Source organism: Ornithodoros turicata, chromosome 6, assembly GCF_037126465.1.
Source record: "Ornithodoros turicata isolate Travis chromosome 6, ASM3712646v1, whole genome shotgun sequence".
Taxonomy (NCBI): Eukaryota; Metazoa; Arthropoda; class Arachnida; order Ixodida; family Argasidae; genus Ornithodoros; species Ornithodoros turicata.
This window is the reverse complement of record NC_088206.1, coordinates 29,678,302-29,729,159: the sequence shown is the minus strand read 5'-3', so window position 1 is coordinate 29,729,159 and position 50,858 is coordinate 29,678,302. Positions and strand designations below refer to the sequence as shown.

The 50,858-nt window shown below is 43.5% G+C and overlaps 1 protein-coding gene across 2 annotated transcripts; it reads left to right on the top strand.

Moving 5' to 3' along the window:
• Positions 1-6,580: 6,580 nt before the first annotated feature.
• LOC135396497 (transmembrane protein adipocyte-associated 1 homolog) lies at positions 6,581-48,407 on the top strand. Of its 2 annotated transcripts, XM_064627505.1 has the most exons (13): positions 6,581-6,792; positions 10,916-11,111; positions 16,264-16,396; positions 16,455-16,544; positions 26,889-26,961; positions 28,270-28,349; positions 28,402-28,518; positions 28,572-28,632; positions 28,686-28,788; positions 33,644-33,724; positions 33,792-33,921; positions 39,369-39,439; positions 42,449-42,538. In XM_064627505.1, the coding sequence occupies exons 2-12, from the start codon at positions 10,963-10,965 to the stop codon at positions 39,408-39,410; spliced, it is 1,059 nt and encodes a 352-aa protein (XP_064483575.1). In that variant the 5' UTR covers positions 6,581-6,792; positions 10,916-10,962; the 3' UTR covers positions 39,411-39,439; positions 42,449-42,538. The 2 variants fall into 2 exon arrangements, with proteins under 2 accessions (XP_064483575.1, XP_064483574.1); XM_064627504.1 differs by lacking the exon at positions 39,369-39,439 and having other exon boundaries at positions 42,449-48,407.
• Positions 48,408-50,858: the final 2,451 nt, after the last annotated feature.

Here is a 50,858-nt window from a genome sequence, read left to right as displayed (position 1 = left end):
TCATTTGTTTACAAACAGGGAAAGGTTTATTCGATGGCAATGTCAACATCCGATGCTTCAAGAACTGCAGACCAGTCCGAACACTCAAAGTATCGATACATGCCAAGGTAATCGCCCTTGACGAACTTGTGAGTGTTTTTTTTTTTTTTTTTTTTTTTCAAATTTAATGGACGGCGTAAAAGTAAGGCGCAAGGATAAGAAAAAGGGTACATGCCACACGTCCTGTCTCACCAAAGGGTCTCTGACAGTTCCGATACCTTCCACGTCACAACTTTTGAGAGCCAAATCTAATACCATCCAATTTTCTAAAAAAAAACATAAAATCCGAAAACATAAGCCCTATGTATGTTGCATTTTGCGCACATGCATGTAACAACTGATTGAAAATGGCTGCCTGACTAGCGCTCTTACTAGGAGACATAGGATAGCACTCTCTGTGACGTTTAAAGTGAAATAAACGGGACTATGAGGACGTCTCCAAAGTTTTGCGGGTTCTTCCGAAAATTCATGGAAACACATAATGTTCACTGACAGATAAAATAACATACGCTCGTATATAGGCGGAAAGTTTTTAATCTGCTGGAGGGGGCACAGCGTCCCCCCACCCTTTCATACACAGAGGTGAGCCAAATTGTTGCAGGATTTTCATGATCACTCGCGTGAAACACGCGATTCTTAGAATATCCCTCGTAACGTTCATCTTGAGTGTCAGCTTGTGTAGACTTCCCGAAGTGACGCGTGAAAATGCAGCAGCGTGAACCAGGTCTCAACGCACAGTAAATGGGACTCCTGTCAGGCATCTATTTAATATGTACACAGGAGAGCATTTTATACTTTGCAAACGCTAAAACCATGACCTGCATTAAGTTACTTGGATTGTTCTGAGGGCTAAATGTTGTTCTGCTAATAAAACAGGCCAGCAGTGTTATTATTGTGATGTGCCTCTGGTTAAAACCCTGACACATTTATATGATACAAATTCCTGGCAATAAGTGGTCGCATAATTTAAAATGTTCCATCTTATGGATGAATGCAGAATCATTATAATTATTTATGTGTATACTATACAGGGTTGACATTAAATAACGAGATGGTGCGGGCTGGTTGGTCCAACATATTTGGTAAAAACTTAAAAAAAAAACAGTGCCGGGGAACGCAGAAAAGACGACACTACACAGGGTGTTTTCTTTTTGTTTTGTGTATTTCATTTTCGAAGGTGGTTTATACGGCTAGGCGGACACCCTGTAGGACGGCGTATGCAACTACTGGACTACTAATTAGCTAAAATTTATTAATTAACTTATTAATTAGATGTTTTCTTGGAAATGTGAGATAGCAGAATTGAAGCCAGTCATTATTAAACACCCTGTGAAGCGAACGCACTTCGAGATATAAACTGTCAAATTTCGCTATGCAAATGAGCCGAAACAAGAACGGCGCACTTTTCGAGCGCAGAAACGACGCGACCTTCACCTTATCTGGGTCGGAGAGCGGTCTATCTGGCCACCAGATTAGCGCCTACTCCAATCAGCTCCATCGCTCCAAAGCACGTGACCCTCTCCCGTGGATTGCCTGTCGCTCTTTCTGCGCTCGAGTAGTGTATAGTCCTATAGTTTCGACTCATTTGCATAGCAAAATTTGGCAATTTATATCACAAAGTACATTCGCTTCTCAGGGTGTTTAATAACGACGATGGACTTGAATAATGACTGGCTCCAATTCCGCTATTTGACATTTCCCAGAAAACATCTAATTAATAAGTTAATTAATGAATTTTAGCTCATTAGTAGTCTAGTAGTTACGAGTAGTTACATACGCATACAGGATGTCCGCCTGGCCGAATTACCCACTTGCGAAAAAGAAATTCACGTTGCACAAAAAGCCTTTTTACAGAAAAACTGTCCTGATAAAAACACACACACACACACACACACACACACACAGGCATAAATGCTCCTTCGACATAAAAAGTATTTTTGTTTCGAAATGTTCAAAAAAGTTTGTATTGTGGATATGGCCAGTGTGAGTAATTACCTGTGGCGGTCTTGGATAGATCCCCACTGGTTGTAGTGTTCTAGTGATCGGGTACAATGGACCTTGCTGCGGGTAATTATTGACCCAATACCCGTTTCTTCACATTGCACTACTTTACTGAATTAATTTACTATAAAGACTGCTGTTATATAGTATTTATGGAAAACTACACAATCATCATCATCATCAAATAAAGTTGTTGAGTATTTATGGAATGCATTTGGAGATTTACTAAACAGCATGGATCAATTTTACAAGCATAACATTTGCGAAACCTATCATTTTATTTATGGCTTCACTAAGGTTAAATTGTTATTTATAACGGGTCATAGCAAAAAGAGTTATTTCACAATGATACACATCAGATAGTGGTGATATGCACTGTAGACGACTTACGCCTCTGGTCATCTGCCTCACGACAGTGAGACGTCGCAGTCTAATAAATATAATAAATAAATGATCATTTGTGGCTTTACGTCGTACTATGATCACAAGCGACGCCACAGTGGTCGAATTGTTAGTTTTATCGCGGGTTTTATCCATCTGCTAAGGTTTATTTCACACTAGCAGTCTCAGCACACAGACCTCCCTCGCGTAAGACTACCCAGTGCCGTGTATGCCAAAGGGAGTCTGGCCATTAATGGGACCTGCCTATACCTGGAGCTCCACCCACTTTTTGAGCTCTCTGGCCAATCACCAGGCAAAATACAGTTCGCTATTAATCCCAGGCTATCCGAGCTATAAATTAACTGTATGCACTGGGTGCCGACCACGACCTACTAGACTATAACGACCATGTCACAATCAGAAAACCCTATGAGGAGCCTGTCCGCACGATCCGCCAGGGGCGCTACTGATCGGTACAACACAGAGCCGTATATTAAAAGGGAGTCTGGCCATTGGGAGGAGTCACAAAAAGAGGCTCGACCTGTCAATCACAGTTTCGCTCCTCTGATTGGTTTGCTTTTTACCAAGGGGGTCGCCATGACACCATACTGCCACCCAAAATGGCGACGAAAACAAACACAGTGAAGCGGGGATTTCGTGACAAAAAAATTTCACAGACTAACCTGATTTTACGCTGCAAATGTACAGCCTAATATAAATTTCTCGGAAATCAGTTTTAACTTATGCTCATCCATCGATATCTAACTGAAAATAATACGTTTTGTCGCCGGTGTTAGGCCTAGTGAACACGGCGATCACAACGAAATCGTAACAAAAACGGCGCTGTGCTGTACAATCTTATTTTTAACAGCTGGATTTCATTGATATAAACATTCTTGTCTCTTATATTCCAACTATTCATGTAGATTTGTTTAAAAATCATACCGACAACAGAATGTGTCCCAGCAGGTGGTTCTGACGGCAGCGGTACAACGACGGAAGCAGACGACAATTCCCGACGTGCCTTACGCTCCCTAGGTGGCGTTTATCAAATTTGCACCAACAATCCACTACTTTTGCAGATTGCGAGAGGTATCCATTTCAATCCCATCCAATCCACTTGCCACCCAAAATGGGGGGCAAATAGTGAGGATAGGCTGATTGATAGCGCCCCATATTTCAAGACTTCATTGGTCGGAAAGCTGAAAAAGTGGGTGGAGCTTCAGGTATAGGCATGACCCATTAATGGCCAGACTCCCTTTTAATATACGGCTCTGGTACAACACGATTGGACGATGGAAATTTGAATTCTGAACACGCAGAAGCGTGTGTACGACCACCGTAGCAGAGCCGTGCGCGTCGAGGGAGTCTGGCCATTAATGGGTCATACCTATACCTGAAGCTCCACCCACTTTTTCAGCTTTCCGACCAATGAAGTCTTGAAATATGGGGCGCTATCAATCAGCCTATCCTCACTATTTGCCCCCCTATCCAACATGGGCAGCGCCATTTTGGGTGGCAAGTGGATTGGGTGGGATTGAAATGGATACATCTCGCAATCTGCAAAAGTAGTGGATTGTTGGTGCAAATTTGATAAGCGCCACCTAGGGAGCGTAAGGCACGTCGGGAATTGTCGTCTGCTTCCGTCGTTGTACCGCTGCCGTCAGAACCACCTGCTGGGACACATTCTGTTGTCGGTATGATTTTTAAACAAATCTACATGAATAGTTGGAATATAAGAGGCAAGAATGTTTATATCCATGAAATCCAGCTGTTAAAAATAAGATTGTACATCACAGCGCCGTTTTTGTTATGATTTTGTTGTGATCGTCGTGTTCACTAGGCCTGACACTGGCGACAAAACGTATTATTTTCAGTTAGATATCGATGGATGAGCATAAGTTGAAACTGATTTCCGAGAAATTTATATTAGGATGTACATTTGCAGCGTAAAATCAGGTTAGTCTGTGAAAATTTTTTGTCACGAAATCCCCGCTTCACTGTGTTTATTTTCGTCGCCATTTTGGGTGGCAGTATGGTGTCATGGCGACCCCCTTGGTAAAAAGCAAACCAATCAGAGGAGCGAAACTGTGATTGACAGATCGAGCCTCTTTTTGTGACTCCTCCCAATGGCCAGACTCCCGTTTAATATACGGCTCTGCACCGTAGCAGACGACAGCGACAGCCCCTATGAAAACGCGTAGAATGATGATAACCTCAGAATGAAACACCTGTGGAACGTCCACCGCTTGTACAGAAATACTAAGTTAAGCTGAAGTACAAAGTATTGTAGAAGTTGAGGAAGCAATAACTGGGACGATTAGACGCGCCACCGCTACCTTCCAAAAATGCGGCGCATAGAAGGGGTGCGCCTGACATGGTCGTTATAATCTAGTAGGCCGTGGTGCCGACATGGTGCCGACATTTTCGGGAAACTGGATTGGATTGAATAGGATATTCCCTGACGACCAAGCAACTAATGGATTTTGCGTCCACTTTTGACGGCGCCATCTGGATGGAGGGGGGCATGTCGGGAAGACGCAGGATAGCAGAAGGCAGAAGTAGGAGAAGCAGAAGTGCATGCTAGCAGAACCACGACGAGCAGAACTGATAGGCCGGTAGAACCGCTAGTTGGAGCAGACTGCCTGTATTATACGTACTTTAACTATAAAACATAATATGATTAACTCGAGAATGAGCAAAGGTGCGTACATCAATAAAATTATGTCATAAAATGCAAATTTTTGGCAATCCGTAGCGTTTTTCTCGCTATTTGCCTGTGATCCCTGTGATTGCTGTCGCACTAGGCCTAACAAGGTCGACGAAACACGTTATTTTCAGGCAAACATTGACACTGTTTGCGTAATTTAAAGGTGATTTGCAAGATAATTGCAACATAATCTACACTTAGGAAATAAAATTTATGTAATTTGTGAAAAAAATTTGTCATGAAATCCTCTCTTCGCCGTTCCAAGATACGCCGCGATTTTCGGGAAAATTTTGGTGTCATGGCGGCCCGCATAGAAAATAGCGGCCAATGAAAAACGCTCAATTTGATTGACAGGTCGAGCCTCTTTTTTAGGCTCCTCCTAATGGCCAGACTCCCTTTGGCATACACGGCACTGAGACTGCCTGTGTACCAATGCCACCTAGATACATGAGGCCTGCTTATAGCGAATTCGGGTGGTCATTTCGTAGCAACACGTCCGAGTGCTTGGAAATTGCTAGTCGGCGACCGAGCTGGATCACGTGACCGTTGCCACCCGAACATGATTGCTAGGAATCTAGCGGTTTTAGGTACTTGGATCACGCTAGGGGTGTCGCGGTAGCAAGTCTTCGAGTTCTGTCGTCTGCTAAACCACGTGATTTCAACATGCGGGCCAATGAGGGCACTCGCCAACGTTGCAGTGCGGATGTGACGGCACCGGATACAGTTGAGCAATCTGCTGCTCGATCGTTTTGAGACCGGGCAAAAAAAGTGCTAGCTGGCAAATTGCGAGCGCTCGGAAAGCGCCACGCGAACATGCGAGATTGCTTCATTTTGACCAAGCGAACATGACTGCTCGAGATCTGGCAAAAAAAGTTGCTAGTACGAAATGACCACCCGAATTCGCCACTATTGCGTCCTCTCCCTCCTTCGCTACTTGGACATATAAAGTCAGAATTCGTCTGCTACTGCGAATTGCCGTTCTGCGAATTCAAGAACTCGCAAATGATTGCAGCTAGCTTGGATTGGAACCTGTAAACCTGCTATATTCTCCTCGGTTTTGCACTACTTGCGTGGGTCGGCACGTGGCAGGTAGAAGGGGGGGGGGGGGGGGTCGCGCCACTGGACACACGTACATATCACAGTTTCTTGTCTTCGTGTGTTTGACAAAGGCCTAATATTTTGCAGCAGGGTGTATTATTTGTTACTATCACACCGGCCGCTACGCGCATTTCGCTCAACCGGATTCCACGCCTCAAACGAAAGCGAAACGATTCACTGATAACTCATTTCCATATTGTTCCAATCACTGAAAATATCCAAACTTCTCTTGGTGTCGTACACATGCTCTCTCAAAGCACCGTAGGCGATGCCTATAATCAATCATTTTGCAATTTTACGTTGTGAGCTTTGTAATATGCGCAACTACGTGCAAAATGTGTAGTACATCCGCGGCTTACTCCACATTAATCCCATCCATGTCGTAATGTTTGTCAATTCTGCATGTTCGTGGTGTTGTGTTGCTGTGTTTTTCTGACAAGAGGCGGTTCGCACAAGTGGAAGTGCGTACTTTGACGTCTTTGATGCTAAATAGACAGAGTGTGCTACAGGATCGTGACTGAAGTCTCAAAGTTATATAGATCCAAGAGCCTGCTAAGCCTTTGGTATGTTGTTTATTTGAGTGTCGGTGCCAACCTTTCAGCTCATCTACTGATCAGCGTGCTTTGTGTGGTAGATCAGTAATTTTTCTGGCGTCCCAGCAGACGTTAAGAAATTATAAAGTTTTAAGTGGCCACTAAGGGATACATTTGGCTATATGTGCAGGGTAGTGGAATCCAGAGTTCCGTGGTCTGCGTCCAGATTGTTGCGAGCTTGTGATTTTCGGGAATGATTTTGGTTATTGCTGTTGGATAACATAGACCCCTAGTATTGTGAGCATGGCTGATAACCGATTGAAGGTTCCTGCAGAGTAATATTTTCGTTCGTTACAGGTGTGTTCAATTCAGTTCAATTGAAAAACACTTTCAGGGTGAATCTGCCGACTATTTTAGCCACAGAGAGGCACACACAACATTTGTTACACTCCCCTATCCTGAGGAGGTCAGACAAAAAAGGTTCTTAAAGTGAAGTGGAAACTATTGAAGCCTGAAAAACTGTGCACAAAGATAAACTTCTTCGTGTGCTTGCATATGCATTTAACATGACGTGACGAGTACTACTTTGAAAACATCAGCCAGGGCAGTACCTGGATGTGGTCCCATGAGCAACCCCTCCTGCATTCACCTGTGCACAGCAGTGCAGAAAAACACGGTGTTGGAAACAGAATTGTCAGAAAAACAGAATTCTATTATTGTTGCAATAACCAGTACGAAAACTGTTTCCCCGCCATAAAACTCCTTACAGTGATGCGTTTGTGTATGTTGTCATTCTCTTGGTGCTGAAAATAAGATGTACTGCAACATCCAAACGTACTGCCCAATGCACACTCCAAGGGCCCATACAACTTCACCAATGTAACAGCTGGCTGTCACGTTGCTTTTGACATTTGCCGACCAGATATTTTGTGAGGTCATATAGTTGTGTGCATTGCTGTGTGCTATGCCTTCTTCAGCTGTCATGGCGCCCTGTACAGCCTCCATGGTGGCACTTTGTGTTTAATGTTGCCACAGCCCCCATAAACTGATGAAGCACAGTACTGAGGACAGGCTGTATACCTGTGCACTGATGCTACACGTTGCTGTCATATTGTGGTATCACATCAATGTGAAGTACTGTCTTGTACAACTTAGTGTAACTTGCAGTCAAGTGTCATAAATCCTTTATTTCTCCCTGGTGCTATCAATACCATGGTGCTACAATCACATGCTTTCAAGGGACGGTCTCGTACAGCCGTGGCGATTCCGAAACTCAGCCAAAACTAGCTTCACGAGTCTGTACACATACAACCGTCAAAGTTTCATTCGGAATAACCAAGTCGTTTTCGAGAAATTTGTCGAACCGTGCCGTTATAGCAGACGACGAGAGCTGCGCTTCTCTCATGCATACGTCCCGTATGACGTCGGCCTGCGGGTACGTCGTCGTTGTCATGGTAATTGTAACTTGCAGAAGCACCTTGCGCACCTTGAATATCCACTGTGTTGAGTCATCCCCTTTGCTCTGGAAAGGGGGCACTCAGGCATATACCTCCGCGAGCTGAGAATGTAGTCCGAGCATTCACTGTGGGGTGTCCGATAATGTGGTGCATAATCGGATACGCGGAAGCTAGGTCATGTGGTTTCTTTCCGCGAGTGTTGAATGCGGTTTTTAAATAAACACGCACCCCTTCTCCATGTACATCATCAGCGACACTTCGTTTCGAAGCATGATCAGTGTACAACGGAGAGTGTAATGGAAGCGCGCGTAATATATTTTTGGTCAGAGCTGTAATGCGACCGCGCGCGCCGATGGCCAGCGACTTCAGATTTGTGATTGTGGATGGGGTTGTCCTGCGACTTTTAACTTGTCTCTGAGGATTAACATAGTTGTTCTAAACCACAATGCTTGCCACGTCTTAGAATGTTCGTTTTTCACCTGAGAACTAAAAGATAATGTACGAGAGTTGTCGCGGTGCCCAGTAACTTCTGAAAGTCGTCTGCTCACGCCGATGCACTAACGCGCGCAAGAGCAGACGATTTCTGTGTCCTATCACGGACTTACCTGCAGGGCAACGTGGCCGTTATTATTGTTGCCAACACAGATCGCGGCATGCTCTGCAATCTTTATCAATTTAATTTGGTTATTAAATAACTGTGGCGTGTTTTATCGGGTAAATTAGCAGTATTCCATTTTCAACAAAGGGCAATTGAATGGTACACTTTATGAAAAGGGCGGGGGGTACGAGACCGTCCCTCTAAGACAAAGATTACGGTTATTGGTAAAAAAACCCACACTGGCACTACAACATTAAAAACAAGTAAAAGCTGGATGTTTCGGGGACAGTACTGCTCCCATCATCAGAAACAAGTGTCTGGGCTGAGTTGCTTATTTATCTATCAACGGTAGGTAGCAGTCCGGAAGAGGGCCTGGGTGTTTGTTGACAGAATTGCTTATCTTTTTGATGAACCAAGATTCGAGTAGTTTACGTACTCCCCATCGTTCTTCACGTGCTAAAATGTCAATGTTATCTAGGTTAACTTTGTGTCCGGTGTGTGTGTTAATAGATAAATAAGCAACTCAGCCAAGACACTTGTTTCTGATGATAGGAGCAGTACTCTTATCCGAAATGTCAAGCCTTTACTTGTTTTTAATGTTGTAGTGCCAGTGTGGATTTTTTACCAATAACCATGACTCCCCCTGTCCTTTGGACTATATTCAAGACAAAGATTATGTGGTTCAATCATGTATTAATTCAGCAAACGTGCCCACACATCGAGGTCCATGTGTACTTTATAATGCAGCGACTGTACACGACAGTAGCAGCGACAGTACACCAAATGCCTTCCAAAAAGGTCCGCAGATTATCTCTGGGAGTGAAAAAGGCGAAGGTCATAAGAGTACTGACCCGTCTTGGAACATTTCAGCATGTGCAAAGGGAAGCATTGGGAGAGTCAAGGCCACGTTTTTGCGCTACTTAGCATGGGAAACCGACTATCCTTGTGTTTGTTGACCAAGAGCGAGGGAGGCTCCACCTCCTGGATGCCGGCCAATAGAAGGACGCAAAGGGAAGGCACTTCCCAAGCCTATGCTCTTGCCTAAGAGATGGCGCAGCGTTACCGTTGTTTCGCGTGTTGCAAGGCTTCTGCCATGGCGCACCAATCTAACCAACTGCTTTGCCGTCTGTTAACCAGCAGCTGCCGCTGTTTTGCCTGCCGCAAGGCTTCTGCCATGGCGCACCAATCTAACCAACGGCTTCGTCGTCCGTTAACCGGCGTACGCATGACTCCCGCTTGGCCTCGTGCCCATGTTGACAGACGGAGAAGCCGTTGGTTAGATTGGTGCGCCATGGCAGAAGCCTTGCGATACGCGAAACAACGTTACACCCTTTATTCATAGGTCAGGTCGTCACGAGATCGTCACGTCAGTTGGGGCTGACGTGTGATGTCCTATTGGTCATTGATATCTTCACTTAGAGGGGTTGGGACACTTTCGTAGATGTAGTTCATTACATGATGGATGCATTGTACTGCACACCAGAATACTGAGGAAGAAATAATTATTCTACGTATTGTACTTGGCAAGATACAAGGCCTCGAACGCACTCCCGAGCAAAGTGCAAACGTCACAGAGTTCAGGGTTGCGTCAATTCCAATTGGCAGCCGTAAGCACGTGACTTCTCGTGTGCTGGCTCACTGGCGACAGCGAGGGATGCGTTGTCAGAGCCGCATGAGTTTCGGTATTGGCGGTGCCCATTTTCTCTGCTTCTAATACCCTCTTTGCTGTGAAACTTTCAGTGAGGTTCACATCGATGCAAAAAACCGTCTTTTATGTTTATCTGGGATAACGTGGGATGACCTCTTGCAACCCCTTTAATGTATTCTCTAATATGGAACGTCTACTTTTCTTGTGGCAATGCGAAAACAAAATGTATTTGGATTCTTCTTGCCCTACAGTTAATCCCAATATTCTGTTTGTTGTTGCCAGTGAAAAAGCTGTTCAGCAAGCAACTGTTCAGCTGTTGTTGAACAGTAAGTGTTTTGTTGTTCAGCAACTATTGTTGATGCCAATTCCCAAACTTTTCTACACGCAAGTATATTTGTTCAAATATTTTATTCTCAGTAAAATGGTATAATCGTTTATTAATTTTTTCAGAACAACTTCAGGTTATGGACTAACCTTCACAAGCAAGGCAGCAAATTATGGCTCTGGAGATGTTCTATGGCAACACAACCCCCATGCTTGAGTTGTCGTTAACAACCCCTGAAAATGGCACAGTTTCCCCTCCTGCAGTAATCATTCCTGTACCGTTCTGCAAGGCTGTCCTATATCATGAAATTCCAGGATCACGGTGAGTTTTGTGCTTTTCTGCAGTTGACTGCTCGTTCACCATTCCGCAAGACATCTTTGGGTGAGAGGAGCAACTGGACGACAGGTCCCGGAAGCTGATAAGGTTAGGCAATAAGTGAGAGCCAAGAGAATTTTCACTGTAAGCATTCGAATCAAAATTTTCTCTTCCCTTTTCACTATTTCACTGTTATCACTCAGAATTTTTCTGTACACGACAAAAGAAATTCCCTGTTACAGTATATCTGTGTAGCTAAACATGGAGGAAATATATAAATTCTAGGCCTAAAACCTTGTCCTGGATATTGTTCTGCAATCTTTTTAGACAATGCTTATGGTTGGTGGTGGTATGTTTGTGTGTGTTTGTTTGTCTGGTTTGTTTGTGTGTTTCATGATAGAGCACTGCAAGTGCCTGAATTTACTGGCCCAACCCGTACCCAAAGCCACAGAGGCTTACCTGACCCTAGCCCGACCCAGCTGCTGCAAACTCAGCCCGGCCGACGCTTGGCCCGGTCCCATAGCTTCATGCGAGCGGCAGCAGCAAAGCAGCAGAGCAGCTTTCTGCTGCCGCTGCTCTGCTGCTGGAGGCGTCCCATAGCTTCGTTTTGAATTAGCGGCAGCAGCGGCTTAGGAAACACAAACCGTGTTGGCGACTGTGGCATTGTTTACATTTCGCACATGGAGGAAGGCGTACGCAGCGGCTAAGCCTTTTAGTACACACACCTAGGAACGCAATCCTAGGTGAAAGGCGTTTCTGTGAGAGATATATTGTGGATTTGGAGCTCATAAGTGGACTTTGAGATGAGTCTGGTGGTGGTCTGAGCCCTCGTATTACCTGATCGACTCTTCGTTGATGTGTAGTCAGTTTCGTGACATTCAACGTAGGTTCGTCCTACTGCTGTGCAGAACAGTCCTTGCTGTGTTGTGTGGAGATTCTTCTACGGGATTTTGTCGTATAAATATTGCCTCGTTGCTATAGTATTCGATATTTTGATTTACAGTGACTGTCAAATTCGTACGTTGCTCTTAGTGAAATAAAATTGTCTAACGAAAACAAAGGCCCCTTCTGCTAGTATTCACTTTCTGCCTGTTTTCACAAGGAATGGGTTCATTATCTATCTCTATCGAACCTTTTTTGTTGTCTGAACGTTGTCTATCTCCATCTAGACCTTTTCAGGGGTGAGTTTCATTCACAACCACCTAGCAAGGTCTTGGAATACCGACCACAAGAAATGTGGTCCGTATGGTTTTCACACGGCATGGACGTGAAAGTAATTTGCTTGTACATTATCAGGTCACGGGTTTTGAAGTACTTTCCAGAAAACAAGCGAACATGTAGCTACAACTGGTACACAACATATGTATCACGTAGGTTCGGTCGAGCACTTTATTGAACTTTATGAACTGAATTATGTCCTGAAAGCGCACTTCACGCAGTCCCGATGATTGAACACTCGCTCCAAACTACTGGCAATCACAGGTCTTCATCCAGGTCTTCAGAAACAAATCACAGAACAACTAGACACAAACCTTCTGCCGTCACTCACCGCCCTGCAACCCTAAACACCGTCGAACGAGAACAATACCAACCAGCCTCCTGATTGGCTTTCGAGACCGGCTGCTCAGGCTGCAGAGCAACAAGGCAGCACAGCAACCAAAAATTCGGATACGAGAGCAGCAGGGAATTTCTGCAGCTTGGCAGCTCTGGTGCTCTCGCCCAGTGCTATGGTACCGCTCGTGTCGCTGCAGCTCTGCTGCTCCGCTGCTGTTGCTCTGCTGCTCTGCTGCTAAAAGCTGCAAAATCTGCTTACATCATCTGCTTCTTATTACAAGCTGCTCAAATCGAGGCTATGGGACCCCGCCTTTAGTCAGGTTCCTAATGTGATACATCCAACAGGTTAAGTCCATACAGTAGAGACTCATAATACAGCATGAATCGCACATACCTGGAACACACAAGCGCGCAGCCTTTGACATAATTTGTGCTTGTAGCAACACATTGAAGTTGAGTCTTGCGTGCCTGTCTACGTTGCACCCAGCGATGAGGGTATGATCTTCAGCCAGGCGAAGTCGAGAATAACGCGACGCCTGTGCTGTAATTTTTTGCAGAAAGGCGGAGGAAAGGCCCAGTCACTTAAGTTGCTTTGCTTCGAAAACGAATGTTGAGGCTTAAATAATGTGAAAGAATGGCTCACAAAAGCTCTGGTCTGACCCAGGACAGAGAACTCTCGGACTGAACCTGAGCCTGGCCCGAGTCCATAATCAAAACCATTTTGAGACGAGTTTTCGGGTCAGTCCGGCCCTTTGCAGTGCTCTACTTCATGATCCTGCACCCGGCGGAAGTGGTCTTGGGATGGCTCTGGTTGTATTACATTAAAATACTATTTCTACACAGTTTTCACCATTACTGAATCATTTGTTACAGCAGGGTACTTTTTAGCAAGTTCGTTTCTGTGCCCCCATATCGTCGAATGATGCTGCCTGTTATGAGACGAATGCATGGTGGGCTCATCCATCGTATCGCAGCTTCCTTCACATAATCTTCATGGTTTTACACCTTTTTTAACGTTTGAGAAAACATTTTTTTTATCTGTTCTCACAAACTGTCTGAGGACTGCTCCTTCGACCACACGCAACAAATGCGAGACGCAGCGGGCTGCTCTGTTGCCTCAGATATATCAGATACGAAGAAAGACATATCAGCGTAATCTTATCGTGATCCGTGAGTACGTGGATGCAAGCTAGTTGATTGGCATCATCATAACCCATGGCGTAACGAGGAACGAGACAGGGACGGACAAACGGTGAGTGCAAATGCCTTCTAACAACTAGGCATTTGTACACACCGTTTGTCTATCCGTCCCTCAGTATGCCATGACAGAGTGCAATCTTATTGTGGTTGGGGGTACTGGAACCTGAGAGCATAGTCGCTCAAATGCCATAGAACTTCAACTCATCATCATAATCATCATCTTCTGGAGGAAGAACGCATAAAAGAAACTGTCCTTGTAAAGCAGGTCCTTAAGGTGGATACATTGGGAGGAGCAAAGCAGATCAGCATTCATTGATGTAGATAAAATAGATATTTTTCAATGAAATCATTGAGCCTTCAGCAGTCCTGAACCGAATGGTGGGTCAGATTCATGGGGGTTAGTGTTGGGGAAGCACTGATAATTTTCCCAGGCCCAAGACTCTGGGATTTTCTCAGATGAGTCCTGGGATTCCGGGATTGTGATAAAACTGAGACAGCGTTCACGCACAGCCTTTGAATAGTAATTCTGATGTTTCGTGTGTGCATGTCTCCTGGGTGCTCTGTCTGTATTTGTCAACAAAACGTTCGTCATAACTTAATGCTTTCCGTTCTTTTTTTAATTTCTTGAAATTTTTGAACGTTTTTTTCAATGAAGAGCAGTCGTCACATATTGCACTCATCAATTAATTTCATATGCTGACACCTGTATCCGGAACTGGTCTGACTTGTGAAGTCTTAAAAGAGTCTTGACTTGAGAAGTCTGAGAGCGCAGCTTTATTAGGCTCCACGTTTTAAAGGGCACACACACACATTGTGGCCGGACCAGTTTCCACTACAACACCTAGGACAAAATCAAACTTAAACTTTCAAAACTGAATGCAAGCAACAGGAAGTGAATGTCCTGGTTGCTGAATGTTGAAGAAAAGGCTGGTTTTCAAAACGTCAGATGGTTTATTTGTGAAGCAAGTGGTTCACATTGTGTTGAAAGAGATGTGTGTGGAGACCTTTTAGAGGCCCCACAGGTTTTCTGTATTTTGCCACATCTCTTGCACTTAGCATCCAGTCCATCTTCGGCACACAAGAAGTAAAACCACACACTGGCTGAATCAGCTGACTCCACCAATATCCAGCCACGCTAGGAGTGTTTTTTTCTTCTTCTTGTCACTCAGGACTACAGTGCCACACAATCGGTTTGGCACCAGTTGTTCTACTTGAAAGAGCAAAGCAATGAATGGCGCTCTGACGCATGTGTCATACGCATCACCGCTATCCGACACTGTGCAAGGAAGAAAATATGTGTACGCTGTTAAGTGTGCTTGAAAGACAGCTAAGGACAAAGAATTGTAGATCATTCAGACCATGGCAACTTGGTGGAAGGGTACAAGTCTATTACACACGCCGTCTTCCGCGAGGGACGTTAAATGTGGTGTGCTGTGTGTCGAGATTTCGGCACACATTAAAGAACCCTCAGGTGGGCAAAATTAATCCACCTGACCACTGTGGCATTACTCATGATCACAGTTGTCTCGCGACGTCAAGCCTTGAATGATTAACTAGTGCTAGAAATTAAACAGCTCAAAATTATTCCACAGTGCTGTGTCAAATCTACACCAGCAGTAGATTTGCACTATTCCTCTCGGGCCCTAATATCCTGGATTTGTTACATAATATCCTGGGATTTTGTGGCGCGAGAAACAGTCACGATCCCAGGATTTCCCAAATCATAACACTAGCCAGGATGTGGATCTAGGTACTGCAATTTTTTGTGGACAATACAGCAGTGAAAATGTGCTCAAAATGCCCATGAAATGAATGATGCCCCTGGTAGGTTAGCATTGAACCACATCCAGACTGCAGTGTACTACTTCATTGCAGATTGGAGCAGTGGGCAAGGGTGATAAACATTAAAAAAGAAAAGAAAAAGAACAGGTAGTTTTGTGTTTTGCGTAGAGCTATTAATGTCGATGTTGGTGTTGAGCGCATGATGGTATTAATGTCATTAGAATGTATTTCTAAACCTTTAGGTTTAGCAATACATTCTATTAATGTGATGTTTACTAAGCACCATTAATCTGTGCTATCCCATCAGTATAGAGCTTTCCACCCCTCCCAATGATTTGAAACCTCAATTTATGAGTACCTCGGTTTATAGGAGACTTCTGTGAAACTTTAGCTGTTCACAGAAGGATGGCTGCGCATCTTTGAACTGCTTAACGTGCTGTAGAAAAATAGAAATCCTGCACGACAGCAGAAGTTTCAATGGAGCTTTGGGGTTTTTTGCTTGTTCTGACACTGTAGTTGCAGTCTCTTTCATTCGATTGGCTCGGTTTCCCTATCCTTCCTGTAGAAACGGTCAAACAAAGGTGCCTTTGATGATTGAGAGCATGTGACTGTAATGTTTCAGTGTACGTGCATGGGACCTGAGCATTTTAGTTCCACATGTGCTGTTTGTGCTCTTCATGGCTGTGCGATTTAATCGGGCCCGTCTCAAGCTGCGTGCCACCAGCAGTCCCATCTTCTCCACTTTCTATGTTCTGGTAAGAAAGAGACGTGGCAACGGCACCAATATTACAGGGCTCTTATGTGTCTCTGCAGGTGTCTTTGAATGCAGTAACCAGTGTGATACGCTGTGTTGTGTCGATGAGCGTGAGTGCAGCACTGCCTGTTGGTGGTACGGCAGATAAGGTAAGAGCTTTGTACACAAGTAGAAAAGTGCACGATGAACAGTATGTTGCTTATCCTTGCTTATCTTCTAATGCAATACATAACTGCAATGCTGTGTCTGTTACTGCCATTGGAGCCATTTATGGCATGCTAGCATGCATTGGTTCTGCGGGCCAGCGTGTAAGTAGAAACTGAACTGAACCAATAAAATTTTCGGTTCGACACTCCTAATAGAAGTACTGGTGTGCCTGCTCTGTACATTTTGTACACACCTGCTGCAGAGTGAGCTGTACTAAGTGAATGCTTCAGCGCCATACGGACTTGTGCCAAAGCCATGCATTAGTTCCTCCAAATTACTGAGCACAAGGTCATTCCTCTGTGTTGTTAGCAGCAGCATTGTCAATATGCAGGCTAGAGCACTGCATGGGCCTGAATTTACCGGCCTGACGCAGCCCATACCCGACGCCTCGGCGGCTTACCCGACCGAGCTTGACCCGGCTGCCGTAAACTCAGTCAGGCCCCTCTCGGACCCAACGCCATGTAGGCTTACTCGGCCTGAGCCTGACCTGGCAGCCAAAAGCCCATCTGAGTTCCGGAATGCAGCTGCATTGGCTGATGTCCCAAGCAACAATCAGAAGTTGGGGCTCTGATGTTGAGCCAGGCGCTTGGCAGCAGTCTGGCTGACCTAGCTGGCCGTGCTTGACACATCGCTGGCCAACAAGCCTGTTTTTTAGTATGGATCTGTACCCTGGCCAATGACTTGCCAAGCATTGGCCAGCCTGCACTGTGCAAAGCTTGTGCCAAGTTACAGACCAAAGCAGTCCTGTGGTGTCGTTCATATTCATACTCAATTGTCTCACGGAGTAAGGTAACGATTTATCATTCTTTGTTTGTTGCTCGTATCTCCCGCAACAGACAGTGAGCGCGGCGTTCTAAAGCATAAAGATTTCCAAAAACAGACAATGTGTATGGCGTTTCAAAGTGCAAAAAAATAGAGAGGGAGAATGATAAAATCTTGCAAAGTGCTCAAGACCACTAGGATCAAACAGCTCACAAAGAAAAGCAATTGCATTTCTTTCTTGAGGAAGAACAGATGCTATATGTAGGTTGTGTCACGAGCTTCCACAAATTCGAGAGTCCTATTTACCTGTGAGTCAGAATGAAGGGTGAGCTGTCTAAGTAGCACCACTAAGTAGTCTAAGTAGCACTTAGTAGTAGTTTAATTTGATGCATACGCAAGCAACGCTGAAATGAGGAATTGCTAGTCGTATTAACTCACCATGAAGATAACGTCTCTGTTTCTTACTGATTTTGGTTTGAACCATTTATTTGGTCCATTGAGAGTCTGACTACACCATTCTACATTTCTGTCGCCACAAGATGTCATACTGAGATTGGCCCAAGCATGGCAAAAGGTTGGCTGGCCAACTTAGCCGTGCATGGCAAGTGCTTTGCAAGTGAGCTCGTTTCTTGGTACAGATCAGCCCCTTAGCAACGGGTTGCCAAACCTCGTTCTGCCTATCACTGTGCAACATTGTGCCAACGTTGGCTGGCCAAAGAGTTGTTGTGTAGACATATCGCAGCAATTTAACGAGGGACACTAGACAGAAGAAGACAGGACATGATGACTGCAAACTCACAACTGGAGAAATTTATAACAGGAAACAGCGAAAGTGAGGGTGGGGAGAGGGAGGGGGAGAGTGGCGACAGTTTCTTCCCTTTGTGGGAAGGCCGGCGCTGGACGGGTTTGGAGGTCAGCTTTCGGCGCTTCCCAAATATCCCAATTCAGAGGAGGTTAGGGAGATGGAAGGGTGGCCGATGCAGTCCTGCTGTCCAAGTTTTGTTATGTGGAACGCTTCAATTATTTTCCGAGTAGTTTTTGCTTTTTCTCTACCCAATATTGTGGTGCGTTCGAAGATGGTGTGGCTGCCATAGTTGTGGCAATGTACCGCGAGATGTCCCGAAGGTGTGGTATTGGAAATCAATTATCTGTGTTCATTGAGCCATGTATTTAGGCACCTTCCTGTTTGTCCTATGTATTTCATGCCACAAGAGATCTTAATAGAGTAAATGACTTGCTCCTGGCATTCCACCAACGGAGACTTGTGGCTGAGCTTGTACCCTTTTTTGTCTCGGGGCTTGTTCACAGGGCGACCTAGACTTCTTAGCTTGATAGGGGCAGATATCACTACCGGAACCTTGTGTCTCTCACCTACATTTTTTAGGTTGTGTGATAGGCCGTTTATACAGGGAACCGACACTGGTCTGCCTGGTAGCTTTTCTCATTTTGCTTTGCTGTTCCCTTTAATTTTTTGTAGCAGTTTTTCCGATAGGTCCGGAATAAGAGGTCTGGGATGTCCTGCTTTGAGTAGTTTATCCACCTGACATTGGAAGCTGGTTTCCATCAGGTGTGGGCAGAATCTCATGAGAGACATCTCTATGCTCGCTGAGGCTAGGCTTCTTTTGACTATCTTGGTGTGGGAAGACAGGTACGGCAATACCACTTTTTTGTTCATGGTTGGTAAAGCCAGCAGCCGTGGGTAGGCGTATTTCTTAGGTTCAGATCCGGGAACTGTAGGGTTTCGTTGTGAGGTAGATCATAGGTGATTTCCAGGCCATGGGAAGAGTTTTGAAAAATCTTAATTAGGTCGTCCACTTTTGTTGTTACTCTGTGCTCCTTTTCTTGAGCAAAAATAAAAAATCATCCACATAGCGAAAAATTTTAAATTGGCGGGTGTCTCCTAGGGTTCTTTGGATCATAGCATCAACTGCTGCTAAGAATATGTCACAAAGGACCGGAGATATCCTTGATCCAATTGGCGTACCCATTTTTTGTATAATAATAACAGATTTTTTTTAATAATTAAAAAGTGAATTATTGAAAGTTACTTTGGACATTGCCTTAGGAGTTTGCTGGTGCCCTCTTAATGAGTGCCCTTCAGCATATGCTATATGCCAATTGACTTCATCTCGAAAAAAGTGATATACATATTTTTAAAAATTATGTTCGCATTTTGCTGGGACACCCTGTATAACAATACAGAAGATGTGAAAATATTACAAGTGGTAGATAGAAAGGCGAAAGTTATTTAAGATGTTTTGCATAAGTGTGAATACTCACCAAGCAGTTGAGTATCGCTAGCAAGACATAGTAAACAACAAGAGTAGAAACTTGATTCGGCACTCACATGTTTGGAAAGCGTACTGTCCATCATCAAAACACACAACATAAATCCACAATGAGTAAATTCATAGGGATGTATCCCTAATGTCCGAACAGCGCCAATGAAAAAAAAAAAAAGAATTCTTGAAGCACTGAGCTCTATGGCGATCATGCTCTTCTGTGTTTTGTAGGTGATTCACGATGCGTCGTCCAGCTTGCCTTTCTTGCATGAAAATTAACGCCACCCAACTTCGGTGAGATTCCGTTTTGACCTGCTAACAAATGCCGACGCCCCTATGCCAGCCGCGTCGTACGAGCATAGCCTTCAAGAAATACCATTTCAAAAGATACTGGAACTGCAGCATGTCAGTGTGAGTGGGCGCCAAAATATATTACATATCGTTGCACACAGCGCGGGTGGTAACACTCTGGCCGCACGTCTCACTCTCAACTCTCACTCCCATCAACGGTCACAAAGCCTACAAGCAAGTGTGAAAACATCGGAAACACCGTCAAAAGAACGGGAATGCTTGACACATCGTCTACATACCTTGGAAACGGATAAAATCCTCAAAATGAAGCTCGAATGACGCCAACTGCTTGTGAGGCACGGCGCACAGCCCAAGACTTCGACATTTCGTAACAGACCGACTTATCCGTTGGCGACAGATGAAAACGCTTCCACTTACGTGCACTGGAATGTTGTGCATAATGCAGAAACAATAGCTTAAAGTACTAAGACGTGTAATACGAAGTTACCACGGCACATGTACCTTTGAGGATATGTTCACAAATATTTGAATTAACGTGAACTATTTTCAACGCAGACGAGCCACTATGTGGTGCGGCACGGAGACATGTTACAACGCGTCCTCTTCAGACTTGGCCACCGGCGACATCGGCAAACGGCCTGCTCAGTTGATTTGTTCTGAGTAAATTTTAATTTCATATTTTATTCATTTCCACTTTCAATATTTTTCGATACAGTGCGTATTCTGGAATTTAATTTGTTCAAATTGGACGAGTTCCTCGAGTTAGTTGATTTTCTACACGGACATACGGCGTTCTTACTGATCATATCATTACTTCTTTTGAGAATGATGCTGTACTGTTGGTCGCCATCACGCTCGTTCCTTCAGCAACTGGCTTCTTACTTATTGTATTGGCGGCCGTGGAAAATCTTGGAACCCATTAAATCAGTTGGAAAGCAGTTCCTCATTTATACACATTAGGCCAATTCCTCCAACTGGCTTCTCATTCCTTCTATTCGCCTGGAGAAGTTTTGGTGTCGCCACCTTGCGGGGAGTAGCCCGTGCCGTCACGCATTGGATGCGAGGCAGGAGAGCAGACGACGCATAGCTCTTGAGAGCTTGTTTTGCATGTGCGGCGTTTGCGTACAACTGTGCTGGTACGACTCTGATACTAAGGGTGGGTTCACACGAGGGACGCATCCCCGGGATAAGTCCGCAGCGGGCGGTGACGTCACGTGGACGGAGGAGTCCCCGCCGAGCATTCACACGGGACGAGGGATGGGAGCCGATAAGTCCGTCTCGAACAACACTTATCAGGCTGCGTGAACGAGTTTTTTCACTTTTCTGCACTGTGGTTTAACAGAAAAATATATATTTTTTACGTTGGGGCACATTGCATCTCCAGCATTCCACAATGCAGGGAACCACTCCACTCGCGAAATAAGAAAGATACTCCTATCGTTGATGACAACGCATATTTCGCGGTCGATGCCTTTGCGTAGGAACAGTGTTGCCGTGGCACAAAATAATAAAATGTTTACTTCCTTGAAAACAGAGAACTCAAACTGCACTGAGTTTACTGCGAAGGAAACAGACAACTGTCAGTTCTCGAGTCTGGACACGTAGCAAAAGCTATTGACAGGACAAAGCGACATATGCATATGCAAAACGTGTCATAATCATAATTTATCTGTTGTTGTATCGTGCAGTAAGGTCACATTTCCACGCCGTGCTATAGTAGGTACCGTATTTGAAGATCCGCTTGCTCGTAGCGAAACCCTCGTTTTCCCCATTTTTTCCTGCTTCGTGAAGGCCCATACACGATTCCTCTTTTTTATTACGTGGTTCTTCGAATATCCTCTGCTTCAGCGGTCCTAGCTGTAAACCAGCCTGTCAAAAGAAGAAAAAAGAGTCAAAAGACGTTGCTCCATCCTCAAGTCCCCCGCCAACACGGGGACTGTTCGTGGATCAGAGACGAATGGTCCGTGGTGGGATGAGAGGACGCACATTTTAATGACGTAGGCTGTGACGTTTACACCATCCGCGGACTTATCCCGGGGATGCGTCCCTCATGTGAACCCACCCTAAGTATAGCTTGACGCGTGAAATACAGAACCAAAAAGACGTGGACGAGTATGAGGAGACAAAATTGCATTTGTATCAAGAGAGAACCGGCAGGACAGGGCGTGTCTGTAAGGTGTACGAGCTGCTATTTTCCGCTAATTCAGACAGGAATAACAGAAGTCCAGTCAGCATACTTTTTGTGTATGAGAAAGAAATTTCTTCACCTTTAGTGGGAACTTTGATGAGGCCACTTTGCTAAATTAGTAGCAAGGTGTCTATGTTCCTTTAGCCTGTAAAATGGCTCATGTACAGATGTAGGTTCAATATGCATAGCAAAAGCGAAGTGCCAAAAATATGGCAAATACCGGGTTCAAGGGCATTTAGGAGCTTCTTTTAACTGTGCACTAAAGCATAATGTGAATTTCACTAATATTTGCATACAAAAGCTGTTACTTGAGTGAAGACACACACTCACATAAAAACATCTTTACACTGTGCGACACCACTGTGTGACACACCACTTTCTTATAAATAGCCAGGCCAATAACTTGCATCTGTAAACATCCAAAGGAAATACGAGCAGCGTCTTTCAGGTGAAGAGAAACTTGCTCTTAGGGATTGTTTTATTGGTTTTTGACAGTTCAGCAGTAATTGTGACACTGTTAGTAATATACGGCAAGAGGCCAAAGCGGAATCTCTGCTGCAAGATCTTTAAAAAGCTTCATTCGCAGCAGCACCCACAATGTGAACTCGAGCACTGGGTTGCGACTGGTTGCCGCAAAGTACTTACTGCAGGCGCGACTGTGACGATAATTTGCTTTTCCCGTGTCGAGTCTGATGAGCCTTTTCAGTCGCGTAAGTTTTGCACTGCAGCACTAAACAGTCAGCAGATTTCTTAGACGAAACAGCTATGAAAGCAACGTGCAGACACCACGGAGGATCCACACACGCCAGAATCTATCCAGCCTGTGACATAAAAATATCACATGATACGGCTGACTGAAGCGCCGCTAGGGTTTGTTCTCTAGGCGAATTGGTGCAGTCTGTAATACACAACATGTTGCATCTCATTAAATCAATTGGAAATCAGCATTTCTCATTGTCGCCCATTAAGCCAATTCGTTCAATTGGTTCCTTACTCCGTGGATGTGGTCTTCGCCACACAACACAGCGGAGCACAGTTTCGCAAAGGCAGCTTCTCTGTTTAACTTCCAATTCAGTCAGTGAGAAACAGTCGGCTTGTGCACGTTGAACGAAGTGGAGTCTGATTTCTCGTTGCATCTCATTAAGATTGTGGGGAGAAGTCAATGAGATTATGTCTACTATTTCCAGCAGGGACTCTTAGCGCAGGGAAGGGGGGGAACGATGTGAGGGCTATTTGCCTATTTTCGATCGAGTAAGCGATTTGGCCAACCTAAACTGAAACAAGTTTACCGAGCACATGGGACAGGTTGTGGAAGAAACAGAAGACAGTTAACCTGTTGTTCTACTATAGTGGGCTGGGGAGGGTGGTTTGGGATGAGGAGATGAAACAATTGTTTCAACGCTGTTTCGCGGTGGTAGCCAGCTGCTTCGAAAAGGTTTGGTTGCCTCTGTAGAGAGTCTACAACGTAATGCTGACAGGACTTCTTGATGAAATGATCCGATAAAGCCATTCTTCACTTCCTTTCGGCGGCAGCTATTCTGGGAGAGGATGGGCTTGGCATCAAGCCTTTCATATTCCCAGCACTGACCACCACCTGTTCTGAAGGTTGGGGGACCTGTATGTGAAGGCTTGTTCCAAACAGTCTTGCTTTATGTGAGGGAGGAGAGAATCGAAGGAGTAGGGAGTGGGGGCTACAGTGAGGATATCATCATGTAAAGCCTTACAAGGCAGAAACGAGGATGGAGTTCGGACCATAGCGACAGAAATTTGTCTGAAAGTGACAAATAAATTTCGCAAAGCTTTGGAGTGAGCGATGATCCGATCACGTCCTACTTGATTATAACGACCGTGCAATAATCGGCAACCCCTATGAGGAGCCCGTCCGCACGATCTGCTAGGGGTGCTGCTCATCGGCCCGCGAGATCTACATCATGATTGGACGACTGAAATTTGAATTTTGAATGCGCAGAAGCGGACGTATGACTACCGTAACAAACGACAGCAACAGCTCCTATGAAAACACGTAGAATGATGATGATAATCAACTTTAGAAAGAAGCATCTCTCATGGGACATCCACCGCGTGTACAATAATACTAAGGTAAGGTGAAGTGCAAAGTATTGCAGAAATTGAGGAAGCAGTAACCGGACCGATGAGTAGCGCCACCTCTAGCTTCCAAATGTGGCACCGGGAAGGGGTGCCTATATGACATGGTCATTATAATCTAGTAGGTCGTGGATCAGATACAAACTTCGAACTGAATGTAATTGGTGCCTTCGAAGGCCGCTACGGTAGATGACAAATAAAGTGTTACTAGCTAGAGGAAGCTTGTGGCAGGAATACAAGCGTTTGCCTAGAACGTGACTAGGCCCTTTTCTACTTGAGTCTGCAGTCAGGATAGGTTGAGGCTACTATCTAGCGAGAAATATGAGTCTTTGATGTCTTAGGACGTCAGCGAGACCTGTTTACCATAGAGTTCAGGCACTTCTTGAAGGACACGATGCAAAGTAACTGTTCTGAGGCTGAAACACACAACACAAGCCTCATGGTGCCCAAGAACATGAAAGATTGAAATATGGCAGTCGTCGAAAAAGCCAGACAGCGGCGGGAATCAAACCATGCATCCCTCAATTGCCGGTTGTTTGCGTTAACCAATTACGCTGCGCTAGCATCTGCCCTCCAACGACTTACCAAGGGGCCTCATTCAACTAACGGGGCTCTCTTCACATTCTCTTCTACATTACACAGATGGCAATCGAGGGATGCGTGGCTCGATTCCCTCTGCTGTCTGGCTTTTTCGATGACTGCCATATTTCGATCTTTCATGTTCCTAGGCACCTTGAGGCTTGTGTTGTGTTTGTCTGTTGTGTGTTTCAGCCTCAGAACAGTTACTTTCCATCATGTTCACCAGATTCCGCTGTGTCGTCCTCATTTTATATGTATGTGTGTATGAGAAGAAATATAGGAGAGAATGTGAAAAGAGTGAGTGCGTGTCCCATGCAGTGGAACTAGTGGAATGAGTTGTTGTTCCGAATTGATCATGGAAAGGGGGTGTGGTAGAAAAATACACTTTAAGGACTCTTGAACGTAAGAGGAGGCTACTTTTTGTCAGGTGCCATTCTCGTTGGCAATTATCTTGATGGGGTGATGAGGCTTGTAGACCTTTGCGATGAAATATTGAATACTTTGAATATTTGCGCAGCCCTACACTGCACAGTTGCTAAACTGGCGGTGTTAAAAAAGCACAATGTAAAACATGTCAGGTATACCCAAGGACCTGTATGTGCCAGAAATGGTATTAATTGAACCATCAGGAGACTCATTTCATCCACTAGGGTATCGTGTATTCAGGCATTGACAAATCCCTTGTCTATACTAGGTCAGCTCGATGAAGAGCAGGGATCACCACTTGTGGATCAAAACTCGGCTGAACATGTTTTAATTGGATGAACTCGACAAAATCACCATATTGAATTTTTACCCAAGTTTTTTGACAGGATTTCTTGTGAGTTTTTTTCTTTAGGAATTTCTTATTCCAGCAATTTATTACATAAGGGCTCAGCTGTATGACCTGCAGTGTGCTTGTAAGCAACGTGCTCTCAATGCTGAAGTTTTACCAATCTGAAGGCATGTACTTCCTTGCATCACAATAACGTATTCCACTATATTTAGACAGGATTGTTTGTGTATGTTTGTTGAAAAAAGACAAGGATGGGGAAACACAAGGAACAATTTGCTAACTCTCAACTGAAGGATTTGCTGACAGAAATGCTCTTCTGGAAAACAAGAATTTCAAGGTGTGATGTTATTGTAAGGGGTGGTCATTCATAGCAACCATCACTGAAGGTTGAGATGAAGTACTAGCATGACACGATCAGGAACAGCGACACAAAAGCAATCATAAATCAGTGTAATACTGGTGATGGAAAGATGATGGTGAATTCTGGTCATGCAGAATCCGGGCATTGTGAAGATGACATGTGAAATGCAAACTTGAAACACCAAGGCAGTGGGGGGCAAATCATGCCTGAAAAATATGCTGAAGCGGTCAAAACGGTGTGAAGCGGGCAATTGGTAAAGATATCCTGTGGTAGCTGCCTATTTCGGTCCAAGATTTTCCCACATATGCAGCCGAATCTTCTCTTCTTCCTTGATGCACGTATCGGTGCCGCTGACCATGTACTTGCACTGTCTCTTGGCACTCAAATACAGATACAACTCTGATGACTACCAAATAAGTTCCTGCATTACCCTGCTGCATCTCTACTAAAATGATATCAACCGATGCTCTGCAAGTGATTCATTCCTAAATTGCCCCTTGTTGCCCCTTGCCTATCAGTTTGTTTTGCTCCCTTGCCTATGGGTAGCTTGTTCACTGAGCTTACCTTACTGAAGAACATAGGGCTACAAATTGTGATTGTACTTGCACACAAACCTTTTGCCATCTGGGATTTGATACCTAAAATTTAGGACATTTCAAGCGGTAGTGAGTAGAGCCTCGAATACACTAATAGTAGTTGAACACATGTCAAGCTTTTTTAAAAATGTTGGAAGCTCATCTGAGAGACAGCAGTGTTTGTCACCTGTTTTTTCTTGTCTACCTTGCTCCTTTACTTCTATGGGTAGCTCTGTCCATGCTATGAATGCCTGTGGCTTTTAGTTGAAATACAATGTACGAGGAGAAGCTTCACATCCTCGTATCAGGTGTCACGTTACACTGACATTGCATTATTTGAATGCAGGTGCTATGGGTAGCAGTACGTTTTTTCCTGCTTTCTACAGAAATGAGTGTGCTCATCTTTGGACTTGCATTCGGTAAGCTCAATTGACCTTTTTCCTAAATGGCTATCAGTGTTCACCAACATGAATTCTGCACATGCTGTATGTATAGAACTGTGTGATTCATGTGAAACTTGATAATGTGCCCACCAAGAAGAATAGGGACACTGTGAATGCTATTCTGAGCAGGCTGGACTTACAATTGAATCGTACACGTGGGATTGTTTTGAACAAAATAAAAGCATAACGCTATAGAAGGGTGCATCAATTACGTGATGGATATTGGCTCTCGTTCTGCAGTATAACCCCTTTCTTATGACTCCTATTTTATTAAAAATCTGGCTATTGTAAAAGCAAGTGCCAGTCCCAATTGAATTGCTATACCCTCTACGGCTTTAATGTTCTGGGGCTCGGTGCTCAATGTTTCATTATTCTATACCGCCATTCTATATGTTATTCTATACGTTATTCTGTATAAATGTATTGCTTCTCTGTGATTCGTCACAAGCTTCCGCATGATGGCCAATCGTGACGTTCATTTGAAATCATCGCCTACTGGAACGCTTCGCATGTGCCACCGCCTGTCGTTTGGAGCCCGCCAAGTTAAAAGATTAACGATAACGAACAGTATGTTCAGTTCAGCATTGGGCCTCTGATGTAGTAAACTGAACAACTCAGGGTACAGGTTGTAGTAAGAATTATTCAGCATGGTCGCAGCTGTAACAGGCATGTGCATGATGCTGAGCTTCAGGAATTTGACGTTGGCACTCTAATTGGATGTTAGTAAACCATCCTGTCAGGAGTAGGAGGAAGCTTTAATGATGCTGCGGTTGCTGTTTGTCACTGTCCTGCACACTTGGGACTGAATTTTGTTGCTGGTGGCTAAGTGGAGAACATCCCTTTTTTATGTCTTAATTGCGACTGATTATCATGGAGTATGGCTGATCCTCATCAAAAGCGAAGAGTACACATGTTACAAAACTTCCATAGCAAGGTTTTCCACGGAATATGAGTAACTTTACCAAATTACAGTTTTTGTTATCAGCCCAGTAAACCTTTCATTTGTTTTTACTGCCTTCTTGTGCCTTATATAAGATGCGCTTATAAGATATTTTAAGGTGCTCCCAGCAGTAATATAACCAAAAAATTTGGGAACGGTTCAACGGGAACCTCACACAGAGGATGCGAAAATATGTCTCACATAGGAGGAGGATTTCACCCTCGTTTTCCCTCACCCAAATGCACTACGAAAGGTATAATTATTTTTTTGGGGGGGAGGGGGGACCGTCATGCTGCATCACCTTGCGCTTTGTTTGAGTGTTCTGACAGTAAGATTTGTGGCAGGTCACTTGGACAGTCGGACGAGTATCCGCAGGGTGTTAGCTGTCACCTCTCTCGTTGCCTTTGTCTACTCTGGGACACAGGCAAGCTTAGCTGTTTAACCACAGGCAGTGCACTCATGGTGTGCTTGTGCAGGGAGTCCTAGAGCTTGACCTACCAGATGAAAAGTTTTACGTCCCTGACAGAAACTTTGAGCTGTTTGGTCATGGTGGCATGCTCTTCTGGTTCGTCAGTTCATCTCTCTTTGCAGCGGTAAGTGATTTACTCTCTTCTTACCTTGAGACGCTGACATCTTTTTGCGTTAGGTGTACTTTGTGGTGTTCTCCCTTCCATGGACTGGACTACGAGAACGAGTAGCGCTGCCCTGTAAGTACCTGTACTGCGGGGTTTGCTTTCTTCATAATTTCTCTTTTTTATAGCCAAGAGGAGTTTCTATTGGTACACCCTCTTCCTTGCATTGCTAAACTTGGTGCAAGCGGTTGGCTCAGGCCTCTATTACTATGATGTCGCTGAAGGGCTTTGGTGAGTTATATTTATTATGTTTCTAAATTCATATTGATAAGCTATGCTTTTCAATGGCGCATTTCCAGTCTTATGAAGTAGACGTACAGGTTTGAACATCTAAAAGATATGCGGCACATTTATCTGTATATTTTGGCTTAAACATTAAGGTCTTAAGCTCAGGCAGGTCTGTGCAGCGCACATTAGTCACATGAATCGTCTGTGATGAAGTCCCATCCTCATAAATTGTAGAGGCTAAACGAACAGTTAAGGCAAACACCACATCTGAATCTTACCAACACCCAAAAAATGATCTGAAAAAAAAAAACAAGTTGACGAAAAGCCAGTGAATGCAAATGGCGGGATTCTAACCAACACCCCTCTGACTGCCGGTCAGGTGTGCTACCAATTTGGAAGAAAATGTAAGCGAGAATGGACCAGAGCGAATGTGTGCCTACATCTCCATAAAGAGTGCCCTGGTATGTCGAGGAGAAAGTGATGTCGGTGTAGTGTACAGTCAACCCTCGTTAATATGACCACGGCCGTTCCCGCAGATTTTGGTCATAAAGCGAATTGTCATATTAACGACGAACATGGATGATGATCCACGTAAGCCCTTCATAAAAGAAGTCTGTTTGGCACTGTCTAGTTTATTGAAGGCGCAGACATTGCAGGCACGGTATTTCATTGCGATTTATTTTATTTTACCGACACAATTTATTAAGTATTTACAACCTTACACTCTATTTACAAGTTATTGACGAAAGAAAGCCGTCAAAAGTGTCTGCTTAGAAATGCTGTCAATGTGCAGCTTTTCCGCCGACTCAATTGCACGGGCAATGGCAAATACATTCTGGGCGTCCTTGTGTTGCTCGAAGAACCGAAGAGCCACTCTGAGTGCTTCACCTGCGTCCTTCGCATTAATGGGCAGCGGCTCAGATATCTCCTCAGAGCCCGGCTGTGAGCTCCGTACGCTTACGTTTCACTCCCGACATGCCGAACGTCCTTTCCATACCGATACGAGTCACAGTACTGGCCAAGTGACCAAGACTGACCGTCTTAACTCACTTAAGAGTTAACTCGTCACTCACTCGTCTCACTCGACTTAACACACACTCCATGCACTACAATAAGCAGCGTGGTGGCATAGGTTTATTTTTCTTTTCTTTTCTATTTACCATTGTTCAATGCAGACAACAAGGCCACAGAAAAAAGGAAGTTGTGCATTATGCTTCTGATTCTTCTCTACATTTTTGTTTTGAAATGCATATCATATGTCAGGAGGCATCAGGAAATGCTCAAAAATCCATAGTCCCTGGTGGCCTGTGTCTCTTTTTTTCCTTAAAGTGTGCCTTTTAGGTTCATATTGGTACCAGAGACTAGTATGAGAACACTGCACACTGGGCTAATGTAGAAGTCTAGAAACAGTAGTAGTTTCCATTTGTAGAACTGATTGCCTGTGTGCATGTAAACGCAACTTCTACCGTGTTCTTTTTTTTACTCTTTCACTTAGTACATTTCCATTTTGGTACCCTTTAATGTATTTAAAGTGCTAATGATGGCAGGTGCTTGGTAGATTACTGTAAATGCAATTTTAAGGTACTGTGCCCATCACTGCTCTAATGTCTCGATTTATAACTCTATGCACGTTCTCGTGGTACTTTCAAGGTGTCTCTTTGAAAGCTAGTTCCACCAAATTTCGAACAAGCAAGGAACCTTAAGATCACCGATTCCATTGAAGAAGAAAAAAAAAATATATATATATATATATATATACATGGTGTCCCAGAAAACGTGTCATTGAATTATAATAAAAATACTACGCCACCTAGAATCATGCGGTCAACGGCATTTGTTCTTATTAGGTTTTTGCCACCTTGTAAAGTTAATGTCATCTACCCCAAGTTTAATTATGCAAATATTTGCGAACTGAACTCAGAAATTTGCCAAGGGAAGGTCACTTTTTTACCCCACCAATATGAAGAGCGTGCCGAATTCACTCCAATTCATGATAATTGACAGTGATATTCACAAGCTATCCCATCGGAAAAAATAGCCGAATATCATGCTTTTCGGAGCACCGGACCATAACGCGCGATGTCTTTTTGAGCGCAATCGCTCGCAGTGCGACGAAAGGAGGTTCCGAACCAAGCCCAAAGAGTGATAGTAGAAAAAGTAACAGTTCCTAAAATTGGGAGATGGAAAGCATTATCCCAGCGAAAGTCAGACGTGATAAGCCATGCCTGCGTTATCTCTTTTTGCGATGCCGGGGTGGGCTGGGTTTCCAACCCCTTTTGTTGGACTGACAAAGATTGTGCTGAAAAATTCATCGTGCGCTATTCTGTGCGACCTCCGTAGAGCATGATGTTCGGCTATTTTTTCCGATGGGATAGCTCCTGAATATCCCTGTCAATTATCATTAATTTGAGTAAATTAGACACGCTCTTCACATTGGTGGGGTAAAAAAGTGACATTTACTAGGCAAATTTTCGAGTTCAGTTCGCAAAAATTTACATAATTAAACTTACGTTACACGACATTCACATGAGGAGGTGGCAAAAACCCAGTAAGAACAAATGCCGTTGACCGCATGACTCTAGGTGGTGTAGTTTTTTTATTATAATTCAATGACACGTTTTCTGGGACACCCTGTATATTGGATGGAGTTTGGTCAATGATGAAATGAGTCACCCAGTTTCACCTTTGAGGGCAAAGTAATTGACAAGGGAGAGGGGGCGAAATTATTGGGGTGTCATCGCCATTCAAAGGTCTCTTGTGCACACGGAAATAGTATTTTTATTTTTATTTTTGGAAAGACATGTCGCAGAATTAGCATACTTTGGGCACTTGTATTGCCACTAAATATAAGCCACCAGTTTTTGATATTTTGTAGGACAATCCTTGTGCGATATCTGGAATAACAATTGGCATTCGTTCTTGACCACAGCCGAGTCAGCAATTTTTCAACAGAACTCCGGTGCGCTCCCTCAATCATCGGTGTGTCGCCTCTCAAAACAATGCGTGATATACATTACAGCATGTCATACTTCGCAGTGGAAAAACATTGTTTAATACAAATTTATAAAAAGGGAGTAATTGTGGGAGGATATGATATCGGTCCTCCTAGGAAAAGAGCTGTACAGCCGAGACGGTTGGTGTTTTCAACAGCGCCTGTTGTCTTGCTGATTTTAACGTGATCACTATGTGGGAGGTATGCATCTGGTGAGCCTGATGTCCTGTCGTATATCTCCCAAGAAGACACAGGGACACGTCATAACCAATTTTTGGCCATCGACCGTCTTTGCGGTCGCGTCAGTCAGTGTGTTCACTTCAGCTCTGAGGACTGTGATTTCGTTGTGTTACTGCCATCCGTCTCAATTCGTTTCTTTGTACCGTGTGCACAATCATTTGCACATGCACAATGTCCGCAATGTCTTCAGTGCACAGTGGCAATCACATATATTTATTACACGGACTATTTCTACAAGCACAAGAAGAAAATGCTGCGCACGAAGGACTTCAGATGTGTTTCCGCTATTGGAGTGGGTGGAGCACTAAGCTTGGTGCTGAATGGGCCAAGGATGTCAACGAATCAGATATGCTCTGCTGGCATTGTTTTGTGTATCTGAGAAAACTAATACTGGCAGAGGAGCCCTCCATGCCCACTTCTTCAGAAGGCAGTGCTGACGATGTGCCATTCTCTCAGAAGATAAGTGATCGATGGCATAAATATCCTGACGACGTCTAAAAAAATCAGTGTGACTCCTACCAGAAAGCGCAAGAAGTTGTCAGCGTCATATGGAGCAAGGAAGCACTCTGAAATTAATCAGACTCTGAATGTTAGAACCCGGCGACAGATCAAGACTGCCTTTGAAGTTTCTCTTCCTGGTACATCCACTTCATCGATACAAAATTTGCCAGTGCCGTACCACACAAGTAAGTCCCTGCAAGAAAGATGTCAGATTCTTATGCTGCTCCCAGCATCCATGTCCGAGCGCAATATACAGGAATTTATCCCTGAAGTGACATGGTACATGGTTCCAAAAGCGAAGAAATCAGTTTCGGAGAAACGTGTGGGTGATGCCTGACCCCTGCTTAAGATATTATTAAATCAAGAGGACTTGAACTCGGCATTGAGTTTCTAAAGAGTTGATGAACTGGAGCGAATGTTTCCGACTGTTTTGCGTCTTGTGCTCAGAAGTGAATTATACCTTGATATAAACAACGAGAATTGGCAGAGGCTGACCACAATTGGGGACATCACAGACATATCTGTGATTAGCATATCTGACCGGAGATAAGAAGACCCAAGTAATATCCCTGCCACACGGGCAGTCCTCAACCATCATTGAAACCAAAGGTCATTGAACATGCGCGTAGCGCCATGTAGGGTGTAACGTGTCAACCAGTCAGGGAGCATGGGATCCAATGCTTTTTGCAAAGTTGACACGTTACACGCTTGGTGGCTCCACACGCGTGTTCAATGATCGTTGAAGACTGCCCGTGTGGCAGGGGTATTAAATTCCTTGCGTCAGCACCTCTTTTCCCTGAGTTGTTTGAATTCATTATACCTTGATGTTTGTTCCATTCGTTGAGGTGATTTTGGCATAGGTACATTGTCTGTGGCATTCAGCCATGAATGCCAAATGAAAGGGAAGAATACTAGCTTCTCCTCTTTGGCTAGTTCTTTCTTTCCCCTTCTACCTGCGTCCTTCCTGTTCTTGGACCGGTTTTTTGTTACTTCACCAACTCACTTGCTCTCTAGCCATTCCTTCAGTTACAGTATCATTGTACAAAAATATACCCATCTGCTCAGGCAGATTATCTGTTAGTAGTTTGCCCAAAGGGAGTTAAGAGCTCTTGGATTCTTCCGCAGCATGGTGGATGTCACCAGCTACATCTACTTCACCGCGTTCACACCACTTGTGTACAAGACATTCTTGGCAGATTTCTTTAGGTGAGCAGTATGTGGGTCACAAGACAGCATCTTATAATAATCTCGACGTTTTTTTTTTCTTTTTCAGCATTTCGCAGCCCAGTATCCTGTTCTCATACAAGGCACAGACTGATGATGCTGTGGAGGAGGATGATGTCAGCCTCCCACACCAACTTTCCTGTTCCTCACTCAAGACAGACTCGGACTACATTTACCAGGTGCCACCAACTGTTTATAGAACTAAAATTGCTCAGTACGTGCATTTTTTATTGCAAATTCGGAGATGAACTTCTCCTCTCTGTTTTCTAAAATTTTGAGAAAACAAAAGTGAGGGAAGTGACATTTAAATATTGAGGCATTTTACGTGTGGTTTTGCTAAAGAAGACTTTACAGCTGCTGTGCCACATCATCAAAAGTTTGTGGTCATGCCAAACTGGATTCAGGCTTTTAATTTGCAGTGGGACCAGGGGCGAATCCAGATCCTCGCTTTGGAATGGGGTTTCTTTGTCAAAGCATGTAGCGAGGGGAGGGTAACCTAATATGTTGGAACACGGTGGCAATTTGGGGATGTTGGTACCAGCCCATTTTAAAACCGATAAAGCAGTACCTAAGCTACATAAAATGCAGAGTTCGAGGTAACGAGTTACAAATAACTAAGTTCCTTTTTTTGGTAACTTGTAACTATACTCGGTACTTTTACGCCGTGGTAACTTTCAGAGGAACTCGTTTCTTTTTCAGGTAACTTTGCCAACGTAACTTAAGCTAAGTTCCAAGTTACTTTTAATTTGCTTTTCATTCACGTCCACATATTTACTTGCTTTCTCTCCGGTCCTTTCATGCCATTTTATGCCATAAAACGTGATATTCAATCAATGACAATTCAATGACAGTATTCTATTCAGTGAGTAAGAACCGTTGCCATTGAAATGAAGCTGAACCATTGTGCGCACACAGGGAGCAAGATGCAAAGCGTTCGAATTGTGGGACATAAACGAAAACGATCTAAGCATGTTGCACTCCTCCGTAAGCAACTCAAGGTCTAACTCAACCGCTCATGTGCGCTACACCTGTGTAGTGCTATTTTGTGTCCGAAGTAACTTGGAAGTAACTCGTTCTTTTTTTTTAAGTAACTCCGTAACTGCGAGTTACATTTCAGGCTGAAGAACTTTGTTATTAACTTAGTTACATTTTTCACACAGTAACTTAACTCGTAACGAGTTCTTTTTGGCGGGTAACTTGTCGATCTACGATAAAATGTATGTTTGATGAACATAACACAAGGAGGCAAGCGAGCTGGTGTGCAGATGCAGAAGGCCACATTGGATCAATAAAATTGTTATTGCTGGTCTGAGCCTCATCCTGTCTTGTTGCTGTTCCGTCCTCTTCCCTCCTCAAGCTCAAGGAAATGTTGCCTTCTGCGTATGTTTGATCTTATGTAGTTTAAACACAGTGCAGTGTTGTCTCGTCTCTTTGTCCTTTTATGTAGGTTAAGGACTGTTTTATTGCTTTTATTTAAGATGAGTAACCCTAATGCTTTGGTGTGTTGGAGAGGGGGAGCGATGGCTCAACCCCCTGGATCCACCAGTGAGGGGAACTTGTCTGCAGTATAGCTGTTGGGTCAAGGATAAATGTTTGCCATGCCAGTAGTTTTACTATGAAGTGCACAGAAAAGGCATCCTTGATGCCGCCGTTTGCCTTTGACTGTTGTATGCATTCCCTTTCTTTGCACGGCTGTCCATGCCATGCCATCAACCCTAGGACTCAATTCCAATCTTTAAAGCTAGCAGGGAATCATTCTCACCATACAAGTGGTTCACTTTTAGTTCATGAGACTGGGGCAAAGTATTTTTAGGCCTGAATTGCAGTTTGCTAATGACAGGACCCTTGTATGCATGTTAGGCATTCTTTTGTGATTTTTTATTTCCAAGGGATAAAGGAAGTACAGAAAAAAAGTTGCATAAAGCGGCTTGATAACATCTGAATCCCCTCATACTAGGGTAGGAGCGAGCAAATGTAAAAAAGTGTACAACTGTGATTAGATACAGGTCTTAATTACGGCCACAGAGTCATACAGCACAACGCTAAAGTCACAATCGACGCACCTAGTTTGACACTTCCACAAACAAAAATTTTATTGCGCTTCACGACATAAGGGACGATGGTGACCTATAATAAAAATAAGTATTTAAGATGTGAGGAACATTATCATCTAACATTTGCTTTCCATATTCAGTCCTGAATGTATTCTATATATTCTAATTAGATTTGTGTTGCATATGATATGTTGTATGTTGTCTACTTGTAAGTGCTAAATATTAAACACATGAAATAGACACATAATTCGCAAAATGTAATTTCCTTACTAAAAGAAAGTCACAAAGGTCCGATTCCCATACAAGTCTACAAGTGCTTAAGTCATCAAAAAGTGGTCGGGTATATGCAGATAGCATTTGCAATGCAGCGAAGAACCTTTCTTTGAATTAACGTTAGTCATTCCATATTTGTAGCAGTTGTACTACCCCAAACTAAATGACAGTAGCACAAGTGTGAATAGAAAAGACTATTGCAGATCAGTAACTTGATAGCCTTTGGTAATAGTATACTTGACAACCACTAGTCCGACTCCTATCAGTCCTGTGATGTGAGATAACATATTACATATTATAGACTCACTTCAGTGCGTGGCGTCATAGCAATGCGGTGGTGCTGCTGCTACCCTGTTTGGTGGCCAAAAATTGCTCGATCATTGAGTCACTGGGTGTTTTTGGTCATTATTAAAGGCACGCCACAAAGTGGTGTAGCTATTGGATGTGCTACACGGTACAGATTGGCCAAGTACGCCGTACACACTATGCTGTTTCCTACTCACTTCCTCCCACCAGCGACGTCTGCTCCATGCAGATGCGCCCTCTTGTTTACAAACTGAAGTGGGTCTATACAAGACAATTCCAACAAGACAGTTGCATGTGCAAAGTATGCACCCAGAATTTACACATGTCTGCAAGATCAGTCATTGATCTCCCAATCTGAAGTGGCTGATCTTCAACAACTTTTTTATTTCTATAATAAAATCTTATAGCTTTACTTTCATTTGCATTGATTTTTAGGACATTATCGTTGGACTGTTTATTAAGATTAACTAAAGGAGGGTTACACCCATAATAAGTCCAGCAGTGTCAGGTGATATATGTTGAAGAGAAATGTTCCTAGAATACCGCCCTGGAGAACACCAGACTTATCTGATACAGCACTAGATGTATGATTATTAACTACAACGCATTGAGAGCGATGCTGTTGACATGACGTTAACAGATCCAATGGAGTACCTCATACACTGTAACAGGAAAGCTTATTGAAAAGTATGCTATGGTTTATTAGCAAATAAAAAGCTTTCCTAAAGTGCACAAAAAGATCAAGAGTCAATAATTTGTTTTGAGAGTTCCTTAGTATTATCTCTTGTTTGTGTAAGTAAAGTGGGCTCTGTGAACCTGCCTTGTCTAACGCCAAACTGTGAGTTCGTGATAAGCGAGTGTGTTGCAAAACTTTTTCAAATCTCATGAGAATGATTTCCTCTAGCCCTTTAGAAAACACATGTGATATTGATATGGACCTGCAGTTAGTTTAAGAATTATTTTCACCACCTTTGTGTATTGAGGTAACTTTTGCTTTCTGTATCTGGCGAGGGTGGTATACGTTCTAGGTTCTAAGCTTTAGTTCTAGGTTTCCAGATACTACGTTCAGTTCCTCCACCTCCAGTTTGTGTCTTGTGTAGTAATTGCACAATTTTTCATGATGAATTAAATTACAAAGCCTTTGTGGAGCAACTCTGTCATAAGCTATCGTCTGTACAACAAGATGATTGTGCATAGTTTCTTTGGGTAGAAGTCCCATTTGCCTCGTACGTCCCCTTGCTGTGTAAGGTGCATTCAGGGAAGAATGTTGCCTGTACACTCCTTATGCTTCACCCAGCACTCTTTCTTTTCTGCTGTCTCCTTTTTGTCTTTAACATACACGACAAAAATATTTTATTTGCATGGAAAGTTTTGGATGACTGCATAACCCAGTGACACTATTTTAAAACTGCAAGGGAATAAAAAAGTTAGTAACCATTACTTCCCTGCAAGATGTGACAAGAATAGTTGAGGTTGGGAAACAGGTAAAAAATGACATTCTACAATACCTGGTTTGACTGTATGGTGGAAGTGGCATGGTGAAAAGCACATACAGAATACAGGGTGTCCCAGCTAAATGTGAACATATTTTTTAAAAATATATATATATCATTTTTCCCGAGATGAAATCAATTGCATATAGCATATGCTGAGGGGCACCCCTTTGGAGGGCATTAGCAAACTCCTAAGGCAATGTCTTAATTAACTTTTAATAATGAACTTTTTGATTATAAAAGCTATGAAGTTGTCCCAACATCTGGTCCCTTCAGTCACCTGATACCGGAGCCATTTTCAGAACAAAAATCAGTTCGATAGATCATCTGCAAAAAATTCATGAAGGAACACCTTTTTTTATTCTTTATTTTGTTCATTGCGCATCTTTGGAGACGCGTCTTTCCTTCACCCCCAATGTGAGAGGGTGAAGGAGCGCAGTGCCGCCCCATGCGTCGAAGGTGAGCCTTACCTTGCGGAAACAAAACAACAACAAATGTATCGGGTGACTCTGTTGGAACTGCCCTTATCTTGGGTTGCATTTTCTGTTTTCTTTTAGTCTTTTTTCAGGACACAAGAAGCGATAGTGTGCTCTTGACTTGATAGTGACTGTGCATTAGTCTCATATTTTTTTCTTTACACGTTTCGCTCTTCAATCCTGTCAAACTTGAAACTTTAAGTAACTAATGCTGGTTTAGTGCCCCAGAAACAAAATATCCATGAGTCATGGCAAAGGTTCCATGTGGGCCATATCACTACCGTAATTTCACGCGCATTAGCCGGGGCTTATGCGCAATTTTTTTTTCTCATGGGCGCTCTGCGGCTTATCCACGGGTGCGGCTTATCTGATGACTATTTTTCCCTGGTACTTTCCTCATGTGCTGTTTTTAACGAAAGGGCTAATAGTGACTCTGGAACAGCGCCACACTGCCAATGCACGAACAATGTGTAACAGGGGAGCATCCACATTGGATTGACTGACATTCCTGGTTCCCTCCCGCAGCAGTTTAACGAAAGTAGTGACAGTGATTCATGTCTTCTGAACGCCACTAACCTGTCGATCCATGAAAAACACACAACAAGGGCACAATCCAATCTTGGTAGAGCACTAGAACTGACATCCCTTGTTGTACACCATGCTGACCCTGGAGTATGGACCACAGGGTTTATGACCTTCTCTATGATCTTTTTTGTTGCACAAATGAGTCGTGTCGTATTGCCCGCAGCTTATCTGCGTGTGCGGCTTGTCTGTCCGAAGATTTTCAAAACGTTCCTAAAAAGGGGTCCTGCGGCTTATACGTGTGAAATTATGGTATACTAGGTCTTCACTGACAAACACATTTATTGTGCACCAAAAAGTATGGGATGTCTAAAGACATAGTAATAGACCATGTCAGTTTGGAGTATGGGAGGAAGGAAGAGTAACGTCGTGGTGCATACTAGTGTTAGTTAGTCACTTTAATTTTCCTTCTGTGCTAACTTTCCCTCTTGTACTCCTCGAGCATGTTCCTCCTCCTCGGCTGTCCCTTTCATGCCAGACTTGATGCATGCTTTTGCCGCACCATTTTCACAAGTAAGTTCTTCCCTTTATTAAGTCACTCTTTGCTTATATTTTCCTGTTATGCGTGATGCATGAGTCCTCCTGCTTTAATGGAACTATGACGTTTCCTGAACACCCCCTAACATTTTGTGCTGAAAACCGTTCTTCTTGTTGAGGAACTCATACATCAGAATTTTTTCCAGATTAAAGCATGCCACTTTTTAACCATCAGCAGTTGAAATCTCATCCATCCGAACCTCTCCTCCACATTCCTCCTCCCCTCTCGTGTTCCTTCTCTTGCCTCTTGACTACTACACGCATGGTCCAGGGTGCCTCCTAATGTTTGGTATGCACACAGCTCGCTGAGAGGAGTGTTGCACAAATTAATTGACTTTTCTGCGAGCGATGATGATGTGGGTGGCATAATCAGGCACAGTATTAACAGGGTCAGTTTTCTCTGTACGGCGGCCCAGCTGCCACTCGACATGGTGCGTCACCATGTTTATCAGCTCCGTACCATTTCAGTACTCAATGTACATTTCCTCCTGAGAAAAACATTGACTATCCTTGACTTTGCTGACCAAGAGCGAGGGAGGCCCCGCCTCCAAATGGCGCGCCAATAGGAGGACTCGGGATGCGGAGCGCTGCGGCCTCCGCTCTTGCCTAATAGATGGCGCATCGGTAGCGCTCGGCTTGGGATATGTGAGCCGCTGTCGTCTGCTTCTTCCGGTAGAGCTACGACGTTGAAGCCTCTGCTCTCGCGTAAGAGATGGCGCAACATTGGCGCTCGGTAAGGGCACGTGTGGTCGTCATAACTTTGAGCCTCGACCTTGAGACTGGCCGGTAACCTAAATTCCGATGACGCAGCGATAGCAAACCATAGTGCGTAGTTTTGACGATTATGCTTCATTGAAGTGTCATTACATTACCAAATTTGGGGTCATCACACACCAAAAAACGGGAAATGCATGTGTGTCAATGGGATGGACAATCATATCAGGCCCTTTTTCTCATTTTGGGATTTTTCGACTTATCCCCTTATTGCATACAGAGGTTCAATTATTTTAAATGATTTATTTCAGTGCGAGGAGTAGAACAAAAGCAGCAACATTTCTTTTCCTTTTCATGAGCTGAGACAATGTTCACCCATAAGAGCGTGCGAAACGTCGAACTGGCCAAAAATTTGGCAATGTAATGACGCATCCATGAAGCATAAGCGTCAAAACTACGCAGTATACTTGCGTAACTACTTACAAAAAGAAAAAAGAAACACACAGTACAATGATTTTAAATTATTTATTTCAGTGCGAGGAGTAGAACAAAAGCAGCAACATTTCTTTCCTTTTTCATGAGCTGAGACAATGTTCACGCATAAGAGCGGAGCGAAACATCGAACTGGCCAAAAATTTGGTAATGTAATGACATATCCATGAAGCATAATCGTCAAAACTACGCACTATGGTTTGCTATCGCCGGGGAATTTAGGTTACCAGCCAGTCTCAAGGTCGAGGCTCAAAGTTATGGCGACCACACGTGCTCTTACGGAGCGCCAATGTTGCGCCATCTCTTACGCGAGAGCAGAGGCTTCAAGGTCGTAGCTCTACCGGAAGAAGCAGACGACAGCGGCTCACATATCCCGAGCCGAGCGCTACCGATGCGCCATCTATTAGGCAAGAGCAGAGGCCGCAGCGCTCCGCCTCCCGAGTCCTCCTATTGGCGCGCCATTTGGAGGCGGAGCCTCCCTCGCTATTGGTCAGCAAAGTCAAGGATAGTCAAAACATTCACTTGCAGAACATAAGTCCTTGGTTTTGTGTTCAGAAACATCTCTTCTGTCAAAGAAAAATGAGAAAAAAATCATTTCGTGGTTCCTTTAAGAAGGGGTCTAAAACTCTGCAGGTTCATTTCTCTACACTTGTTTTCTCAGACCCTCGTGAACAATACCTCACTTGCTTGAACATTACGGCGTGTGCTTTTTTTAAATATCATATAAACACTGTGATTTGAGAGTGCTGATAAGAACAGTGCAGTTCTCTCCATTTATGAATAAGCATTGCAGGTCAAACAAATCCCAGAATAAAAAAGTATTTGAAAATTCACTTCTTGCATGTGGCATTGTGCAACGGACATATGTAATATAGCTAGAATTCTCCGTATGAAGTTGGCATTACAATAAGCATTGTTTATCATAAGCTGTCTCAATCTCAGTGTTCCACCCCAATTCTGCACTTTAGTTCAGTGTTGTTTGTCTGCGTGCTGTGACTGTGATTGTTGCAGTCACGATGTGGGGTGGAGGTTTTAGCAGGCACCTTGCAGGCTACCTTCATATTTGCAGTCTATTGGAAAACTTTTATTGTGTCTGACTGTAGCATAATCAGTCATTGGGCAGAAACAGCATCATCAGAACAAAGTAAGGATCTCCCTCCAGTTGGCACATGGGATGCATGCATCTTCTTCTCTGGTGGTCTACTTGGATATAGCTGAACAACCCACTACAGGCACCACGTTGTCAATGAACGAAACATTTCTCTTACAAATGGGCATCATAACTTAAAGAAGGAATAGGGATCATGTTTCCTTCATCGGTCCTGTCTTCTTCAAGTGAGCCTAATGCACTGTGGGCTTTTTGGAGATGCTTGTTCTCCAATTTTCTAGCAGCGTTAGGAGCCAGTGGCATGCATAGCCAGAAGGGGGATTTGGGGGGTACATTTGGTAGTGCATTTGGGAGAGGGAAACAAGGGTGGAATCCTCTTCTCCCGTGTAAGGTCTCTGTAGAACCCCTCCTGAAATATTTTTCTCGCTATGCCGATGTTAGGTGCTGATGAGATTTTAGACAGCTTGGTGCCAATGGGCTGCACGTAATATAGACAGTATAGAGTTCTCACCCAGTGTGCATACTCTTTGTACAATGACTGCAAAATTTGCTGAACAGTTTCAACATGAAAATCTGGACAGAATCATTGTGGAATACCTTTTTAACAGTGTTTCAGTGCTTATGTCTTGCATAACGTGTGCATCATGAAATATTACCACTGTGTATTTCAGAACACATCAGCATATGACAGTACCCACTTCGATACAACCAATGTGAACCCCCTGTACGTACAGTCACTACAGTCACCAGATAGCATCGTGGGCTTCGATACCGGGGTGTACAACCGATGCTACCAGGTGAATCCTACTAGTGGGGGCTCGTGACCATTGCAGACAATTTACAAGCAACCCAGAAGGAACCTTTGGAAAGAATACGCTGGTCTTGTGACACATCTTGCATTTTCACCCTGGAGTCACCAAAGAGCATGATATTAGTCATTGTTCAGTGCCGCTAACAAGTGCAAAATGATGGCCACATTCCCTTGTGACGCGCTTGGACCGAAAAAATAATTGCAGCACAGAAGACACACGAAAAAATAACACTCTCTTTAAGGTGAGGCAAAACATATGTGTTATCTGAGACAAACAACTGAACTTTTGGATAGGTGTTTTGGATAGGGAGCACCCTATCAACATCCAAAGATGTTTGTTCATCCTTTCTCTTTTTTTTTATAGAAGATTAAGTATTGCGTGTTATAATAGATGTACTGCCAATGCATATCCGTCAACAACAACAAAAAATAATTGACACACGTGAAAGCAGGATTGCTGACTTATGTTCCCTTGTTTGTCCAGTCACCAAATAACATGAATCACATATCCTGTGTGCCACCTCTTGACCAATCTGAAAATTGCCTTGTGACATCCAATCATGGCCCTACATGCATTGCTGTGCAGTCTGTCATTGGATTATCTAAAGTAGGCTAATTTGGTTCCTCAGTTGTCATCGAAGATAAACAAAATTGTGTTTGTTGAGGAATGTGACGGAGCCCTCTTAAATGTGCAGCTGAGATATGTGATCGTCCATCTTTTCATGCTGTGCTGAGCTATTCCGCTATTCAAGTAGCTGTGAGGTGTTACAATTCAGTAATACCAAGGCAAATTAACATTACTATCATTCTGCATTTGTTACATGAGAGTGGTAGCTTGGGGGTGGTGGAAAAAAAATGAGGGGAAGACTAGCACAACATTCTTTGTTGTGCAACTTTGCAGCAAGGTAAGCATGCATGTGACAACAACAATGCAGTGGTGTTCATGTGATGCAGGTGCTAGAATGCTCTCTAAAATGTCGCAAGCAGTATTTTGAATTGGGTGACGGAACCTTAAGTATGCAAATTGTCAAGCAACAAAGAAGTAGAGAGACAAGGCTCAGACTTGTCTGTCTACTACTTGGTTGTTGCTTGTCTGCTGCCTCTAGGCTATGTGGCTAAAATCACACACTTTATGTCTGCACGCAACTATGAAAAAAGAGAAAAGAAAAAAAAGAGAAAAAATTGGTGGCATGCATCTATGATGACAATCTTGAATTTGCTGTGCTAGCAGAAAGACACAGACGGACCACAGCATACAGATGCCGCCCGCAGATGACACCTTGCACAACATGCAGTCCCTCCTGTTGGCATAAAAGCAAATAATATATGGCTTTTTATGTACTACGACAGGACTTTCTGACACTACCCATGAACAAACCTTGTTTGCAGTCGTTGTTTGATACCATTGCTGCACATTCAAAAATCATTATATACACATTCCTGATTACTCTAGAACGAGACCACCTTTCCACTTGAAAAATGGTAGTCAGTACATCCTATACTAGAAAGTATGCAGGAGGTTCATGCGGCAAGGAAGTACTTTGTGATTCTAACTGCCAACCAGTGTAGCGCACATTTCTGGGTAAAGGACAAATGAATGGATGTCAAATAAAAGTGCAGCTTTTGCAAGTACTATCCTTGTGCCCGGAAAAGAGAGATATGAATTTAAAATGTAAGAGCTATAATCCTACAAAGTCAGGTACAGTACAATGCACAAGTGAGCTGATGACATAGGTCCATAACGAAAAATTCTAATATTAGGGACGGCAAGGAAAATGTACACAAACAAGGTCTGAAATGCAACTGAGAAGTTGATTTGACAGATGAGAAATTTACACAGAATGGAAGAATCCAAGTGGGCCAGAAAGGGAAAGCCATTATCTCCCCCACAGCTGGACCAAAGGTCACAGAAGACTTGCTGACAGAGTTCCCACAAGAGGAGAGAAAGTCTCCCTCAAAAGCATGCTCAAAAGCCTATTCTAGTCAGCCTCTCTGGCCTTCACCATTGTCTCATGCCACAAGGGAATGTAGCTCTTGCAATCATCCAAGTGTGTTACCACTTTAGAAGCGTGATCATTATTTTTTACATGTAAAGCTTGCTTTTGTGTGCGGTCATTTAAACATCTCTTGCTTTGGCCAATGTAACAAAACCCACAGACCAATGGCAGCTTGTACAGACTATTTGATTGACACATAATGAACTTGTAACTTTTCCAAATGGTGTAAACATATCAAGTCAGAAATTTTGTTTTCAAACAAGGTTAATGTCAAGCTTACTAGCCATTGCCATAAAGTTTTGTAATGTAGGGAATTACAGTACTAGTTCATTTAACTGACTTGTCACTTGGGTCCTTGCAAGCCATTTTGCCTCTGATCGTTTTAGGCTGTGAGGTAACACTTGATCAGGGTAACTAGCTTACAGAACCATGAAATTGACGTAGGCATGAGGTTGTTTGGACGTAAGCCCAGATTACTCCCTATTTAACAGGGTTTTAGTGACAACCAATAGCCGGCAAGATGAGGTTCAGGTTCAGCTTACAGTAACTGAAGACAGTCTAGCGTCCGGCAGTAGACATCTGTGCTCGAGCTGTAAAAACTTGCACCGGCTACAAAACAAATTAAAACCAGTGATGTTTTGAAGCCTATTCGAGCTTCTATATCAGAAACTCAGATGATGAAGCCCGAATCGGCTTCAAAAGATCAGGGGTTTCATTTTGTTGTGCCTTATTGTGCAAGTTTTTACAAATCGAATTTACAGTAACTTCAACATAGTGAAGGATGCAACAAGAGCATTACATCGAGGAAATGAGGATAGCGTTTGTAGAGAGCTCGAACAGTAAAAGATGGCTCAAGTGCGGAAGACCTAATAGACATTCACAATCGTAGATAATGCTTTTATCCTGTGACAGTAATAATAAATCATCGACAAACCTTTTCACAAGAACAGAGATAGGTGGAAGGCTGATATATAGGACATATCAGCAAAGTCAACAGTGCTCACTTAAATTTCAAGCAAGATAGACACAATGGAAATTAAAGTAAGCACGTACAGGCGGGCCAGAGGAGAGGAGACACACACACCAAACGCTGTATAAACAGTTTACCATGAACTGTGTCAACGAGGCTTCTGTGACCTTCGGTTCAGCTTTGGGAAAGCAGATGTCTGCGCAAGTAAATTCCTCAGCTGTGGCTGAGACCTTGGTCATGGACATTTTTCCTGTTGTCCCTAGTCTCGCTTTCTTTCTTTTTCTTTTTTGGTTATGGACAAGTTAGAGTCGCATCAAGTTATTTTTCCAAGATTTAAAGCAAATGTCTCATTTGAAGAAAGTTGTGGAGTCCAGTGAGATGAAATGTGTCCCCAGTAGACACGACAGTGAAATGATACACAATGTTTGTGACCCAGATACAGTGGTGACTATGTACGTAATAGGACACATTCTTTGACTGCCGTCCACAAATTTGACACTCAGTCTCACACACAGTCGCCGCCTGCCATTTACTTTCCCTTCCTCAGTTTTCCCTTCTATGCATTCTCAGAGTCATTATTCCACGTGTAGAAGACAAGGGGTGAAATAAGGGTCCGTGACACAGATCAGACCTTCTGACAGAAAATGATTATTAAGAGAATGATTTTGCACATATTCACTGCCACAAAACAATAGACTATATGTGCTTACTTCTTACGAACCTATTTTGTCAACTCTGGTAGGTCTTGCCATCTCAAGAGTGTCGGCTGATTCACCAACCCGTTGGTTGGGTGTATTTTGTTGGCTCTGTCTGATGAGTATACCGTATACCGACCTTTTGCCGAGTAGTGTTGGTGGCGAGTCTGGGACCCCGGGTTGCTGTCAGGGTTCAGGCATATTTGAGTCTCTAACACCTAATGAGGCCTGGAACATTCCTTTGTGCATCCACGACTGAGTGGTTCGTGCCCATAGAGACTGACTGTAGCATTATATGGTGAAGGTATTGGTAGCATGAAAATTTACTTGACTCCAAATTGCTAACTTTATGCTGAAACATTATTTTTGAGCCGCGATCATTTTCAACTTACAAAAGACATACAATATACATAAGAATGGCACAAAAGCTTTTAAAGACAATCTTTCGATGTACTGATTCTACATGGAGACCCTGCCCGATAGCTGTTGCAATGCTAGCTTCTGAGTAAGTAGAAGGAAAGGGACAATAGAAATGGTGTGTTTAGTTCACGTAGGGAACCCTCTGCATCTGAATGGATCGCATGTACCCAGCGGCCTCTCTTCCTAATTGCCATCTAGTAGTATTATGAAATCTAATATCGTAATGAGCAATAGTATGGCAAAGTATTAATGCCTTCCTGTTTCCACAAAAGCCACAGATAGTATTCATCTTCCATGTCTGTGATTACAAAGGCACATGACCCTTCTGATTTGTTGCTTGATTAGTGAGAAACAACTAATGGCACATTTCGTTAACCAATAAAAACAACAAAATCAGGGCACACCCCCTCTTTTTATGAAAAGAGGCTTGGCTAGTAGGATCTTTTCCTGTTGCAAATTTATCCTGTAAAAGCTTTACGCTGCTTCACACCGAAGAAAAAGTAGCAGCACCGTCAAAGGAACAGTAACATGACCACATTTATTTATTTGCAATACTGTTAGTCCGTAAGGACCGTTAAAAAGGTGGGGGGGGTAATAGTCATAGCACACACTGACACAAGATTAACTCAGGAATTTAGGACGCGACTGTAAGGCATGTGTAAGTACAATACAATACACTTCTACAATATTAATGGCAAATATTATCCCATATGGCTCAAATGGTTCATAAAGGTGGCAAAATCGTCCAAATCTACAACATACTGTGTCGGCCTATTCCATGCGTCAACAACATCCGGCAAAAAACGAGTACTTGAACACATCTATGTTTGCGCTGTAGGGTTTGACATACGTGGAGTGGGGAGGAAATATGGGGCAGCTACAAACATGGCATTGTGTGTGTGCTGTTGATAAACAAGTTTGGCATATTTTCTGGCCACCTGTAGCCTCACAGAGTTTGTCGGGAGGTGAAGGAGCTATACACATGGAAAATTGTTTTTAGAGAACTGCTTGGAGTGAAGCCACACTTATTGGGCACCTCATTTTTAGGGAAATAATGTATTCATTTACCTTAAGCCTCATTTTAAAATATTGGAGCAAAAAAAGTTTGTAAGAAATACAATAACTCATAAGAGGCAATTTTAATATGAACGTACCCTTCATGCTGTTTGCACAAGGAGAATGGTCCAGCACTCTCGCCACTATCACACCGGAAATTTTCAGACTTTGCATGGGAATGCAGAAAGAAAAATTCTGTGCTATTGCTACCACTTTTACTTGACTAACACAATGGAAAGCTATTACTATAACAACATGTCAACTTCTCAGCGTTCACCTGTCGACCAACATCACCTCTGAACAGAGCAACTTGCCTCTCGCTGACTAATGTGATCAAAGTTTGATGCGTATCTCTTGCATGTTCATATGCTGTCCTGCCAAAGTATTTTACATTGTGGATCATGTAAATTAATGTAAGATTGCTACATAAAATACTACTACAGCTTACTTTAATTTCGTACTACATTAGCCAACAACAGTTGAAACTGCATCAGTCTTCACATAATCCATTCATGGTGGAAATTTTCTTCGATTTGAGTGCATGTGACTTCAAGAACCAGCGAAATAGAATGTGTAGTTAGAACTCTATACAGAACTGTATAATTTATTTATTGTTATGTATGATGTAATATATGAAACATGTTTCTGTGTAGCGAGAAAATAAACTATTAAGCCCTTCTAGAGGTGCTGCTGAGTGTGTGTGTGTGTGAGAGTGAAAAAAATCGCTCTGTATTTATGTATAAGTAGTGTCCAAGGTTGAATATGCAGAACAAGTCGGGAGACGAGTTCAATTTCTCCTCTTTTGTTTCCTTACACACAAACAAACAAGGTCCAATATTTGTTTCACATTGCGTTTTGTGAGTGATAACCCTCAAAATACCTGGCACAGACTTTGTTTTCTTCTGTATTCTGCTTGTATTCTGGAGAGAGATAAACACAACGACGAGTTTGAGCACATGCTCGAACCTCAGAATAATCATACCATATTCAAACAATGGGCCATTTCTTCAGAAAAGATCGACACTGTCGTGCGGCCAACCTGCAAAATAAAGTGGTTGGCACTCTGGTTGGTATGAGCGTAGCGCGTGAGCTTGTTCTCTTCGTATCTACGATGGGCATGGAAAGCTATTTCGGTTCAATAATCAGGACCGTGTAGTCCCAGGAAACAACATCATCCACTTGGGACACTCAATCTTTCATCACACACTCGAGGAAGATCATAAGCAGTGTTCTGTGCCAGCAAACATAGGGCTTCTTGCGTGCCCCAGATCTGCCCTTTCACTGGCAACCGATTTCCACTTACGATGGAGGGGTACAGTTGCAACACTGATGTCAGCGAGCTGCCAAATAAGAGTAATGTACGACTATTCAAAGCGTTTGCCACTTTTTATGCCTGCCACTGATGAGGAACTACATAAACATATATGTTGCCATTCAGATGTGAAGCCGACAGTGTACAACGGTGCTGCTAGGATTACAATTAACTATACAGTTTGACAACGTTTGGGACAAGATGTGTTGTTTGACCTTCTGCAGCTTGGCATGATTGGAGTTGTGCCCGGCAGTTTTCAACTCCAGGAAAAAGGGGCGATTGCCACCTGTTCAGATTTCACTTGAACAGTTAGGATATTCGAGGCTTTTGCGTTTGATGTTCGGATAAAGGTGTAATCCGGACACAAAATGTGCAGAAATTGGCGAAGTCGGAGTAAAAACCGGCGGAATAAGATATACGGCTTGAGGTTTTTGTTTTTATCATTGTCGCCAAATATTGAGCGATAGCTGAAATGACGAATCAAATGCTACATTGAGCCACACGAAGGAGCTATGGACAACCTCTAATCTATTATTAGAACCCTCCAAACCAAGTTATCAGCTTTCAAGTCTCAAGAATTTGATACAGTTTGATACAGTCCCTCACATTCCACTTTATCCAATACAAGACAGGGCAAAAAAAGAAAGGAGCGTGGCGTGGCAGGGCCCAGCGCGGTAACAGCTCCCCATAGAACCTATATATAGTTTGAGATAGTTCACACGGCACTGGGCACAATGCAAATGACATTGACTGGGCTAATGAAAATGCCACGTTATACATTCCAGCCAGCCAATCGTGCCTTCTTGCTTGCCTCGCCTTTTGGCGTGTACTGGCCTGACCATCGACTTCTACTGGTTTTCTGCCTGACACCCAGTTGTCTGTCGTCTAATGACTGCAGCAAGTTTTGGTTAAAAAGAAAAAGTATACATCATATTGATTCAAACGACTATCTATACAAAGCCCACTGTGTTGCAGTTGTTACCACTGTGTAACCAAGTCCGAAGTGGGAAAACGAACATGCTCTGTAATTCGTCACGGACGAGTCTCATTCATAAATGCCTATACTACTCCATGATGGGCATCACATTTCAATGCTTGCTGAAGACTGGGAAGTGGTGGGTTCGAGTCCTATACCACCGGCTGTGCTGTCTGAGGTTTTCCTGGGATTTCCGAAGACTTTCCAGACAAATGTCTGCATAGTTGCCCCTGAAGTCGGCCCAGGACATAACCCCCCCCCCACTCCTTCCTGCTGTTCTCTCTCCACCTGTCCACGTCCGTGCGCCACTCATACCCAAAGTTGCTTCGTGGCGCTAACAGGGAACTAATTAAATATTAATGAAAAAAAAAAAAACCTGCATACTAATGGCAAAACAAAACTGCAGTGAAATGGAAACAGCTTGTGTGACACGCGACTCTATTATACAGTGTTATTTCGAAACTATGCCGAAACCTTCACGTGAGTAGAGCGGTTACTTCCCCACCCCTCTGCACGGTATTTGCAGACTGAAAGGGTGGGAACCGTGGTAGCAGGTAAAGAAAGGCCTGTAAATGTTCCGTGTCAATAGACGAGAAAAGGCTATTTTGTCTGTCTTATTGTGCTATCGTCTGAGGCGTCATAATGTGCATGTGCCCTCGGGAAACAAAAGTGAAAAAGTCCGTATTGCCTTTGTATGGCTGAATTAATTCAGATGTGGGTAAGTAGCACAGAAAATGAACAATATCTGTTGAATAAGCCGTGTCATATGCAACACTTGTGTACCAGGCTGAGGATAAAAAATGTGCAACAAAGAGATGAGGCCAAAGTTGAGGATAACTGTCGT

Excerpts from the sequence above, each read along its gene's own strand:
- LOC135396497 (XM_064627504.1), top strand. The coding sequence starts at position 10,963 with ATGGCTCTGGAGATGTTCTATGGCAACACAACCCCCATGCTTGAGTTG. Across the intron at positions 16,545-26,888 it reads TTGGTGGTACGGCAGATAAG|GTGCTATGGGTAGCAGTACG; the intron begins GTAAGAGCTTTG and ends ATTTGAATGCAG. Across the intron at positions 28,519-28,571 it reads GTTCATCTCTCTTTGCAGCG|GTGTACTTTGTGGTGTTCTC; the intron begins GTAAGTGATTTA and ends TTTTTGCGTTAG.